Here is a 72089-nt window from a genome sequence, read left to right on the forward strand (position 1 = left end):
AAGAGAATTCCAGGAAAATATCTACTTCTGCTTCACTGACTATGCTAAAGCCTTTGGCTATGTGGATCACAAAAAACTGTGGAAAATTCTTAAAGAGATGGGAATACCAGACTACCTTATCTGCCTCCTAAGACATCTGTATGCAGGTCAGGAAGCAATAGTTAGAACATTACATGGAACAACTGACTGGTTCAAAATCGGGAAAGGAGTACATCAAGGCTGTATATTGTTACTTTGCTTATTTAACTTATATGCAGAGTACATCATGTGAAATGCTGGGCTGCATAAACCACAAGCTGGAATCAAGATTGCCAGGAGAAATATCAGTAACATCAGATATTCAAATGACACCACCCTTCTGGAAGAAAGGGAAGAGGAACTAAAGAGCCTCTTGATGAAAGTTAGAGAGGAGAGTGAAAAAGCTGGCTTAAAACTCAACATTCAAAAAACAAAGATCATGGCATCTGGTCTCATCACTTCATGACCAATAGATAGGGAACAATGGAAACAGTGACAAACTTAATTTCTTGGGCTTCAAAATCACTGCAGATGGTGACTGCAGCCATGAAATTAAAAGATGCTTGCTCCTTGGAAGAAAAGCTATGACAAACCTAGACTGCATACTAAAAAGCAGTAATAAAAATTACTTTACCAACAAAGGTCCACATAGTCAAAGCTAGGTCCATATAGTCAAAGCTATGGTTTTTCCAGTAGTCATGTATGATGTGAGAGTTGGACTATAAAGAAAGTGCTGAAGAATTGATGCTTTTGAACTGTGGTGTTAGAGAAAGACTCTTGAGAGTCCCTTGGACAACAAGGAAATCAAATTAGTCAGTCCTAAAGGAAATCAGTCCTGAATACTCATTGGAAGGACTGTTGCTAAAGCTGAAGCTCCAATACTTTGGCCACCTGATGCAAAGAACTGACTCATTGGAAAAGACCTTGATGCACAGTGTATGGGGTTGCCAAGAGTTGGACACGACCAAGCGACTGAACTGAACTGAACTGAACTATGACTTGCTGAAGGTTCAGATGATGGTTGGACTTTTTTTTTAATAATAAAACATTTTTAAATTAAGATACATACATTTTAAAGACATAGTGCTACTATACATTTATTAGACTATATTATAGTATAAATATAACTTTTACATACACTGAGAAACCAAAAAAAAATTGTGTGACTAACTTTATTGTGATATTCCCTTTATTATGGTGGTCTGGAATCAAACCCACAATATCTGCAAGGTATGTCTGTACCAACCTGGGTATGCTGTGTAGGGACTCTAAAGATGGAATTAAGGTAGTAATCAGCTCAACATTAAATTAGGAAGATTATCGTGCTGGGTCCAATGTAATTACATAAACCCTTAAAAGTGGAAGAAGAAGGCAGAAAAGTGAGTCAGAGAGATGCTAAAGAAGGAGAAGTGTAGTAGATGACACATGAAGAAGAATTCTTCAAAGAGATTCAAGGCATAAGAAGGACTTGACTAGCCATTGCTGATTTTGAAAATGGAGGAAAGGGGCCATAAGCCAAGTTACACAAGTGACCTCTACAAGCTGAGCACAATCTCCATCTGACAACCATCAAAGAAATAGAACTCCAATATTAAAACTGCATGGAACTGAATTCTGTCAACAACCTGAATGAACTTAGAAGTGGATTCATCCTCAGAGCCTTCAGAAAAAAAAAAAAAAAGCTCTAATGAAAACTTGAATTTGGCCTGTTAAAATCCAGAGAAAAAACTGAGCCACCCTGGCATGGACTTCTGATGTATACTGTGTAATTTTTTAAATGAGTGTTATTTTAGGGCACTAAATTTGTTGCAATTTGTTGTGGGGCACAATAGAAAATAAATAGAGAATATGTTCAGTCTTTCACTGTTGAACATGGCATTACTTGGCCACCTCCACCCCACAGGTTGAAGTAGTTCCTTTATATTCTTGGTTTGCTGTTTCTCTCAGCAATGGGTACTGAATTTTGTCACTTTTTTATTGCATCCACTTAGATAATTGTATGTTTTTCAACATTTTTCTATTAATGTGGTGAATTATATTGATTTTTTCTCTTTTTAATTAATATTCAGGAAAGTAATGACAACAAATTGAGTTTTTCATGTAAAGCATATAAAGGCGTAGGGTCGCAAAAGGATACTCACTGTAGTATGGTGAAATTATTTATGCTGAGTAGATGAGTATTAATCCTCATTTTTTATCTTTTCTTAAGTAACAGCTTTCAGTTCAGTTCAGTTTAGTCGCTCAGTCGTGTACGACTCTTTGCAACCCCATGAATCGCAACACGCCAGGCCTCCCTGTCCATCACCAACTCCTGGAGTTCACTCAGACTCACGTCCATTGAGTCAGTAATGCCATCCAGCCATCTCCTCCTCTGTCGTCCCCTTCTCCTCCTGCCCCCAATCCCTCCCAGCATCAGGGTCTTTTCCAATGAGTCAACTCTTCGCATGAGGTGGCCAAAGTACTGGAGTTTCAGCTTTAGCGTCATGCCTTCCAAAGAAATCCCAGGGCTGATCTCCTTCAGAATGGACTGGTAGGATCTCCTTGCAGTCCAAGGGACTCTCAAGAGTCTTCTCCAACACCACAGTTCAAAAGCATCAATTCTTTGGCACTCAGCTTTCTTCACAGTCCAACTCTCACATCCATACATGACCACAGGAAAAACCATAGCCTTGACTAGATGGACCTTTGTTGGCAAAGTAATGTCTCTGCTTTTGAATATGCGGTCTAGGTTGGACATAACTGAGGTATAATTCACTTATCATGTAATTTCCCCTTTAAAATGTACAATTCAGTGATTTTTAGTATATTCAGAATTGTACAACCATATTATCTATTATCAGTACATTTTCATCACCCCCAAATAAGCCCTGTACCCATTAGCAATAATCTCCCATTCTCTCCTCCACCCAGTCCCAGCAATCACTAATCTACTGTCTGTTTCTATGGATTTGCCTATTCTAGACATTTCATATAAATGAAATCATTCAACATGCAGCCTTTGCGACTGGCTTTTTTCATGTAGCATAATTTTTAAGGATAATCCACACTTACTATTTATAAGTACTTCTTCCTTTTTATTGCTGAATGTTCCATTATATAGAATAGCTTATTTCATTTATCCATTCATCAGCTGATGAGCAATTAAGTTTTTTCTAGTTTTTTACTATGATGAATAATGCTATTATGAACATTAATGTACAAGTTTTTTGCAGGGATGAATATTTTCAATTCTTTTGAGTATATAACTAGATGTAGAATTGTTAGGTCATATGCTGTCTCTAAGTTGTATATTTTGAGAAACTCCCAAACTCTTTTCCAAAGCAGCTGTGCTATTTTACAGCCCCACTAGCAATGTATGAAGATTCCAATTTCTCTATATCCTTGCAACAATTGTTACTGTGTTTCATTTCAGTCATTCTAGTGGGTGTAAAGTGGTGTCTCACTGTAGTTTTGATATGCATTTCCTTAATAACTGACGATGTTGATAAGTTTTTTGTGTTTAATAACCATTTGCATATCTTCTTTGGAGAAACATCTATTCAAATCTTTAGCCAATTTTTAAAAATTATTTTTCTGTTAATTTTTGAGTTGTAAGACCTTTACATTTCTGTATACAGATCCCTTATCAAATATATGACTCGCAAATATTTTCTTTGTATGATTTTATTTTCACTTTTTTGATGTTGTCCTTCAAGGTACAAATATTTTCAATATTGATGACATTCAATTTATTATTTTTTTTAATTTATTACTTGGAGTTCTGTCCACAGGCGCCACCTGGGAATCATTTCACAATCCCAGCAGGAGCAGCACCATAGATTCCTTTAAAGTGGTGCTGGAGGGGCCAGCACTTTGGGGCTTCTGGCCACAGGTGGGCAAGGACTTCACTGTGCCCTTCTCCATCACCTGGCTCACTCAGTCCTGGAGGTAAAGCTGCGCAGGCCAGCATGGCTGTGGGTGACTGCGTGCTGAGTGTTGATGGTGAGAACGTCTCATCCAGCATGGCCGTGGGTGACTGGGTGCTGAGTATTGATGGTGAGAATGCAGGGGGCCTCATACACATGGAAGCCCAGAACAAGATCCACGCCTGTGGGGAGAGCCTCAGCCTTGGTCTCAGCAGGGCTCAGTCCCCTCAGAGGAAACAGCAGAAGGCCCTGGCCCCTCGCCATGGACCCCCTCTCCCCACTCCCACCCCTGCCCAGGCAGTACACCTTTGCACCCAGTGCTTCCCTCAACAATACACCTGGCCTTCAGGGCAACCCCGCTCGCTGACAGTGCCCTGTAGCAGAATGGACAGCTGCTTAGCAAGTAGTGGCTGATGGAGGACATGGAAGACTGGCAGTCGAGGTCTGGGACAGGCCAGCCCCATTTCTTCTGCATCCTCGCCCACCTCACGAGCACTGAGTTCATGCAAGACCTGATAAGGAGCACCTGAAGAAACCAAGGGAAAACTATGTCCTGGAGCTGCAGAGCCCATGCCACACCCACCTCCAGGACTGGCACCCCTGGCACTCTGCCCATGTGCTCAACATGCAATGGTAGTTTGGCCCTCGCTGGCTGGCTGCCCCCTCTGCCTCTCTTTCTGTTCTTCCACCTAGGGCACCTCCCCTTGGCGCTTCCAGCTTCTGCCTACCTCACCCATCCCTTTGTTGCCCCTGCATTGAGCCTCCTGCTGGCCTAGCCCTGGCTGCCCTACTGGCACTGGGCCTGGCTCCATTTGACACTGTCCTCTCTCTTTGCCCTATGGTACTGCTGTCTGCCAGGTCTGTGCTGGCTTGGGCATGAAAATAACTTCTTAGCCCTGCTTAAAAAAAAAAAAAGTCTGCTTGCCAATGCAGAGATACAAGAGGCAGGGGTTGATCCCTGGGTGGGGAAGATCCTCCAGTAGGAAATGGCAATTCACTCATTTTCTTTTCTGGAAAATTCCATGGACAGAGGAGCCTGGTGGCCTACAGTCCACGGGGTTGCAAAGAGTCAGACAAAACTGAGTACACACACACACACACACAAACACATGCTGTGAAAGGATTCCTCCCATCTAGTTAATTGGCACATCCATCATGTCATACGTCATACATTTATCTTTTTTTGATGAGAACATTGGCATTCTACTCTCTTATACAACACTGCGTTGATTCACCATGCTATACAATACAACCTTATACCTTACTCATCTTATAGCTGAAAGTTTATACCTGTTTACTAATCTCTTCCTATTTCTCCCTAGGTCCTGGCCACAATTTTCTACTCTATGTTTCTGGTTTGTTTTTCAAGATTCCACATATAATGAAATCTAAATTCAGTATTTTTCTTTCTCCACCTGGCTTATTTCACTTAGCATCTATGTGTTCATCTATGTTTCAAAAGTGGCAGGATTTTCTTCTTTCACATGACTGAATAATATTGTATTCATTGTGAATATATACCACAGCTTCTTTATCCACTCACCCACTGACAAACACTTAAGTTATTTCCATACCTTGATTATGTGAGTAATACTGCAATGAACATGGGAGTGCAGATGTCTCTTCAATATCCTGTTTTCATTCCTTTTCGATATATACCCAAAAGTGGGATTGCTGGATCATATGGTAGTTCTATTTTTAATTTTTTGAAGCACCTCCCTGCTGTTTTCCATAGCGGTTGCACCATTTTACAGTTCCCATAACTGTGCACAAAGATTTCCTTTTCTCCACAACCTACCAGCACTTGTTATCTCTAGTCTTTTTGATGATGGTCATTTTAACAGGAGTGAGGTGATAATATCGTGATTTTGATTTCCCTCATGATTAGTGATGTTAAGAAACTTTTTATGTACCTGTGAGCCATTTGTATGTCTTTGGAAAAATGTATATCCCATCCATTTTAAAATCAGATTTTTTTTTTTGTTTTGTTACTGAATTGCATGAATTCTTTTTTAAAAACAACAATGGCTAGTTTTGTATTCAAGAGCTCTAATAATTGCTTATTTTTAATATTTATTTATTTATATGGCTGTATCAGGTCTTAGTTGCAGCACATGGGATCCTCATTGCATCATGCAGGATCTTTCACTGTCGCACACAGATTCTATTTAGGGTGCAAGGGCTTAGTTGCCCCTCAGCTTGAGGAATCTTAGTTCCCCAACCAGGGCTTGAATTAACATCCCCTGCATTGCAAGGCAGATTCTTATTCACTGGACCACCAGAGAAATCCCTGAATTTTGCATGAATTCTTGATGTATTTTTGGATACTTACACCTTATCAGATGTATGACTTGCAAATACTTTCTTCCATTCCATACGTTGTCTTTTCACATTGTTGATGGTTTGCTTTACTATGCAGGAGCTTTTCAGTTTGATGTAATCCTTGTTCATATTGTCTTTTGCTACTTTTGCTTTTAATGAACGATCCAAAAAAATCATTACCAAGATCAATGTCAAGAAGCTTATCTATGTTTTTTATGGTTTTGGTTCTTATGTTCAAGTCTTTAATGTATTTTGAGTTAATTTTTATGTGCGGTATAAGATAGGAGACCAGTTCCATTCTTGTGCATCTGGCTATCCAATTTTCTCAACCTTATTTATTGAAGAACTATACTCTCCCCATTGTATATTCCTGCCTCCTTTGTCATCAAGTTGGCCATATAGGCATGAGTTTATTTCTGGACTACTTTTATAATTCATTCATCTATGTGCCTGTTTTTGCACAATGCCGTACTATTTGATTACTACAGCTGTGTAGTATAGTTTGAAATCAGGAAACATGATGCCTCCAGCTTTATTCTTCTTCCTGCACTAGATTACTTTGACTACTTGGGATATTTTGTGGTTCTATACACATTTTAGGATTTTTTTATTTATGTGAAAAAATGCCATTGGAATTTTGATAGGAACTGCATTGAATATTAGATTGCTTTGAGTAGTATGGAAATTTTAACAACATTGTTTCTTTCAGTCCATAAGCATGGAATATATTCTGTGTCTTCTTCAATTTCAAAGTCTTAAGAGTTTTCAGATCTTTTACCTCCTTGGTTAAATTTATTCCCTAGAATTTTATTCTTTTCAAAGAAATTGCAAATGGACTTCCTTTTTTATTAAAATATTGATGATTTACAATATTAACTTCAGGTGTACAGTATAGTGATTCAGTATTTTTGAAGATTATACTCCATTATAGATTATTACAGGTAGTAGATATAATTCCCTGTGCTATACAGTATGTCTTTGTTAATTATCTACTTTATATACAGTAGTTTTTAATCTATTAATCCCATACCTCTAATTTGTTCCTTCGTGAATTCAGGTTGTTAATACTTTCATATTGCACTATGCTTATTATTTTCCCTTCTTGTAGTGTCTTTGTCTGGTTTTGCTTAATAGAGTAATGCTGGCCTCATAAAGTGAGTCCAGAAGTGATCACTCATCTTTCAGTTCAGTTCAGTTCAGTCACTCAGTTGTGTCTGACTCTTTGCGGCTCTATGAACAGCAGCACGTCAGGCCTCCCTGTCCATCACCAACTCCCCGAGTTTATCCAAACTCATGTCCATTGAGTTGGTGATGCCATCCAACCATTTCATCCTCTGTCGTCCCCTTCTCCTCCTGCCTTCAGTCTTTCCCAGCATAGGGTCTTTTCAAATGTGTCAGCTCTTCACATCAGGTGGCCAAAGTATTGGAGTTTCAGCTTCAGCATCAGTCCTTCCAATGAACACTCAAGACTGATCTCCTTTAGGATGGACTGGTTGGATCTCCTTGCAGTCCAAGGGACTCTCAAGAGTCTTCTCCAACACCACAGTTCAAAAGCATCAATTCTTCGGCGCTCAGCTTTCTTCACAGTCCAACTCTCACATCTATACATGACCACTGGAAAAACCATAGCCTGGACTAGACAGACATTTGTTGACAAAGTAATGTCTCTGCTTTTGAATATGCTGTCTAGGTAGGTCATAACTTTCCTTCCAAGGAGAAAGTGTCTTTTAATTTCATGGCTGCAGTCACCATCTGCAGTGATTTTGGAGCCCCAAAAATAAAGTCAGCCACTGTTTCCACTGTTTCCCCATCTATTTGCCATGAAGTGATGGGACCGGATGCGATGATCTTAGTTTTCTGAATGTTAAGCTTTAAGCCAACTTTTTCACTCTCCTCTGTCACTCTCATCAAGAAGCTCTTTAGTTCTTCTTCACTTTCTGCCCTAAGGGTGGTGTCATCTGCATATCTGAGGTTATTGATATTTCTCCCGGCAATCTTGATTCCAGCTTGTGTTTCTTCCAGTCCAGCGTTTCTCATGATGTACTCTGCATATGAGTTAAATAAGCAGGGTGACGATATACAGCCTTGACGTACTCCTTTCCCAGTTTGGAACCAGTCTGTTGTTCCATGTCTAGTTCTAACTGTTGCTTCCTGACCTGCATACAGATTTCTCAAGAGGCAGGTCAGGTGGTCTGGTATTCCCATCTCTTTCAGAATTTTCCACAGTTTCCTGTGATCCACACAGTCAAAGGCTTTGGCATAGTCAATAAAGCAGAAATAGATGTTTTTCTGGAATTCTCTTGCTTTTTTGATGATCCAACGGATGTTGGCAATATGATTTCTGGTTCCTCTGCCTTTTCTAAAACCAGCTTGAACATCTGGAAGTTCACGGTCACTCACCTTTAACATGTTGGAAGAGTTTACAAAAAATTGGAATTAATTCTTCTTTAAATGTCTGTTATAATGCACCAGTGGAACCATCTGGTTCCGAACTTTTCTTCGTTGGGAGCCTTTGATTACTGACCTATAATTCTTCCTACTAAATGATCTGTTCAGATTTTTCATGATTCATTCTTGGTAGGTTGGACATTTCCAGTAATTTATCGATTGTTATATTTCAACTGAACAATACCTAGACCAGATAAAGAGGGCCAAGACCTTTATTTCAGCACCCTGTAGTTATTTCTTTAGCAGCATTATATCTGTTAAAATTGCTAGATTGTATCCTGCACTGGACAGCAAGTACCTAATGAACAATAGGCTGTCCTGATCAACACAGTCATTCCAGACCTGAGTGTACTAAGATAAAAAGTAACCCTCATTTTTCATGGATTCCATATTTATGAATATACCTCATTACTAAAGTTTACTTGTGACCCCCAAAATAAAATTTCGCTGTGTTTTCTTGCTCATTTTTTGACATTTACAAAATAGGGGAAGATTTTAGTCAGTCAATACACATTTTCCTGCTGCTGCTGCTGCTAAGTCACTTCAGTCGTGTCCAACTCTGTGCGACCCCATAGACAGCAGCTCACCAGGCACATTTTCCTAGCTAAGGTCAAAGAAGGCAGTGCTCTGCCTTCTTGTTTCAGATATCAAACTGTAAACAACTGTTGTTTTCACAGTCTATTTGTGTTTCTTTTTGCTTTTTTGTGACTTTCGTTGATGACTTGGTTGTTTAAAATGGTCCCCAAATATAGTATTGTAGTGCTCTCTAGTGTTCCTAAGCACATGTAGGCTGTGATATGCCTTACAGAGAACACACGTGTTAGATAAGCTTCCTTTGTACATGAATTACAGTGCTGTTAGCTGTGACTTAAATGTTAATGAACCAATTAAACACAGTGTCTTCAAACAGAAGCACACATAAAGCAAGATTATATATGTTAGCTGACCAAAATGTGATGCTCACAGGAATGTAATGTGTACTTCCTCTAGTAGCAACAGTTCAATATTCACTAATCCAGTGTTTCAGCAACTTGACTAGAATCAACTATATTTGTTGAATGCATGAAGCTGGATCATTTGATTCCAAACCCAAAGCTTGTGTGACTGCAGTATATGGTGGTATACAGGCAGCATGCAATAGTATATGGTAGTAACAGTGATTGTGGAGACAAGCTTCCTTAGAGTTCAATCCTGGCTCTTTGACTTGCTAGCTGTCTAATTTGGGGCAAATTATTTAACTTTTCTCTGCCTTCTTCCACAATTGAAAGCGCAGACAAAATAGTTGCTAATGGTTGCCTGGGCTGGGTGTTGGGGGAGGGGACTGACCACAAAGAGGCACAAAGAAAGTTTTGAGAAATATTCTGCACCTTGTTTATAGGTTTACAGTGGTAGTTACAAAACTGCCCATGTTTTTCAAAACTCACAGAACTTAAAAGGGTAAATTTCACTTTGTATAAACTCTAACAGTAAATTTGAAGGTTTAAAAAGGAGTAACAGTCAAGATTAAAGGAATAATGCACATAAAACATTTACTGCACTACCTGCTTATATACTCTAAATATTTGTAACTTTCTAACAATAACAGGGAAAGGTTAGGGGGTGTGAGGAAAAGCAGAGTGGACTCCTGAAGCAGGGTCCTAATCTGGCTCTTTCACATATTAGCTACATGCTGAGCTCAGTTTAGGGTGTTCACTTGCTTACTGTAAATCTGACTGGACAACACACGTGAAACATCTGTGTAAACCATGGAGTCACATAGAAGAGTGAGAAATGGAATTTTTCATGAGACAGCAGTACAAAATCACAGGCCCACATAAACTGGGGTTTTAAGGCCATCTCTGCAAGGTAGTAGAATTTGGTGGGCTGTGAAACCACTGAGAAAAGGAGAATGCGTCTCTTTTTAAGAAACTCGGTCCTAATCCTATTCAAGTCACTACTGGCTCCTATTAATTCCAAGACAACCCAACTGGCCTAATGAGGTACAGGCATACCTCAAACTTGAAGGAATCCCAATGCCAGGAGGATGTAAGAGCTGAGTTTGGCAGCACATCTTTCTGCTGGACAATGCAGTAGGAGTCAGACACCATTTGCCTCCAAAACTCGGTAACAGCCTCTGATGTGAGGAGTGTGAGGAGAGAGTTAGGTCATTTCACCGCTGCTTTTTAGTTCGTGGGTGTCTCAGGAGTTCTCTCCCTTGAGAGCGGATCAGCAGTGGCAGCCGCCGCTGGAATCTCATAGTGGGCGACTGGTGTCTCCCGCGAAACCCACAGTGGGAGCCGGGTAACACCATACTGCACTCAGGCTCTTCCTCAAGTAAAAAGCATGGTTTGGAACGCCAAGTAGGGCTTCAAGTTGGGCCAGAAGTTGGAACCCAAAGTTCCCTCCAAAGCCACGAGATACACTCGTTGAATTCGCACGCCTTGTGAGTTCTGACAGCCGTCACATGACAACTACCACAACACCGGAGGGCACGGGCCATCAAGTGCGTGGCTTGGTTTCCGTTCAGTTCGACAGGGACCCTAACTTAATTGCACCTGGAAGTTTGAGAGAGCAAGTTTCCTTACCGGCGAGTTTACCCTCAGCAACCGAACTCCATAAAGTGCTCTTCACGCCGGAAGTGCACTAATCCGCAGCACGTGGGGTTGCCAGGGCGCTCTTCACGTGACTGGGCGGGGCCTAAGGAAGCTTATAGCCAATGGTAGCGCGAGAGGGCGGTGCCTATGACGCGCCGGGACCTATCCCGGAAGTGGGGCTGAGGTGGGGGCGGGAAAGGGCGGGGAGGCCGGGGTGTGGAAAGTGTGGCGGCCCCTCCCCGTCTCTTGGAACTGCCGCGGCCACCACAGCTGCCGCCGCCGCAGCTGTGCGGGACCGGCGCGGGTGCGCAGGCAAAAGGCTCTCTTTACCTTCTGAAAGGTGAAGACTCGGGGAAAAGGTGGTGGGGCTGCGACCGGAGCGAGGAAGGGCTGGGGTAGGCAGCCAGAGCCGAGCCCCGACCGAGAAGAGGAGGAAGGATGGATGGGGGACCGAGGCGAGCGCGGGACCCGCCAGGGCTCAGGCCCGTGAGGCGCCGGGCCGGGGATGTCGGCAGGACAGAGGGTGTCTGAGAGGTCGAAGTGACGCCGCTGCAGGCTGGAGGGAGAAGTGTGCGCCCACTGCCCGAGGGCCAGGTGCTGATGGCCAGGTCCTGTTATCCCCATCCTTCGCAGGGATGTGCGGCCTGGGCTGGGTCCCCCGCACTGAGGATCCGGGCGGCGGCGGAGGGCCGGGCGGCGCGGTGCGGGAAGGTCGTCCGGCGGTGGGACGGTGGGGGCCGGGATTTGCTGCCCCCCGAGCGGGTGAGCGCCCTCGGCGGGTATTCCCCAACCCCAGCGAGCTCTGCTGCGACTTCCCTCCCACCTCCCCAGCAAAGGATGGAAAAGTTTGTAAGGCCGGAGTTAGAAAGTGCCCACTATTCCGGGTGGGTGTTCTATAAATGCAGAAATAATAGATCCATGATGCTTGGCTCGTAACTTGTCCGAAATGAGGCGTTTTCCTGCTTGCATGCTAGTTGTTAAAAAGCAAACAAACTTTTTGCATAGTACCCTCAGAAGAATCTCCCCAGCCCACCATGGCGGATGAAATTGATTTCACTACTGGAGATGCTGGGGCTTCCAGCACTTACCCTATGCAGTGTTCCGCCCTGCGCAAAAACGGCTTCGTGGTGCTCAAAGGACGACCATGCAAGATAGTGGAGATGTCAACTTCCAAAACTGGAAAGCACGGTCATGCCAAGGTAAATGCCCTTCCTGGTCTGCCTTGGCGTTGGGGTTTTGATCATTTGTATTCCATTACAGAACATGAGGTTTCTGAACTTGTAAGTGTATAAGAACACATTTTTATTCTTCCCACAATTACTGGGTGATCGGCTATTTGAATACTGAAAGGTAGCATTTCCTTCCTGGGCCCAATAATGTTTCATTAACTGGAAATAGAAACTTTCCTGAATCCTAGTGACTTAGGCGATCTATTTTACAAATGAAAAAACCTGTTCTAACATCATTCTAAGGAAACTAACCTCATTTTTCTTAAGCACTTTTATGATTGAGTTACTAGACTGTATGATATTGTGTCTTGATATGTCATGATACTGTTTAGTTGTTCACTGCTTCTCAGTTGTATGACCACTACTTTTTTGTTTTAAGAAAGTAAAATTAGATGACCTTGAAAGGAGAAAGAATCTGTCATAATCAGCATTGGTATTATGCTTCTGTGTATGTAATGAGTGATATCTTGGCAAAGATTAAACAGATTTCCTGTTCTCCCTTCTCTGTTAGGTTCACCTTGTTGGAATTGATATTTTCACGGGCAAAAAGTATGAAGATATTTGCCCTTCTACTCACAACATGGATGTTCCAAATATTAAGAGAAATGATTATCAAGTAAGTATTAATTTCCTTTAAAATATTACTTGTTTCCTAAAGGTGCAAATACTTTCTACTGTCAGTTGTAATTTAATAAAACCCACAAGTAGTTTTATAGGTTTTTCTAACCCATTATTAGGTACTGCTTATCTTAGAAATTGGAGAAATATAGTGCTGTTTAACACTTGTATTTTATCTAGGATAACTGTTAGTTTGCCCTTTAACATTCTTGCATTTTAAAAATTTGAACACTTCCTATTTTTCAGATCAAGTGACTCCATATTGTGAGTCCAGTGTTTAGTAAAATTACTATTCTCTTTGCTGTAAATTATTTCAAGTTTAAATAATTCCCTTCTAGGTAATGTTTTTTTTTTTTTTTTTTTACCTTACCAGACCTAAGATTCTCAAGAAATTTTTGGAATTCATGTTCCACCAACCAAGTTTGTATGTATTAAGGAATGAGTGTCAGAATTTGGTGTCCTTAAATAGGGAAATAAGTTGAAAGCCATAAATACAAAGGACAAAATGTATAGTCACTGAATAGGTGAAGGAAATAAAAAAAAAAAACTTTGTAGTTTTATTTATATTCAGTGACCATGCTGTGAAATTATAGGTATAAACTGCAACTTTTAGCTCCAATTATACATTTAGATAAGTCATGTTTAATGATAGCATTTTCTTGTTTGGAGTATTGATAGTAACTAAACCACTGACCTCATAGGATGTGGAAACTCAGATTAATCATAACTAAAGTCTTTCTTGAAAGTCTTTAATTTCTTTATCAAACATGCTATATGTAGAACTCTTTTCTATTCATTTTACATAGTGAAAAATACAAATGTGATGCTCAATTTGTTTTACCCAATTTAAACTGATTTCTTGCCATACCTAATATTGTGTTTATAATTTTTAAAGAATGTTACCATTAACTGCAATATCCAATGATTTCCTTTTAGTTTTTGTCCACATGTAAACATATTTTTTTGGAGAAGGAAATGGCAATCCACTCCAGCACTCTAGAGAAGGAAATGGCAATCCACTCCAGCACTCTTGCCTGGAAAATCCCATGGACAGAGGAGCCTGATAGGCTACAGTCCATGGGGTTGCAAAGAGTCGGACACGACTGAGCAACTTCACTTTCAAACATATTTTTACACAATTTTAATCTAGTAAGCAGTTTTATATTTTCATTTTCCCTCTTAATAAATGTTTTCTGTTGTTGTTAAAAAGTCTGTAGAAATTTGAATTGTCTTAGTAGAATAGTAGAAAGTTTTTTTTTTTTAAGTCAGGCAGATCTGAGTTTCAATCTAGTCCTGCCACTTTCAAGCTGGGTGATCTTGGACAAATTATGCAATGTTTCTAAGCCTCAGTCTTCCCATCTACAAAGGAGGGATAATATGAAGGTTAAAAGATAATATGTACCCCATAATTACCTCTTAATTAGATTTATGCCCCAAACTATTTTTTCCTATATAAAAACTTCACTTAATCACTTATTCTTGGAGTACTTAGACATTGCATACAGTGCTGCTGCTGCTACTAAGTCACTTCAGTTGTATCTGACTCTGTGGGTGCTCGGTAAACATTTGTTAAATGCATACATGATTATTCAATGAGGTAAGGATGGTACAGCCAACTAAAGCTAAGCATAGAATTTTCTTTTGCCAAAAATGAATTTCTGTTTTCATCCTTAACATGTGAATGCTTTGAATATGCAATATTCATTCGGTATATAATGCTTTTGCCTTTGAATGTTTCAGAAAAATAGTAGTTCAGATGACGACCACTGTGATTAAATTAGCCAATCATTGATTAGAACTCAGGATCAACATAAAGGAAAATTTGGGTTTGAGTTGTATTTTGGCAGGACCAGAACTAGAATGAGGGAAATGAGATTAGTAAAGCCCTTGCCTCAAGCACAAAACTTTACATAAAGACAAGACCAGTAACAATGCCAAGCAACATAGGGGCCTAAGTCAGAAGGGAAAAATCAGGAATTCTGATCTTGTCTGAAAATTTGTTCATTATAGAATTTTCGCATTCTAATTTTTAAAAATACTACCTTAACCCGATCACTGAGGGTTTTGTGTGTTTGTGTGCACATGCACACCACCTTAAATTCTGCACCCTAAACAAGTGCCTCACTTGGTTCACTATAGTCCCAGCGCTCAGTATATGGTCTGTGTTGCAGAGCTGCTAAGACAATGGCTCAAGCCTAACAGTCTATGATCAGATCCTTTCTTTGGCACCTACTAATTACATGACGTTGTTTGACGAGTTATTTAATCTCTCATCTGCCTTTTTGTATTTATAAAATAAGGATAAGAATAATAAACTCCTCGTGAAATCACTGTAAGGATTAATTAGTTAATTCTTAGAAAAGTGCCTTGCAGAGTGAGCACTCAGTGATCACACCCCTTCATTATCAAGTCAGCATAGAATATTTATTTCTGTTCATTTAAAAAATTAGTTTGATGAACCCTTCCAGTTATATTCATTGTGCTATGGAAGGCAATGGCGCCCCACTCCAGTACTCTTGCCTGGCAAATCCCATGGACAGAGGAGCCTGGTAGGCTGCAGTCCGTGGGGTCACTACGAGTCGGACACAACTGAGCGACTTCACTTTCACTTTTCACTTTCATGCATTGGAGAAGGAAATGGCAACCCACTCCAGTGTTCTTGGAGAATCCCAGGGACGGGGCAGCCTGATGGGCTGCTGTCTATGGGGTCTCGCAGAGTCAGACACGACTGAAGCGACTTAGCATTAGCATGGTGGTCTTCACTATCCAAGTGGCTTGATTCAATTTCTACTTACTATTTGGCTACTTGTAGTCCTTTGTGTTTGCTGAATTCAGTATTTCAAATGCCAGTTTGGCAGTCAGCTGAAGTGAAATATATACATATGTGTGTGTGTATTCGTTATAATAATTAAAAGGTAAATCTTTGTTTAAGAAAATAAAGGTATTTATAATTTTATGTATCTTAAAATGAGTTCAAAATGAAAGAAAAATTGTCTTCTGAATTCCATTCCAAGATGTAGCTGGAATTGCTAATTTCCATCCTTTCTCTCAAAACTAGTTATGGTTGTCTGGGGCTCACTGATAGTGTAAAATATAAATACACTTAAACACTTTTGGGAATCCCCAGACTCTTAAATACAGAAACGCTTGTTCAAACTCTGCTACTCCCTTGAATCATATTGGTTTAGAAAGTTCTATGTTCCTGTGCACCACACCACAAGTTAAATGCATTTTCATCATTCACTAAAGTTTTATTTGTCATTTAAAGATCACTTTTTAGAAGGAAAGCTAATCACTACAGGACATGTTAAAGTATAGATTTTGTATCTTTGGATTATTGGTGAATTTCCAAAACTGTGAATGTTAAATCCTAGTATATTCTTCAAATAAGTGTATGCCTTTTGTATAAGGAGTCGAATTTTGTTACTGCAACTTAAAATAGAACAACAAAGAAAATAATGATGCAATGAATTCTCTGTGTTTGAAGTCTTTTTATACTTTTTAACCTGTTTGTGGAATCTTTGTGTTCCCTGGTAGAAGCAGTGTTTCTTTGGAATAGAAAACCTCTAAATCAGCAGATCCCAGTGTTGCAGGGAGAAGAAACAGATATTTTGCTACAGGATCAGTGAGGGTAATAGTGAGAAGAGCCTTCTACCTTTGGTTCCTAGGCCTGTGTATTTTACCTTTGGGAGAAATAGTACCATATATTGGAATATATTGTAACTTGTAAAACAGCACCCAGGCGTGCATTGTCCAGCAGGTGGCAAAGATGAGTAGGCCAATGCAAACTCTCTTAGAATGACGGGAGTACATGGAGCAGTGAATCCTCTGAGTGTTGTCCTGCTGTTTTTTATTTCGCCTGTCAAATGAATTTTTTAACCAGAAATGACACTGTGTGAGGTTCTGAAGGAATGTGACAGTTTATAAATCCACAGATGAGATTTCAGCAGAAGCACTGCAGGCAGCAAAGGCAAATTTATATGTAAAGTAAGAATATATTGCAGTGAGCACAAACTGCTGCCTCTTCCATGATGGAGGGAATATACTATCACCAGGCAGCTGGCTCTTTGCCCTAGGTTCAGTTCAGTCGCTCAGTTGTGTCCAACTCTTTGCGACCCCATGAACCGCAGCACGCCAGGCCTCCCTGTCCATCACCAACTCCCAGAGTCCACCAAAACCCATGTCCATTGAGTCCGTGATGCCATCCAACCATCTCACCCTCTGTTGTCCCCTTCTCCTTTCTCCCTCAATCTTTCCCAGCATCAGGGTCTTTTCAAATGAGTCAGCTCTTCGCATCAGGTGGCCAAACTATTGGAGTTTCAGCTTCAACATCAGTCCCTCCACACCCAGGACTGATCTCCTTTAGGATGGACTGGTTGGATCTCCTTGCAGTCCAAGGGACTCTCAAGAGTCTTCTCCAACACACAGTTCAAAAGCACCAATTCTTCTGGGCTCAGCTTTCTTGTCCAACTCTCACATCCATACATGACCACTGGAAAAACCATAGCCTTGACTAGACGGACCTTTGTTGGCAAAGTAAGTCTCTGCTTTTTAATATGCTATCTAGGTTGGTCGTAACTTTCCTTCCAAGGAGTAAGTGTCTTTTAATTTCATAGCTGCAATCACCATCTGCAGTGATTTTGGAGCCCCCCAAAATAAAGTCATCCACTGTTTCCCCATCTGTTTGCCATGAGCTGATGGGACTGGATGCCTTGATCTTAGTTTTCTGAATGTTAGTTTTAAGCCAACTTTTTCACTCTCCTCTGTCACTCTCATCAAGAAGCTCTTTAGTTCTTCTTCACTTTCTGCCACAAGGGACGTGTCATCTGCATATCTGACATTATTGATATTTTCCCGGCAATCTTGATTCCAGCTTGTGCTTCATCCAGCCCAGTGTTTCTCATGATGTACTCTGCATAGAAGTTAAATAAGCAGGGTGACAATATACAGCCTTGGTGTATTCCTGTTCCTATTTGGAACCAGTCTGTTGTTCCATGTCCAGTTCTAACTGTTGCTTCCTGACCTGCATACAGATTTCTCAAGAGGCAGGTCAGGGGGTCTGGTATTCCCATCTCTTTCAGAATTTTCCACAGTTTATTGTGATCCACACAGTCAAAGGCTTTGGCATAGTCAATAAAGCAGAAATAGATGTTTTTCTGGAACTCTCTTGCTTTTTCGATGATCCAGCAGATGTTGGCAATTTGATCTCTGGTTCCTCTGCCTTTTCTAAAACCAGCTTGAACATCTGGAAGTTCACAGTTCACATTTTGCTGAGGCCTGGCTTTGAGAATTTAAGCATCACTTTACACTAATGTGTGAGATGAGTACAATTGTGCAGTAGTGTGAGCATTCTTTGGCATTGCCTTTCTTTGGGGTTGGAATGAAAACTGACCTTTTCCAGTCCTGTGGCCACTGCTGAGTTTTCCAAATTTGCTGGCATATTGAGTGCAGCACTTTCACAGCATCATCTTTGAGGATTTGAAATAGCTCAACTGGAATCCCATCACCTCCACTAGCTTTGTTCATAGTGATGCTTTCTAAGACCCACTTGACTTCACATTCCAGGATGTCTGGCTCTAGGTGAGTGATCACACCATCGTGATTATCTTAGTCATGAAGATCCTTTTTGTACAGTTCTTCTGTGTATTCTTGCCACCTCTTCTTAATATCTTCTGCTTCTGTTAGGTCCATACCATTTCTGTCCTTTAATGAGCCCATCTTTACATGAAATGTTCCCTTGGTATCTCTACTTTTCTTGAAGAGATCTCTAGTCTTTCCCATTCTATTATTTTCCTCTATTTCTTTGCATTGATCGCTGAGGAAGGCTTTCTTATCTCTCTTTGCTATTCTTTGGAACTCTGCATTCAGATGCTTATATCTTTCCTTTCCTCCTTTACTTTTCACTTCCCTTCTTTTCACAGCTATTTGTAAGGCCTCCTCAGACAGCCATTTTGCTTTTTTGCATTTCTTTTTCTTGGGGTGGTCTTGATTCCTGATTCCTATACAACGTCACCAACCTCCATCCATAGTTCATCAGGCACTCTATCAGATCTAGTCCCTTAAATCTATTTGTCACTGTCACTGTATAGTTTAGTCATAAGGGATTTGATTTAGGTCATACCTGAATGGTCTAGTGGTTTTCTCCACTTTCTTCAATTTCATTCTGAATTTGGTAATAAGGAGTTCATGATCTGAGCCACAGTCAGCTCCCTGTCTTGTTTTTGCTGACTGTATAGAGCTTCTCCATCTTTGGCTGTAAAGAATATAATCAATCTGATTTCGGTGTTGACCATCTGGTGATGTCCATGTGTAGAGTCTTGTCTTGTGTTGTTGGAAGAGGGTGTTTGCTATGACCAGTGCGTTCTCTTGGCAGAAATCTATTAGCCTTTGCCCTGATTCATTCTGTACTCCAAGGCCAAATTTGCCTGTTATTCCAGGTGTTTCTTGACTTCCTACTTTTGCATTCCAGTCCCCTATAATGAAAGGGACATCTTTTTGGGGTGTTAGTTCTAGAAAGTCTTGTAGGTCTTCATAGAACTATTCAACTTCAGCTTCTTCAGTGCTACTGGTTGAGGCATAGACTTGGATTACCGTGATATTGAATGGTTTGCCTTGGAAACAAACAGAGATCATTCTGTTGTTTTTGATTGCATCGCAGTACTGCATTTCAGACTCTTTTGTTGACTATGGTAGCTACTCCATTTCTCCTAAGGGATTCCTGCCCACAGTAGTAGATATAATGGTCATCTGAGTTAAATTCACCCATTCCAGTTCATCTTAGTTTGCTGATTCCTAGAATGTCAATGTTTACACTTGCCATCTCCTGTTAGACCAGTTCCAATTTGCCTTGATTCATGGACCTAACATTCCAGGTTCTTATGCAATATTGCTCTTTACAGCATCAAACCTTGCTTCTATCACCAGTCGCATCCACAACTGGGTATTGTTTTTGCTTTGGCTCCATCCCTTCATTCTTTCTGGAGTTATTTTTCCACTGATCTCCACTAGCATATTGGGCACCTACCAACCTGAGGAGTTCCTCTTTCAGTATCCTATCATTTTGCCTTTTCATAGTGTTCATGGGGTTCTCAAGGCAAGAATACTGAAGTGGTTTGCCATCCCTTCTTCAGCGGACCACATTCTGTCAGACCTCTCCACCATTACCCATCCATCTTGGGTGGCCCCACACGGCATGGCGTAGTTCCATTGAGTTAAACAAGGCTGTGATCCATGTGATCAGATTGGCTAGTTGTCTGTGATTGTGGTTTCAGTCTGTCTGCCCTCTGATGCCCTCTCTCAGTGCCTACCGTCTTACTTGGGTTTCTCTTACCTTAGATGTAGGGTATCTCTTCATGGCTGCTCCAGCAAAGCACAGCCGCTGCTCCTTACCTTGGACGTGGGGTAGCTCCTCTCAGCTGCTGCCCCTGACCTCGGGCATGGGGTAGCTCCTCTTGACTGCCACCCCTGACCTCAGGCCCCTGACCTTTGCCCTAGGAAATAGTGCCATATCAGTGACTCTCCATTGGTCTGTTCTCTGAGGTACCAGCAGCAGCTGTAGTCAGTAGTGGCTGTAGGTCACATCAGCCTTGGTGAGAAAAAACCTGTGTCAATTAGCTTATGCCACAATGGCCAGTCATTGATAAGCCAGTTAAGCAAGGACTGAGAAGACTACAGTAAGAAACTTAAGTGACATTTGCCGATAGAATCATCTTGTCACCTGTCTGCCTCCTCAGTGGCATGTCCCCTGAGAGGCCCCTCAGGTACCAGGTACCAGAGAGGCCCCTCCAGGTACCACTCTCCCAGACCTTATTGTCAGCAGTTTTCCCATCTTGTTCTTTCAGTGTGGTTGAACTTCCATACAGACTCTTAGCCATTGCCCATCATTCGTGTAAATCTAAACCTTCAGTTCTTTATCCTCTGAGTCCAGTGCATGAAGTTCTCATCCTCACTGTCTCTCCAAGTAGTTTCATCAGACCATGCATAACCATCTAGAAACCACTCTGGCTTTTTTTATTTTTCAGTCAGCTGCGCATAGGGAACTCCCCCCATAAAGCCACTGGTATGAGTTGAGGGGGAAGTGGTGGATGTTGCAGAAGGTACTTTCTGAGTCTCATACAGCTTGCCTGTGCCTTCAGGACCTGCTCAGGTTGGTCTCATATATGCAGCTTGCACTTGATGATGAAGTGGCGCTATGCATAACCAGTTTTATGGCTTGATGAGTCAGATAGCACTCTAGTTGATAATAGTGTTATTTACTTGTGTTGTTTGATAACACTGGTCAAGCATTTAGTTCCTTCTTGCCCAGTCTCCTCCCCATGCCCCCCTCCCCCCGCCACCAGGGACCAGCAGCTCTAAAGAAGTAGCTTGACAGTACTGGAGGAAAAGGAAAAGGAAGGAGGAGAAGAAAGGAGGTCTTACTTAAAAGTCTGACTATTTTGAAATATATTGAGAAATAAAATTAAGTTCAGAAGTTAGGGCTAAGAAGGCACCTGTAGTGATGCTATTCCTTCTCCAGCTTTCTGCTGTTGTGTACCAATAAATTACAGGCAAAAAGTTGCCCCATAATTTTCCTTTCTCATGTTCTTATATGACCACATCATGGACAGAATCTCCAGTCACTGGCTTTCTCCACATACTTCCTTTCAGTTCATGCTTTGTTTTCTCAGCTCCCTGTGCCTCCAGCTATTTAGTGGTTACGGTGCTCTTTCTAGAATTCTGATATACCATAGCATTTTTATTTTTTGCTTTTTATAGTAGACATTTTCAAAATATGATGAACCTCATATACCCATCATCTGCCTTAAAAAATTATCAATACATAGCAAATCTTATTTCATTTATACCCCACCATCTACTTTTATTTCCTGTATCCTCTGTCTCTTGATTATTTTGAAGCTAATTCCAGATATTATGTTATTTATCGTTTCATCTGCAAATATTTTGATACACATTTTTAAAAGGTAAGGGCTGTAAAGAGCAAGATCAAAGCACACTGTGGTACCTCAAAAATTAGTAATTCCTTAATGTCTTCAAATATCCAGTCAATATCTACATTTTCTTAATTGTATTTGTGTTTTGCTTTTTCAGATGTGATAGTTAATTATTTTTATTTTGTAGTTTTTCTAAATCAGGACCTAAATAAAGTCCACACAGTGAAATTGGTTGAGGTATCTCTTAAATCTGCTTTATAGGCTCTCCTCTCTCATACATGCATTTGAGTCTCTCTTTCCTCCCTTCCTTATTTCTCTCTCTCTTTCTGCCCCCTCTCAATTTTTTGATGAAGAATGTTGCTCTATAGACTTTCTCACAGGCTTTATTTTGCTAATTGCATTTTCCTTGTTCTTTAACATGTTCCTTTGTCCCACATATTTCTGAAAATGGATAATTAAATCTACAGATCTAGTTTAGATTTTTATTTTTTTCATCTTTTTTCTTTAATAAGAACTACTCCAAAGGTGATGTTCTGTGCAGTCATCAAGTAAATGAATCTTATGGTTTGCTCTTTTGTGATGTTATTAGATATGTAATAACTGCCTCAATCCATTAACTTATTAGGGAAGACAAAGTAATAATAATCAGTTATTCTTTTAAAAAAAAAATAAAAGCCAGAACACTTCTATAAAGAGAAATTTTCCTTTAGCTTTTTTGATTACCCTTGCAATAGTATATAATAGGAAAGGCAATATAAATACTTGATTCTTTGCCTTTAATTACCAGTTTTCAAAATTAGTTGGTTCTCTGGCTTTTATTGAAGATGACCAGTGAAATGTTTTTTTGCCACTTTGAACTCAAGCATTTAAACACATTTATGTTTCAATATATTATAGTTATTATCATTATTCATTCTCAAATTGTTCTATCTTTGGCCAGAGGGCCCTTATTTCAGTTAGCTCCTGAATCCCTTTGATATGGATTATCATGCTTTCACATCTTATATGCTTCCTACTCTGGACCTGGAATTATCCATTTTCCCAAGAGCCCTATGGAGAGAAAAAACACCATACATTGTATTCTTTTAGTAGGGAATAATAGATACCACATTCTGGTACTAGTATTTTGGGGGTATGGTATAATTTCAGATGTCATTCAGTAGCTTGGTATGCCACTGCATGATTGACTCTTCTATTACAAGTTTTCTGACCCTGCCCTCTCCTGTCTCCTTGCTTACCATTAAGAAAATGATTTTTCTACCAAAAAAAATTCTTCAAAACATTTCAAAGTTACCAAATGAGAATTGTTGTTCAGTCGCTCAGTTGAGTCTGACTCTTTTCAACTCCATGGACTGAAGCACACCAGGCTTCCCTGTCCTTCACCATCTCCCAGAGCTTGCCTCAAACTCATGTCCATTGAGTTGGTGATGCCATCCAACCATCTCATCCTCTGTCATCCCCTTCTCCTCCTGCCTTCAATCTTTGCCAGCACGAGGGTCTTTTCCAACAAGTTGGCTCTTTACATCAGGTGGCCAAAGAATTAGAGCTTCAGCTTTAGCATCAGTCCCTCCAGTGAATATTCAGGATTGATTTCTTTTAGGATTGACTGGTTTGATCTCCTTGCAGTCCAAGGGACTGTCAAGAGTCCTTCTCCAACACCACAGTTCAAAAGCATCAATTCTTTGGCACTCAACCTTCTTTATGGTCCAGCTCTCACATCCATACATGACTACTGAAAAAATCATAGCTTTGACTAATATTGACCTTTGTAGGCAAAGTTACGTCTCTGCTTTTCAATATGCTGTCTAGGTTTGTCATAGCTTTTCTTCCAAGGAGCAAGCCATCTTCTAATTTCATGGCTGCAGTCACTATCCGCAGTGATTTTGGAGCCCAAGAAAGTAGAATCTGTCACTGTTTCCATTGTTTCCCCATCTGTTGGCCATGAAGTGATGGGACCAGATGCCATGATCTTCGTCTTTTGAATGCTGAGTTTTAAGCCAGCTTTTTCACTCTTCTCTTTGACCTTCATCAAGAGGCTCTTTAGTTCCTCTTCACTTTCTACTATAAGGATGGTTTCATCTGCATATCTGAGGTTATTGATATTTCTCCCAACAATCTTGATTCCAGCTTGTGCTTCATCCAGCCTGGCATTTTGCATGATGTACTCTGCATATAAGTTAAATAAGCAGGGTGACAATATATAGCCTTAATGTACTCCTTTCCCAATTTTGAAACAGTCCATTGTTCCATGTAAGGTTCTAACTGTTGCTTCTTGACCTGCATACGGATTCCTCAGGAGGCAGGTAAGATGGTCTGGTATTCCCATCTCTTGAAGAATTTCCCAGAGTTTGTTGTGATCCACACAGTCAAAGGCTTTAGTGTAGCCAATGAGTAGATTTGCTTACAGTGAAGGATCAGAAGGAAATACTTAGAATTATAACTCTCTCCTTACCACCATCTCCTTCTGACTGTATAGAATCAGAGAGGGCTTTGAGGAAAGATTGAAAAAGTTGCACAGTAATATGTTTGAAACACAAAAATGACACCGTTAGCTTTTTTTTTTTACAAGATTGAAAATTACAAAAGGGGAAATGATACCTTGAAAGTGGAAAAATCTGGCAGATACTACTGTAGCCAGGTAATCAAAGTTAATATCACCAGTAATAGGAAATAGACATTATTTACCTCTTGATGTGATACTCTGAGGACACATCATTTATGCAGTAATCCTTCCAAAAATGCACTATCTTATTCATTAAGAAACTGACAAACTCAAACTAAGAAACATTCTATAATTCAATGAATCTGTGCTTGTCAAAAACGTCAGTGTCATGAAAGACGATGGGAGCTGTTCCAAATTAAGAGACTGAACTGGTATGATAGCCAAAAAGATACCAGGCATGATCCTGGAGCTGGGAGGGAAAAAAAGACAATACTGCAGCTTTGAATACAGACTGTATATTAAATAATATGTTAGCAATATTGAATTTCCTGATTTTGAAAAATAAACTGCGGTTATATGAGTATGTCCTTGAGAAGAACACAGTATTATTGCTAAAGAGTCATAATGTTTGAAACTTACTCTCAAATGGTTCAGTAAAAATAAAAGAATAAGAATGTGTATGGAAGCATTTTATATATTCCATATATACTAGAGATTTTAAAAAAAGCACATGGTTAAATGTTAACAAAGAGTAAATTTAAGTAAAAGACACAGGATTTTATTGCATTACTTTTACAGCTTTTCTTTAAGAAGATCAAATAATTCATTATTATTATTTAATTTCATTTTTCTATAGCTTAGTTTTATTTTTGAAAATTTTAATTTTATTTATTATACCAATTTATTTTAATGCTTATAAGCAAATACTTTAGTAGATGTTTTATATGTCTGTACATTTTTGTATTTGAAATGCTTTATAGTTCATCCCATGGCTTATGAATGCTATGTTATGAATTGCTCTTAAAAAATAAAATACCATATAAATTTCAAAATACCAATATTATTATTTGGCTAATGTGGTTCAGTCACTAATGGAGTGGGAACCTTTAACTCTTAAAATTGACAAGTTCTACCTCAGGGAGTTGCTAAAGGAGCTAAAATAAAAACAATGAGCCTGTGGTTGTCTAAAAGTCACACTTCTGTCTCAATCTCCTTGCTCCCCTGCCCTTTTCTGCCAGCTATCTCACAAATGTTTGAGTGACCAAAAGATTAAGTTGTTTGTGGTGGCTCAATAGGGTGGCTTTTTGTTTTTGAGATTATAGACATGTGCAAAAACTGAAATCTCCTGTGGTCAGTGCAGTGTCTGTGGAAAGCCATTGCCTGAGTTGGTAGCGCCATAAGGGAGTGCTCTGACACCTGTGGTCCATGCAGTGTCTGTGGAAAGCCACTGCCTAAGTCTGTTGCGCCTTAAGGGAGCGCTCTGACACCTGTGGTCCGTGCAGTGTCTGTGGAAAGCCATTGCCTAAGTCTGTTGCGCCATAAGGGAGCGCTCTGACACCTGTGGTCGGTGCAGTGTCTGTGGAAAGCCACTGCCTGAGTCGGTAGCGCCATAAAGGAGCGCTCTGACAGTCTATCTCTGGGGTATGCCTTTGTATGAAATAGTGGCTGAAGGGGACCAGGGACCGTGTCTCTGATTCCTTTTGTGTATCTCAGTGTTAGCATCTGGTGTGCTGGCTGGTTGCCTTTCATAAAACCTCTTGGAATTCTAGGCACACTGATGGTGTACCTGCTTTTAGAATAAATGAATGTGGCCTGCCAGTTTCCTCATACCTGTAATGAAAAAAATTCAATGATATCAAAACTATGTCTTTTTGCAGGTTAGGTTGATGACTGGGTTTGTTGCACTAATGTCATCAACAAGCTAATTTTTTTCTTTTTAAAAAAACCTAGTGTTGTTAGCAGTGAGCTGGAGACTAAAAATTTTCCACTTCAGTTTGTGTATAATCAAGTTATAAAACGTATTGTTTATAGTCATGAAAAACTGAAAATAACTTTTATGCTCATTAATACAAAAATGGTTAAATCAGTAACTGTCTCCATACAGATTAAAGAGATTAAGCTAAGTCCATATTTTCTAAAATTGAAAGATTTCTAAGACATATTTAAGTGAAAACAACTTGATGAAAAATAACTCATTTATTTTTGAAAACAACTATATTTGTATTGTGTACATAAATGTAAATACTTCTGTATACACTATTTTAAAAAAGCCAGATTGTTGAATAATGTAGAGATTTGTGGGGGGGGGGGGGAGAATGCAAGAAGGAATGAACTTATACTTTTTCTCTATATCTATCTTCTACTTTTCTATGTGTAGCATTCTTAAGTACCAAGAATTTATTAATGTATTACTGTGTACTTATACAAATAAATGTAAATGGCAATTCATGTTAAAATTACAAAGGAGTGGATATAATCTAATCAGTGCAAATGATATAATTTCTTTCAATAGCTGATATGCATTCAGGATGGTTACCTTTCCCTGCTAACAGAAACTGGTGAAGTTCGTGAGGATCTTAAGCTGCCAGAGGGTGAACTAGGCAAAGAAATAGAAGGAAAATATAATGCAGGTGAAGATGTGCAGGTAAAGACCTATGGGGAGATTTTTTTTAAGCCATTTTATAAAAGCTTTGACCTAAATTAGCATAAAATACTATAAGAAATACAGCTGTTAAATAGTGCTGAAATGTTGAAAAGGAACTCTAGAACTAGGCAGTTTTCCCAGGATACCTTTTACCATGCCCATTCCCCAAAAAAGTATCAAAGTTCATTTTTTACTACATAGACACTGTCAATCCCAAATTTGTTTCGAAGGTCAGCCTGAACTATTCTGAAGGATGAGAAAGGATGTTATGGGAATTCTAAAGAGTAAAGGTGATTTATTTTATCTTTGTTATGATTTTCAGAAGTATAACATCTAAGTGTTGTGGCATTTATACTTCTTATTTTCCTGTTCCCTGGAAATTGTTTTAAAAACCACAGTTTAAGAAATTCTTCTCTAGAAAACTGTAGAGAAAGATGATTTGATCTTGGAATGCCTCTTTCCAAAATAAATATGTATAAAACATCCATGAGTACTCATCTCATCCTCTCCTTCCCTCACTGTATCCACAAGTCTGTTCTCTGTGTCTGGAAACGTATACATGAGCACATGCAAAATAGATGAGCAGTGGGAACTTGTTGTATGATGCAGGGAGCTCAAACCCAGTGCTCTGTGACAACCTAGAGGGGTGGGAGGAGGGTCAACAGGGAGAGGACATAGGTATACCTATGGCTGATTCCTGTTGATGTATAGCAAGAACCAACACAATATTTAAAAGCAATTATCCTCCAATTAAAAATAAAGTTTTAAAGTTAAATAAGCAGGGTGAAAAATAGATCCACAATTATCCAGTGTATGATGAATTAAATATATCTTATATAGATACTGCCTTTTGAATAACTTTTTACCTGCTTTTTTTTTCCTTCTAGGTATCTGTCATGTGTGCAATGAGTGAAGAATATGCTGTAGCCATAAAGCCCTGCAAATAAATGGGAACATCAGGCATGACCAAACTGTTTAGGTCTGGATCAACTACAGATCTAAAGTTTGGTTCTAAGTTGTCACCAAAGCTATGGCCTTCATAAGCAACCTCATTTCTTTTTCAGTTGTTTTGAAATTGTGCTGAGTTAGTTTTGTAGGCAATTAGCAATTTAAAAAAATAATCAAGATATATAACTTTTTTTTTAATTTTGTAGGTGTCTTTACTATATAACATTCCTGTGGTTTTCAGTATGTGAGTCCAAGAAACAGATGAGATAGCTTCAGCACATATGATTTGTCTGAGCAAATCATTCCTGAATTTTAGTTAAATGATAAATAAACCAGGGTTTTAAACAATGTAGCATCCAGTGGTATTGATGTACCACATTTAAGTTGAATTGCTCTGCATTAATTTCAAACTTAATATCATAGAATAAGTAGATTATGGATTGGAATTGTCAAAATTTCAGCCTGGGTGTGGCAAGTACAGATCCTTAAACAAAAATCATGTTATCAAAAGTGCCAGTTATCTTAGTAATCGTGTGCAGCCCACCTGTGTTACCTCAGTCATTCTGTTCTTTGCCAAATTTCTGGCAGACTTAGTATAATCTGTATTATGGTCATTTTAGTACTTTGTTGTGGTTAACAGAGGCGTTAAACTGTTGTGTGACTGTTAGCAAGTCATATTGTAAAGAAGGCCCAAAGGACAGTGGCAGAGGGTGTTGGTAAAAGCTGTAGCTTTTTATTTGAGCCCTTTGTAATCAGCATAAAAATAGGAAGTTTCTGTTTGCATTTTTAACTTTTGTTTTCTCTATTTAAAGGAGTGACATGCTTTACAGGATACTATGCAGTACTTTTTATCGATTATGTTGAATAGTTGATATTTGTAGTAATCACTCCTTTCTAGACATTTTTAAGTAGACTTTTTTTGACATCAGAGTATTTGTTAAACAAAAACTGGAAATTCTTAAATTATTTGGAATGCTTGTTAAATTTATGTATGTTTTTTCTAACATGAAAGTGAATCATAGAAGAAAAGTTACTTTATATGATTATTATTTAACTTAAGTATATGTATTTATCTGATTGTCATGTGACTTAATTCACTTAACTGGTATGAAATATAGCTAGGAAAGATTTCTATAAACTGAATTACTTTTAAAAGTATTTTAGGTGATTCTGTTACATTTCTGTTCAGTCTTTTGGATCATATATCTCTCTATTTCCAGAATTCTAGGCATTATATCACAGGGTTTGTGAGGACTCAGTAACAGCCATTATATTGCAGTGAAACTTAGAACAAAATCACCATTTCAGTAATACTTTCATTCTCTAAGACTGATTCTAAGACCTCTCCCATCATACATTGACTTCTAAAAGGCCTTTGTACCCTATCACCTAGAGGAAAATCTGCATGATGCTATAATCGGTCTACTCAGTGATTGGAAATAGCATTAGGAACAGAAGATCCCAGTTTTAGTTACTTAATTTGCCCACGTTTTAAATCTTGTATTGGCCTCAGCAAAACCACTTGGAGAAGAAGCAAGATGCTTTAAGGAAATGCAAGAGGAATTCTAAAGCACAAGAAATATTGATGTTGTAGTTAATCATTTTTTAGTATAACATTTTAGCTTTTGCCCATCTAAAGCACAATTAGTAATTAGGCTAAATTCTTTCATTTCCGGAATTCCATTTAGGTATCACTGCTCTAGTTTTTTTAATACTCTGTAGTATGTATCTTACTTGTGACTGGTTGGCATCGTTACCTGCAGGAATTCCAGAAAGTTACCAATCTGTGCTTCTTGCTGGCCATTCATATGACTCCAGTTAACTACACTAGTATTCTGGTTTAGTATTAATTCTGGATTAGCATGCCCTTGTTCTTCCTAATTTATCAAACTTGACATAAATATATTTTCAATTGCAAGATAAAGTATTTCAATTGCAAAGTATATATAAATTATGATAATGCACCTATACTTCATATATTGAATGGCAAAAGCTACTTATGCATAAGTATTTCAAGTATTATAATAAAGTGTAAATTCTCTTCTGACATATAATTATAGATTTTAAAGATATGGGACTGTTTATTTTCATGTAAGTCAATACTTGTTTCTCTTGAACAATATATTTCATTTAGAAAAGCTTTATAAATTGTATTAAAAGGAAGCAGGAAACATTTTTTAATAGAACAGAAAAGACTTCATTCTTTTTTGACATCAGAAATGTTCAAAGTTGATTCCTAGTATTTGTTGTACTTTTTTGTAGTAAATGTTAAATGTCACAGTTACCACGTGTAGAATGTAGACTGTCATCTTGATAGATTATACAGTGATATACCTTTTTGTCTGCAGGCATTTCACCAATTTATATACAGTATTATACTAACAAGTGGAATATTTGTTTCTTTCTAGAACAACATATTTTATTTCTACTGTGAAGACTTTGTTATATCTTATTTGCTACAAAGTTATATACCCTCTGAAACAGATCAAATTATTGCTACTTTGACTTAGCATTTGCATCATAGACATGATGTTTCTTTCATGTTCCCTTCCAAGGGCTGTCAAGTCACTTGAAATTGTTGCTAACTGACCAACTTCACATTCACTTTTCACTTTCATGCATTGGAGAAGGAAATGGTAACCCACTCCAGTGTTCTTGCCTGGAGAATCCCAGGGACGGGGGAGCCTGGTGGGCTGCTGTCTCTGGGGTCGCACAGAGTCGGACATGACTGAAGCGACTTAGCAGCAGCAGCAGCAAGCTCTTGAATCCATTTCCATTTATGGTACAAAATTCTGTATGGATTCTTTATAACTATTACCAAAACTCTCCTGCAGCCAGAGCATGAAATCTTTAATAGGAGATGCTGCAATAAAATGTTTAGGCTATAAAATTTGGGGATACAGTTTTTCATTAATAGCACAACATGTGTGCATATGTGCACATAGCTTTGTATGTTTGTTCTCTTTACAAAGTCCTTCCAACTCTTAAAAGTACTGTAGTCTGGTAGTGCCTCAAATGTTGGTAACTTTTTTTTTATTTACAACTTTTCCAGAATTTGGTTTTGTATTTTAAAGTTTCTCAATTAGATTATTTCTAGTTGCAATTTGAATGCATTGTTCTCAGGGCTGTTTGTGCTAAGAGCTGAAGTTTCCTTATTTTAAAGCTAACTGCCTGAAAGAATATTGTAAAATTTTCCCACATTGTAATACAATGATACATACAAATAAAAATCTGTAATATCAACACACTTAAACTATATGCTAAATATTCAAGAAAAAAATTGGAATATTGCTAACATGTATACTGGAATCTTGGCATATTTTTTTCATTTTAGAAAAGAATTTGGTGGTCTTATCTTAGAACCTTATCCTTAATGATACACCTGAAAGCATTCCTTTGGCATGGACCCCAAAGATAGCTTTGGAGCCAAACTTGGATATGATTTTCAAAACATGTCTAGGGAGAAAAGAATTAAAATTCATAACACTTTTGGGGGCACATTAAAGTGTTTACAGATTGAATTCTGTATATGAACTAGTAACATTTATTATAAGAAAATATGACTCTTAAGCAGTATATGTACAAACTATAAGCATATATCCATAAACAGCATAATATTAATTGGTCAACAGTTTAAACTTTTCTGATATCTAGGCATGATATTTCATAGTTTTCAAGCCTTTTTTCCTCCCAGCATTTGGACAAGTAATAGGTAACAAAGACTTAAGAAAATTTCATTGTGAAAAACCTTAAAATTGAGAAAATTCAATCCATTAACTTTATTAAATTTTCTTTCTCTGAATTGGGCATATGGTATTATTTGATTTTAGCAGGGAACATTTGGATTTAGCTTACAGAACACAGATGTTCTATGGGAACATGACTTGAAGTTCTATATAATTTAATATTTTTTCATTAAATGACCATCTGAGCATCAACATAACTACCACGTGAGGTCAAGTGCCTGAAAAGTGCTGTATATATCTATACACATTTTCCTTACATGAAAGATGCATCTTATAGCAATGCATATCAGGCTTTCACCTGCTAAAAAACATTCTTGTTGCCCAACCTTACCATCCACCACTATTCTGACTCCTTATTACAAGTTGCAACCTATTTTACAATTAAAAGAGAGGTTCCTTTATTTATATAAAGTCCCTAAAACTATGTCTTGATATTGGTAGACTTAAGTTTATCATAGTTCAAGATTGCACTTTTTTAAAACTCTGGATATAAACTTGATTCAGTGGTGACTATACAGCTTGTCATAAGTCACGGTTGTGATTTTTCTTGAGAGGAATCCTTTATGTGGTTAATATCTACTATAAATAAGCACTCTTGTGCTTGTTATAAAGAATAATGCAAATTCCTAGCTCTGTACTGTTTCTGTCCTTCTCTTCAAAAAGGAAATAGTTGAAATGGCATTGTCTAATCCAGTGGCACTTTATTAGTAATACATTTTATTTGTCATAGGTATAAGAGAACTCTTACCTGCAGAGACTCATATGTTTTAGCTAAAACTTTAAAATTGTAAGATATGTAGTATGGGTATTATTATAATTGTGTATTTTACATTTCAAAAATGGGTAAAATTCATATAGTAAGCCTTTGACTATGTTAAAATAATTGTGAAATCCTTTAAAATGTGGAACGTAAACTAATCAATTATAACTTTTTGTTACAATATATTTGTCTGTTAACTTCATCAGTTATATTAAATAAAAATAAAGTTAATAGCTTATACTACTCTTGTATATATACATTCCTAGAGACATTTTCATACTAGAAAATTAACTACTGTTAAAATCTAACTTGTATTTTGTTTGTTTTTCTATATTTTAGGTTCTTATTGTACAGCACCCTAGCTTTACACCTGAAAATGTTAATTTCTAAATTTCAGTTCCAGATTTAGATATACTTTAAAAAAAAATCTTTTAAGTTTTTAATAGTTTTTAGAATATATAAAATACATGGTTCAAAATTCTATAGATACAAGAATAAATACATCTCTTCCTCCTCTTCCTGTGCATTCTTCCAGGGATACATAATGCAAGAGAGTTCAGTGGTCCCAACCCCTGATCAGGGTCTGAGGTGTTCCTTCCCTACCAGACTTGCTGTTCGCTTTCTATACTGATGTGAATGGTGTGATGAGTCCCAGAAGCAAACTCTTTTCCCAGTCCTCATCATATCTAATCAACATCATCTGGACATATTCATTCTGAGGGGGTGCAGCAGTTTCTTCCTTTTACCCACTGTACCATTCTAGAACATCTCTCACTTCCTGATGTGTGGACCATACCAAGACTACCAGCATAATTGTCACCTCCTATCTGTGATGAGCATTACTGTTACCCATAACCCTCCAGATCCAGCAAGCATAACTGGGCAGTGGGAGAAGCACCAGATTAAAGTCTTGTACACCTCAGCCCCACTCTTTTTTGCCACTTGCAAACACTAATAACTGTATCCCAGAAATAGGCATGGGAGGGAGAAAAGAGTGAAAAGGGACTAACTGTATGTCACATATCAGCTTGAGTTTCTTCACGCCCCGCCCCGCAACCTCATATTTAAACAAATATTCTATCCAAATAGGATGTGTCCTATGGGACTGCCACTTTTAGAACTCGTACTGCCTGTCTAAAGTGTGTGCCACTGGGAACTTAAAATACCGATTCCCACAATACTTTCATCCAGCAGGATCAGTTACAATCACTGGGTGTGTATCGGCTCAAAAGGACCCACCTACAATGTTTTATCAATCCACTGTCCATTTGTGAGTTATTTAAATCTAGTTGAAACAATTTTTGATCCCACCCACGGGTACTACCCAGCATCACAATGACTTGTGTCCTAGTGTTTAGAAGGGCAAAAAGACTTGGCAACCACAATTGCTATCAGATCCCTGACAAAGATTCTAATGGGAGAACGGAGGTTTATCTACCTAATATTGATAGTGTGTCTGCCTTTTTTGTTCACACTGATGTGTGTGTGTGTTTCACTTAAAATTGTTGCCACTATAGTGCATTTTAATTTGTACAATCATTGAGGTAAATCTTAGAGAAAAAACAAATACATGGAACTTTCTGAAAAGAAAAGGACATTTAGGGCACAAAGAAAACAGTTTCTACAAAGAGGAAATGGTAAAAATAATGCTGATACCAATCCTAAATGAAAATAAAAAGACCCTCCTACCTGGAAATTTGAAAATCTATTACATAATTCTATAGTGAAAGGAGTACTACAAACAAAGAATTCCTGAAAAATAATGAAAACTCTATCAGAATCTAAAGCAGTATATAGGAAAATTTGTAGCTTTAACATCTATATCAAAAATGAAAGGAATGTAAATAAACTCCTAAATCAAATAACCAGAAAAAAAAAAAACAAGAGAGCATAAGAGAAATGATAAAAACAGAATTAGGTGACTAGAGAACTTCCCTGGTGGTTCAGTTGGTAAAGAATCCACTTACAATGCAGGAGACGTGGGTTTGATCCCTGGGTCGGAAGATCCCTTGGAGAAAGAAGTGACAACCCACTCCAGTATTCTTGCCTCGGAAATCCTATGGATAGAGAAGCCTGGCCGGCTACAGTCCATGGGGTTGCAAGAGTTGGACACGACTTAGTGACTAAACCACCAGTGAATAGAAAAATTGAAATAAAAAAAAATTCTGGTTTCTTGAAAAACTAACAAATCACTGGCTAATTTATTTAAGGTAAATAAAGGAAGAAAACAAAAGTAAAAAATGAGAACAAGAAAGAATGACTAACAACGCAGAGGGAAAATGAAAATAAATTCTATGCTGATAAATCTGAAAACCTACATGATACGATTTTTTTGGAAAATACGGTTATTAGAATCAACCTCCATAGAAAGAGAAAGCTTAAATAGAACAACTTTAAAACAGAGAAAGTTATCAAATTGTTCACACACACACAAAACCCAACAACCAAAAATGAAACCAGGCAAATAGTTTCACAGGAGAATTTTACCAAACTTTTAGAGTCTAGATGGTCTCAAAGTTACATAGATTGTTTTAGAGCATAGAAAATTAGAACTTCCAAATTCTTTTTACAAAACAAGTATAACATTGATACCCGAACTTGATAAAGATAACATAAATACAAGTACTCATGCAAATATCTTAATATACTATACTAGTAGTGAATAGACTCAAACCACACGTGAAGAAAATGATACCCATACCCACATGGAGTTTACATCAGAGATGCAAAATAAATCAATATGAAATCTATCAATTCACTCCCAAGGAAATAGATTAATATCTTAGGAAATCTCTCTTAATAGTATTCACTATATTAATGAGTCTAAAGAGAAAAGTCATATTATTTTCTCCATAGATGCTGAAAAAAAACTTTGGATAAAACAAAATCCATCCTCAAAACATCTCTCTAAAATGGGAGCTGTGTCAGGTTCGTGAAATTATAGAAAAATTCCTTATTTGTGTTACTAGTGCTATGTTCCATGTGCAATAAATTTGATTTCCCCCCACAACTTGTTTGCATGAAGCACAGGTAGGTTTCTGTAACAACCCAAGTGGGCCATTTTTTAAAAGGTAACTGTAGGTTTTACTAACTGTGAGATCAGACCAGTGCTGCCAAAGTTGGGACTAAAGTTCAGCAGAGATTATCTGGGATCTCTGAAACCAAATTATTTTACCTGAACTTGGTGAAAAGAAAAAAAAAAAAAATTCTTCGAAAGAAAAAAAGAGGTGGATGAATATTTACCACAAATATATCTCCATTTACACATGATAACATGGTATATGTAACATTATATGTGTGTACGTGTATGCATGATCACATGTGGGTGTGTGTTTGTGTGTAAAATTGTAAAAGCTAGCCATTTACCTAATGGAAAAACACTGAAGGCATTCTCAGTAAGGTCAAGAAATAGACAAGAATGCCCACTATTTTGACAACTATTATATTGTTTTGAAAGTATCAGCCAATACTATTGCACAACAGAAAACAGTTAAGACACATTACAACTGTAAAAGAGAAGAAGCTCTCCTATTTTTAGATGATCTGATAGAAGACCTGGAAATCCCAGATAATCAATGATAAAGCTAACTCAATAGAATTATTCATCAAAGTAGAAGGATATAAGATTAACATACAACAGCTTTTATATACAAAAATAATGACCAATTAGAAGATATATAATGGAAGGAAGACCAGCAAAAAGATAAAATACAATGAAGAAACATACAAAAATTTTTCAAAACCTATATGAACTATAAAACACTACTGAAAGACACAAATCTGACTTAAACAGGTGGAAAGATATTCCTTGTTCTTGGCTGATAGCTCAACACTATTGAGATGCTGCTGCTGTTGCTGCGGCTGCGGCTGCTGCTGCTGCTGCTGCTAAGTCGCTTCAGTCGTTTCAGACTCTGTGCGACCCCATAGATGGCAGCCCACCAGGCTCCCCCGTCCCTGGGATTCTCCAGGCAAGAATACTGGAGTGGGTTACCATTTCCTTCTCCAATGCATGAAAGTGAAAAGTGAAAGTGAAGTCGCTCAGTCATGTCTGACTCTTAGTGACCCCATGGACTGGAGCCTACCAGGCTCCTCCATCCATGGGATTTTCCAGGTAAGAGTACTGGAGTGGGTTGCCATTGCCTTCTCCAATTGAGATGCTAGCTCTACTTAATTTAATTTATAAACTTAATGCAGCCCCCTCAAACTACAAGCTTTTTTATGGAGCTAAGCAAGTTGCTAAAAAGTTCATGTGGAAATATAAACAAGAAATAGCTAGAAAAATACTGAAAAGAGCTAGAAATAGCTAGAAAAATACTGAAAAGAGCTGTAAGTGGGGACTGCTGCTACTGCCAAGTCGCTTCAGTCGTGTCCGACTCTGTGCGACCCCATAGACGGCAGCCCACCAGGGTGGGGGTGGGGGGACTAGCACTACAGAAACTAAAACTTACTATGAGGTCTCTATGGGGCTTCCCAGGTGGTGCCAGTGGTAAAGAACCCACCTGCCAATGCAGTAGACATTAGAGATGTGGGTTCAATCCCTGGGTCAGGAAGATCCCCTGGAGGAGGTCATGGCAACCCACTCCAGGATTCTTGTCATGGAGAATGCCCTGGACAAAGGAGCCTGGAAAACTACAGTCCATAGGGTTGAAAGAGTCAGACACGGACCAAAGCAACTTAACACACACACACACACACACACAAAGACTCTATAATGAAAAGAGTGAAGTACTGGCAAATAAACAGACCAAAAGAGTGAAATATGAAGTCTCAAAATAGACCCAAATATATACAAAAAAATTTTGTATTTGATAAAAGTAGTATTGCAAACCACTGGGCAAATATTTATTTAGCTAAATTGTTCTGGGACAATTGGAAAAAAATAAACTTGGAAAAAATTAAATGAATTCCATACAACATACATAAGAATAAACTCCAAATGAAGCAGTGGTCCAAATGGAAACAATAAACTCTACAAGACCTAGAAGATAATATGGGTGAATTTCTCTATAACTTGGCTTCCTTTCAACTATGACTGAAAATCCAGATACAATAAAAAAGATTTATAGATATATAGATATATTGTAGATAAAAAACAATAAATGGAGCAAAATGCTAATAGTTGGTAAAAGTCTAGATAAAGAATATATAGACACACATATATATTTATATATTCTTTACCAGATTTTCATGTATTTATATATGTATACATTGTGTTTTGAAATATTTTTACAATTTTAAGTTTGAAATAGTCTATAGTTTTTTAAATTTCAAAAAAGTATGCATTGTACCAACTAATATTTACAAATGTATAAAATTACTTGTATAATCTAAATGATATAGATATAAAAATACACATTCATAAACATGCATGTTCCAAAGGATTAAATGGCTATTTTAAGCAGGTGTGATTTTAGATATTTTTATGCATTATCTTTTTTACTTCTTTATATTTCCTTTCTTGAGCCATTTATTTCAGCATAAGAGGATAATAATTTTCTTCTTTAAAAGTTTCCCAAAGCATTGCTTATAGTAGTGAAAAAATGGAAATAATCTAAATGGACACAAATAGGTGAATGACTATGATAAAAATGACAAGTAATAAAATTAAGCAATAAAAACAGATACTTGTTCTTATTTTAAAGGTTGACCAATTATTCAGAATTCTTTTGGCATTGTATAGCAATAAAACCTTACTTCTGAAACTGCAATTGTTAAAAATAATTTAAAAATAACTTTGGTTTTTCTAAACATACACTGAGGGCTTCCCTGGTTGCTCAGTGGTAACAAATCCACCTGCCAATGCAGGAGATGCAGGTTTGATCCCTGGTCTGGGAAGATCCCAAATGCTGTGGAGCAATTACGCCCCTGGGCCACAACTACTGAGCCTGAACTTTCACAAACCACACACACTTTATGTAACCACCCCCAAGATCAAGAAACTACATTACTAGCAAAGATCAGATCAGATCAGTCGCTCAGTCGTGTCTGACTCTTTGTGACCCCATGAATCGCAGCACGCCAGGCCTCCCTGTCCATCACCAACTCCCGGAGTTCACTCAGACTCACGTCCATCGAGTCAGTGATGCCATCCAGCCATCTCATCCTCTGCCGTCCCCTTCTCCTCCTGCCCCCAATCCCTCCCAGCATCAGAGTCTTTTCCAATGAGTCAACTCTTCGCATGAGGTGGCCAAAGTACTGGAGTTTCAGCTTTAGCATCATTCCTTCCAAAGAAATCCCAGGGCTGATCTCCTTCAGAATGGACTGGTTGGATCTCCTTGCCGTCCAAGGGACTCTCAAGAGTCTTCTCCAACACCACAGTTCAAAAGCATCAATTCTTTGGCACTCAGCCTTCTTCACAGTCCAACTCTCACATCCATACATGACCACAGGAAAAACCATAGCCTTGATTAGACGAACCTTTGCAGACCCACAAAATAAACTTTTTTTTATGTGCAGTAGGTGTTTGTTTAGATTTACGCACATCTTAGACCTTTTCTTTGCTCCCTATTTCTTTTGGCAGATACCCCTTCTTTCTAGGATTATTTTTCTTTATACCAAAGTATATTTTTCAGAGTTCCTTTACTAGGGGTCTGTTATTAATAGCAAATTTTCAGTTTTGTTAAAAATATCTTAAATGCATCTTTACTCTTGAAAGTTAGTTTTAAACTTTTTAGTTCTAGTGTTAGTGTTAGCCACTCAGTCATGCCCAACTCTTTGTGACCCCATGGACTGCATCCCACCGGGCTCCTCTGTCCATGAGATTTTCCAGGCAAGGATACTAGAGTGGATTGCCATTTCCTTCTCCAGGGATCTTCCCACCCCAGGGATTGAACCTGGGTCTCCTGTACTGCAGGCAGATTCTTTACCGACTGAGCTACAAGCGTTTAGTTCTAAGTAGACAGTTATTTTCTCTTGTGTATGTGTCAGTTGCTCAGTCGTGTCCGACTCTTTGCAACCCCATGGCCTGTAGCCCACCAGGCTCCTCTGTTCATGGAATTCTCCAGGCAAGAATATTGGAGTGGGTTGTCATGCCCTTTTCCATTTTTTTTTTTTCTCTCTCAGTACCTTGAAGGTAATAATTCTCTGCTCCCGGCTTTCATTGTTGCTGATGTGAAATCAGTTATTAATATATCTCCTGTTAATAAACATTTTGGTTTTTCTTCCTGGATGCTTTGGAAACAACGTGTGTTTGTGTTTTGAAGTTTCACTACAATGTGTTTAGGTATGCATTCCTTTTCAGTTGTCCTGCTTGAGGCTTCCTCAATCTAAGAATTTAGCCATTATTTCTCTAAATTTTGCCTTACCCCCACTTTCTCTATTGTACCCTTCTGTGCATGCGTGTGTGCTTAGTTGCTAAGTCATGTCCGACTTTGCAACCCCGTGGACTGTAGCCCGCCAGGCTCCTCTGTCCATGGGATTTTCTCAAACAAGAATACTGGTGTGTGCTGCCATTTCCTTCTTCAGGGGACCTTACTGACCTGGTACCCTTCTAGATCTCCCATTTGACATAACTAGAACATTCTTACTCTGACATCTTTGTCTCTTAACTTACCTTTTTACATTTTCTCTTTGCTTGTCTATGTTGCATTTTAAGTAATTTCCCGTTCACTGATTTTCTTTGCAGTTGTCTATTCTTCTGTTTAACTCATCCACTCTTCCTAATTAAAGATTTTCTGTTTTTAATTTTTAGAAGTTTTATTTTATTCTTGTTTTTAGAAAATTTCTGGCTGATTTCAATTGTCCCTGGTTCTTTTATCATATCTTAAATAATCTTAGCTTTTAAATATATTGAAGATAGTTATTTGCATTTGCTTCTGCCTGGCACTATCAAGCCAAATACACTTTTAAACTGTTTTTTAGGCTGGAGCTGTCTCATACCATTTGAGCAGAACTAATTCTAGCCCTAAATTGGTATGAGCATGAGGACTGGTCATTTCTGCCTTCAAACAATCTTTAGCTTTTCCACCAACCTAACCATACATTAGAAATTATTGATAACTATATTTTATCTGGTTTTTTAATGTGGCTTCATATGGGAGGGTGTCCTTGTGAATCTAACCTGCCATATTGTTCAATATTTTATTTTACTGCTCTATTCAGGCACTATTATAATATAGACCCAATGATTGAAGGTTATATTAGAAATATATCTATCACATATTATAGTATCTATATTTGAATAGCAGAAAAGACAACTTCCCTTCATTGTTCTAAATTATCTTGGCTCTTTTTAGACACCTATTATTTCATATGTTTTAGAATCTATTGTCAAAATAAAAAATATTTGTAGGGTCTTGATATGCAATGTATGTACATATACTACGTATATAATGGAGAGAGAGAATCTGCGTTTAAAATTTGGTTATTTATAATATTTAATCTTACTATCCTACATTTCTGGTTAATATTTTCCTTAGGTTTTTTTCATAATTAAAAGATTTTTTTTCTGTTATAGTTTCTATTTAATTATCTTGGGATTGCTAGTTATTTTCAAAAACATATTGTTTTTGATATCCACTTTGTACAAATGGCTTAATAGTTTTAAGGATTTTTTGGTCATTGCATGCAAGACTGCCAAAAACAAGCAATAAAGTAATAAGTGCCTCAATTAATGGCTTATTTTCAAAATATCAATAGTACAAGGATCATTTCTACTTTTCAGCCTGGGCAGCCCTGGAGGAGAAAATGCCAATTGCTCTTCTTTTTCCTTAATGTTTATAAAATAAAATTACAGTGGTTCCTGAAGCAAACAAGCAAAAAAAGTTGAAATGAATTTTTTCTAGGAATTCAACACTTCTATTTAGAATCTACATGTTTTATGCTTCATTAAACATAGCTCTATTACTAATCATTTTCACCAAGAACATACACAGCTATCCCTTTCTAGGGTCGATCTCCAAATTAACAAAAATCCACCCCAGCCTCTACACTTGCCCACCCCTCCCCGCTGCATGACAGTTTCACCTCAACAAACAAAAGTACTGCAGAACGCTGAGAGGCATGCCACATTTCTGAAATGACATCAACTTAGAATCCTTCAAAGTTCAGAAACTATTTTTTTTTCTTTTTTCATCAAGTATGTCACCACCACATATCCATCCTCTTGCGTCTTGTACATTTTAGTAGTTAGATCTCAGCAAAATATTCTTTGGATGGCATCACCGACTCAATGGACATGAGTGAGTAAACTCTGGAAGTTGGCAATGGACAAGGAGGCCTGGCGTGCTGCAGTCCATGGGGTCACAGAGTCGGACGCGACTGAACTGAACTGAAAATATTCCTCGAATGTTTACTGGGAGGCATTGAGGATGGAGTCAGGAGTCCTAGGATTAACTCTGTGTTGTGTGCTGTGCTTAGTCGCTCAGTCGTTTCCGACTCTTTGAGAGCCCATGGATTGTAGTCTGTCAGGCACCTCTGTCCTCGAGAATTCTCCAGGCAAGAATACTGGAGTGGGTTACCATGCCCTCCTCCAGGAGATCTTCCCAACCCAGGGATAGAACCCAAGTCTCCCGTATTGCAGGCGGATTCTTTACCATCTCAGCCACCAGGGAAACCCAAAAGTACTGCAGTGGGTAGGCTATCCCTTCTTCAGGGGATCTTCCCCACCCAGGAGTCGAACTGGGGTCTCGTTCATTCACCCAGGAGTCGAACTGGGGTCTCCTTCATTACAGGCGGTTTCTTCACCAGCGGAGCTACCAGGGAAGCCCAGGATTAACTCTAAAACCTATAAATAGAATAAAATAAGATAAATTACTCACATGTGTGAACACGTGAGCACTACGCATTTTACTCTAAAAAGATTTTCTGTTTAACCTCAAGAACCTAATTTTGGCTCCCCAAACACTGATTTCCCTCAACAGTCATTCAGAAAACAAGACTTAGAGTCAAAGCATACATGTAGAAATAACTTTTTTGCTAGAGGATTATAATTGCAATATAAGACAGGAGATCCCAAAGGAACCCGAGACACTGCCTTGCCCTGATTTGGACGAAAGACCCAGGCTATTAGTGAAAAACGTTTCCTGCATCCCTCGGGTGTGTGTAGCTGGAGCGGTCTCCCAGCAAGTAAGCGCAGACACCACTGCGGTCAACCAGCATTTGCAGTCACCAGCGCAGTATCGTAAATGGTTTCGCCTACCCGCGGGCCGGCGCTCCCTAGTAAACTGACTGCCTCCAGCCCTCCGAACCAACCCCCGGTTTCCTGGGTTACTGGCCTCTGCGCTCCTCCCAAGTTCTCCTCAGAGAGACGGCGATCTTACGTTCTCGGCGCGTGACGCAGCACGCTTTGGTATAAATACGTGCGGCCGGCAGCCTCTTTCTCTCTCATCGCGGGGCAAGCCTTCAAGATGGCGCCGGTGAGTGTTCGTGTTGTTGCCGGGAGTGAGCTGATTTTCGCCTGTTGTAGATGAGTTTTGTAGCTGGCGAGTTGAGATCGTCTAATTTTAGGCAGAGGAAGGATAAAAATGGGAACTTCGGTTAGGAACACAAGCAGAACGTTAAGATTGTGAGGTTTTTTCCTTAACTGCTGTCGACTGCCATGCGGTCTTGTGGAGTTCGAGGTAGGCCCGAATTGGCTTACGATGGTTGGTCGTGGCAGCGCAGGGAACGAAGAGGAGGCAGGACGGTGAACGGGGTTAGTGGGACAGCCTTTGGGCCATTACTTTTTTTTAATCTCGCGCCTGATAACGCCGATGATACCCTGTTTGTTTCCACTAGGAAGAGACGGTGGGTAATGCGGCAGGTCTGATGGCTTTGCCAGGCGAAGTGAGAGAGCTGAGGCACTCAATTTCCCGGGATAGCCGCGGTTGCAGAAGTTTCAGAGAACTTAAAAGTTAGGGAAGAGGTTTCTTCATTATCTCACGATAAAAGTTTTTAAAATGGTGAAAGCCAGAACTCTTAGGCGAATGTAGAAGTGGCGTTTTTCAAAGTTTTTACTTATTAAATAAGGGAACCAGTACCTAAAGCCATCCAAAGAGCATTTGAAATGTTAGGGTAAAACTGCATTTCTAAACCTAATTGATACTCAGAGGTATAAATTGCCCAGTCAAGTCCAGCTCCTAGTATTCTTTTCTACCAGTTTCAGTTAAGTCGCTCAGTCGTGTCCGATCCTTCACGACCCTATGGACTGCAGCACGCCAGGCTTTTCTGTCATCACTAACTCCAGGAGCTTTCTCAGACAAATGTCCTTCGAGTCGGTGATGCCATCCAACCATCTCATCCTCTGTTGTTCCCTTCTCCTGTCTTCAGCCTTTTCCCAGCATCAGGGTCTTTTCCAGTGAGTCAGTTCTTCTCATCAGGTGGCCAGAGTAATGGAGCTTCAGTATGAATATTCAGGACTGATTTCCTTTAGGATTGTTTGGTTAGATCTTGCAGTCCAAGAGACTCTAAAGAATTTTCTCCAGCACCACAGTTAAAAAGCATCAATTCTTAAGCGCTCGCTTGCTTTATGGTCCAACTCTCACATCTGTACATGACTACTGGAAAAACCATAGATTGTTTCAGAGTTTGGATAAAAATTTTTGACACAAACCCGTTTTTCAAAAAAGCAGAACAGATTAAAGGAATATCCCATTCTGGCTTGGAGCTGAGCTTCGGCTAAGTGGTAGGCTACCTGATTCCCCACCTGCAGAGGGGGTGGCAGTAGTAAAGACATACCTGGTAATTTGAAATTGAACATGTGCAGTCTGGAAAATAATAAAAGCCCACAAAACTTGGTCTTGATAATTTGAGGAGGAGGGGGGAAATGGACCTAATTAGAAGTTCTGATCAAGCTCTGGGTAACTTGTTGAAAGGAGGTTGATTCTCTTAATTTTTTCCATTTGAAAAATAGGATTCTTGGGAATCTTCTGGTGAAGGAAACCATAGGTCACCATGTACTTTGAGATTTCTTGAATTTTGCAGTTGTGAAACACTTACATGATGAACAAGGGAAATTTCCAGTGGATTTCATGAAACTTGGTTTTTAACCAAGTTAGTGAGTGTACTTCCCTACTCGTAGCCAGGTTAGAAAAACGTAGGGTGTAGAATTTTGCACCGTTTCATACATATATAGCCTCACTGTACATCTCTGCACTGATAACAGGGTTTTGATTTTATATGTGAATAAATTGTTGTAGAGAGCCATACTTATATTAACTTTTCTGTAGAAGAAAGACAAGAAGCCTAAGAAGTCAACCTGGAAGTTTAATTTGGATCTTACTCATCCAGTAGAAGATGGAATTTTTGATTCGGGAAATTTTGTAAGTATCACTCTACTCAGCTTGGTTTTATCATTTTAGTAGAATTTCTAATAATGAATTATATAATCTTGGATTTTAACCTAATCTCTGTTCCTAGGGTACCTTCCCTAGTGAATATCTAGGGTTTTCTTCCCTAGTGTGGCATTTTTTCTGTTTTAAAATAGGAACAGTTTCTGCGGGAGAAGGTTAAAGTGAATGGAAAAACTGGAAATCTTGGGAATGTCGTTCACATTGAACGCTTCAAGAATAAAATCATAGTCGTTTCTGAGAAACAGTTCTCTAAAAGGTTGGTATGTGTTTTCCATCGTGTTTTGTTTAAACAGTGTTGGGTGTAATATTAGAACGTGTTTGGAGAAACATGTCTGTTGTGTAGTACGGGAGTAGTGTCCTAGCTTCTAATAGAAGCAGCCAATCAAAGGTAAATTTCTCTAATGTTCATCCTGTGGCCGGTTTTCATTCATTAAAATTTTCTTGACCGATAGTAAATATTAAAACTTCATAATGACAGCACTGTTTGTTACTGCATAGCCTAGCAGTGAACCAAACACACTAGGTAGCCACTACCAAGGAACTTAAATTTAAGCATAGAAGAGAGATGATGAAATGCAGTAATGTAAGTAGTTGGTAAGAGCTGTACATAAGTGCATAAAGAAAGTTGATGTTTAAAGTGGTCAGGGAAAGCTTCATGTAAATGAAATACAGTAGTAAGCCAAAGACTTAGGAGCCTGTGGTGGTAGTACATATTAGCTATGGTTGTGAATTAATCACTAGGGATTTGGAGATGAAGTATCTGTCACATGCAGATAACTGTTATAAATGCAATATTGTAATTGCTGCATTGAAGGTAGAGATTGGGATAGCAGGAGTTTGCAGAGAACCTGAGAGTAAGCTTAGTGTTGCCAGTGGAATGAGATTCCTAACGGGGGAGCAACATTGACAGAGGGCAGGGAGGCTTTAGAGGAATGTGTAGGAGTTCAGAACTGTAAAATGTAAAGGGAGAGTGATTGGAATAATGAAATCAGGCCACGCTGAAAGCTTTTTTTATAAAGACTGCGCCATATGTAGGTTTTAAGACTGGATAATCTTGAGCTTGTGAGTAAGATTCAGCCCTGTTGACAGATTGCCTCTTGTTGATCCAAGATGGGATTGAAATTAGGGAGATTGGTGGTGAAGAGAATGTTGATATTTGCATGTAACATTTGAAGAATGAGATCATATTGTTTAATTTAAAAATCTAATGTCGAAGTAAGACTGAAGAGGAAGCTACTATTACTGCTATCCTTCATATTAGTCTCCATATAAAGATTATTGCGAGGGTGGGGGAGAATAAGGGTTTTGTTGTAGGGCATAAATTGATACTAATTGGAGTTGAGAATGCTACCTTATATCCCTAGCAGCCTTGCTCAATATTTAGTACAAATGAAATAATTAGAGGGAACTAGGAACACAGAAGATGGATATGACAGTGCATCTTATATAGGCCTTTATGTAGTAAGTATTATATGTAATGAAATTTATTTTTATTTTAAAGGTATTTGAAGTACCTTACCAAGAAATACCTTAAAAAAAACAATCTTCGTGATTGGCTTCGTGTGGTTGCATCTGACAAGGAGACTTACGAGCTTCGTTACTTCCAGATTAGTCAAGATGAAGATGAATCTGAGTCTGAGGACTAGATGATGCCATCCTTCACAGGGCTTTGCTTGCTAATAAAACTTATTAAGCATACAAAAGAAACATCTTGAAATGGACCTTTAGCTTATCAGTGAATAAAAAACATTACTTTGTATGTTAAACATTGATCTTTATTTAAGTGTATGCTGTTTATATAGTGCTGGCTTTCCTTTAAGACTTTTTTATATTTTTATTGGAGTGTAGTTGATTTACAATGTTGTGTTAGTTTCAGGTATATAGCAAAGTGAATGAATTATACATAGATATCCACTGTTTCTTTTGTCATATAGACCATTACAAAGTATTGAGTAGAGTTCCCTGTGCTATACAGTTTTTTAGTTATATGCTAAGTTGCTTCAGTTGTGTCTAACGATCTGCAAACCCATGGATCTGCAAACCCACGGACTGTAGCCCGCCAGTCTCCTCTGTCCATGGGATTCTCCAGGCAAGAACACTGGAGTGGGTTGCCATTTCCTACTCTTACCTGTTTTATGTATAGTAGTGTGTACATGCCAGTGTCAATCTCCCAATGTATCCTTCTCCCCTGTATCCTCTGGTAATCATAAGTTTGCTGCATCTGACTTCCATTTTGTAAATAAGCCTTTGTCCACCTCCCCCCTACCCCAAGTACTTTGTATAAGCAATATTTAAATAGCTTATAGCTGGTGGAATTTCAGGATTTATCTAGTGTACTGGTTTTACAGATGCCTCAAGTTAAAAGTATATAGCAAAAACACAATTGGGTGTAACTATATAATAAAATCTATAGATTTGATCAACAGTCTGTCTTTGTACAATGTGTAAATGAATCCTGATTGCCTACAACAGTTCTTACACGTAAGTGCTCAGTATTGAATCACTCCTGCCTTTTGCTTCAGGGGAACACTTCCCTAATTAGCGTAAAGGGTCTGAGTTGAGCATGGTACTATAAACCAGATTGCCTGTTGATCATGATCCAGGTGCCTTGTGGGCACTAGAAACAAAACCTTTGAAGGATTTGAATCTGAACTCGTACCCACTAAATCTGCTTGTATGTTCTTTGAATAATTAGAATTCCCTCAACTAGTTGGAATCTCTCAACCTCCATACTAATCATTCAGAAAATGTTGTTCTTCTGTTGCTTGAAACTGTGGACAGACCCTTTCTCCCAAATAAAGCAACCGTTGAGAGCTCTTTAAGCAGTCAGTTCAGTCGCTCAGTCATGTCCCCGTGAATTGCAGCATGCTAGGCCTACCTGTCCACCAACCCCCGGAGTTCACCCAAACTCATGTCCATCAACTCGGTGATGCCATCCAGCCATCTTATCCTCTGTTGTCCCCTTCTGCCCTCAGTCCCAGTATCAGAGTCTTAACATTGAGTCAATTCTTCTCATGAGGTGGCCAAAGTATTGGACCTTTAGCTTTAGCATCAGTCCTTCCAAAGAACACCTGGGACTGATCTCCTTTAGAATGGACTGGTTGGGTCTCCTTGCAGTCCAAGGGACTCTCAAGAGTCTTCTCCAACACCACAATTCAAAAGCATCAATTCTTCGGGGCTCAGCTTTCTTCACAGTCCAACTCACATCCATACATGACCACTGGAAAAACCATAGCCTTGACTAGACAGACCTTTGTTGGCAAAGTAATGTCTCTGCTTTTGAATATGCTATCTAGGTTGGTCATAACTTTCCTTCCAAGGAGTAAGCGTCTTTTAATTTCATGGTCGCAGTCATCATCCGCAGTGATTTTGGAGCCCAAGAAAATAAAGTCTGACACTGTTTCCCCATCTATTTCCCATGAAGTGATGGGACCAGATGCCATGATCCTAGTTTTCTGAATGTTGAGCTTTAAGCCAACTTTTCCACTCTCCTTTCACTTTCATCAAGAGGCTCTTTAGTTCCTCTTCACTTTCTTTAAGCAGAATGGTTAACAATCTCCAAATTGTAGATGAGAATTAATGCAAGGGAGGTACTAGAGCCGTATCTTCTACTGGCCCCAGGATGGTGGTAGTACCTCAGGTACTTAGGTGGGCCATGAATCCTAATGCCAGTAGAACAGTGTTGCCAGATTTTGACTATTCCAACAATATAGATGTGTGTGTAATTGGTTTGGGGAGTGTTAAATGTTTTCATCCTATTAAGAGCTTTAAGTACTCACCAAAGTTAACACAGCCACTCCTCCCTTAACTCTGCCCCATTTGAATTGTTCATGTTTTCCATCAACATCCTACTGTGTGCTTGCTTTTTGGGTATGGTGGATGCATTGAAGTAAAAACAGCCTGCTTTCTGGTATTGTGAGGGAAACTGACCACATGGTGAGGAAAATTGCATTAAAGTATAACAAAGGGAGAAGGCAGTGGCACCCCACTCCAGTACTCCTACCTGGAAAATCCCATGGATGGAGGAGCCTGGAGGGCTGCAGTCCATGGGATCGCTGAGGGTTGGACACGACTGAGCGACTTCACTTTCACTTTTCACTTTCATGCATTGGAGAAGGAAATGGCAACCCACTCCAGTGTTCTTGCCTGGAGAATCCCAGGGACGGGGGAGCCTGGTGGGTTGCCGTCTATGGGGTCACACAGAGTCGGACACGACTGAAGCGACTTAGCAGCAGCATAACAAAGGGGTTTTAAAAGAGTTTAATGTGGTCAAGGGAAGGAAGTGAGGAAGTGTTTGAGCTAACTTAAAACAGGCAAAGTCAACTCTGGATGAAGAGAAAAGGGTGTTTCAGGCAGAGGGAACAGCATAGGTAAAATTCTCAGGACATTGGGGGTCTGGTTGGCATACCATTCATCTGGAATAGAATGATTGGTCATGAGAAGAATCTGGAAAGTTAAGTAGAAGCCAGCCCATGTAGGACAGAAGTTGATGCCTCCTTTTAATCGAGAGCTATGGGAAAGTGCTGAATTTTAAGTAGTGGATAATGAGAATCCAATGAGGTAAGCATTTTGAAAAAGATCAGTGGCTGCTTTATGAAGACTGGTTGTCAGTGGAGGTCATATTGGATGCTTCCCAGGTAGCTCAGCTGGTAAAAGAATCTGCCTGCAATGCAGGTGACCCCAGTTGGATTCCTGGGTTGGGAAGATCCCCTGGAGAAGGGAGAGGCTACCCACTCTGGTATTCTTGGGCTTCCCTGGTGGCCCAGATGGTAAAGAATCCACCTGCATTGCTAAAGAATCCACCTGCATTGCTGGTGACCTGGGTTGGGAAGATCCTTTGGAGGAGGGCATGGCAACCCACTCCAGTATTCTTGCCTAGAGAATCCCCAGGGACAGAAGAGCCTGTTGGGCTACAGTCCATGGGATTGCAAAGAGTCAGATAATGACTGAACAACTAAGCACATATTGGGTGCAAGGATACAGGAGGCTTATGGCTAGATCCTTGATGGTAGAGAAGAGTGAGGTGTTGGAGATGGGCAAGTAGATGATTTAGGGATTTTTCAGAGGATAAAATTTTGAGGACTTGGTGATGGACATTGGTGGAATGGGAGAAATGTCAAGGGTGACATACAGTGGGCTTAGATGGTGGCGTTTGCTGAGTTTGGTTACAGTGGAAGAAGTAGGTTTAGGCCATGCTGAATTTGAGGTCCAAAATGTGTCAAGTATGAACTTGAATATAGTACAGGTTTTGAGCTCAAAGGATCTAGGTGAAGATAACCTGCTTGTCTTCTGCACATGGGCAGTAAAGAAAACAGTGGACATGGGTGAAATTGCCTATGGAGAGCGCAGGGTGAGGATTAAGTATTGCAAACACCAACTGCTTCCTTATTTCTCTCCTAATCTTTCAGAAACAATTAATTTAACTTTTGATCCTGTGTGCTGGAGCTTGGATATTTTGCCAAGTAAGATACATATGCCTTTAAGGAGTTGGCAAGTTAGTTGAGATAAGCACATTCATTTAACATTTTTTTGAGAAAAGCTGCATGCTAGAACTGCTGATAGTAGTGCTCACTCAGTCCTGTCCGACTCTTTGTGACCCCATGGACAGTAGCCCATCAGGCTCCTCTGTCCATGGGATTCTCCAGGCAAGAATACTGGAGTGGGTTGCCATTTCCTCCCCGTGGAATCTTCTGACCCAAGGACTGAATCATACTGAAGTACAAAATAGACATTTGTTTTTTGAAGCTTATACTCCAGTGGAGGAAGATAGTAACATGTATGATTGTTGTTTTCATTGTTGTTTAGTCCCTAAGTCATGTCCAACTCTACTGTGACCCCATGGACTATAACCTGCCAGGCTCCCCTGTCCATGGGACTTCCCAGGCAAGAATACTGGAGATGATAGCCTTTTCCTCCTCCAGGGAATCTTCCTGACCCAGGGATCCAGCCCACGTCTCCAGCATTGCAGGCAGATTCTTTACCACTAGTGCCACCTGGGAAGCCCCAGGATGTTTGGTACGTAGTGGTAAATTTTATGAAGAAAAATCAGAGATAAGAAATGTAGGGAGGATGGCTTGTTGAATTTGTCAATAAGGTCAGGAAAGGGTTAACTGAGAAAAGCTTAAGTGAGGAAAGACCTAAAGGAGCTAGGGTCCAACCAGATACCTGAGGGGAAACATCCAGGCACAGAGAGTAACAGAACAAAGGCTCTGAAACAGGAGTGCCTCTGGTATTAATACAGGCAGAGAGCAACAGGGAGGCCTCTGAGCTGAGCTGTGTGTGGTGGAGAGTAGTGCTTAGTCACTCAGTTGTGTCCAACTCTTTGCAACCCCATGGACTTTAGCCCGTCTGGCTCCTCTGTCAATGGGATTCTTCAGGCAAGAATATTGGAGTGGGTTGCCATGCCATCGTTCAGGGGATCTTCCCAACCCAGGGATTGAACCCAGGTCTCTCGTATTGCAGGAGGATTCTTTACCAGCTGAGCCACCAAGGAAGCCCCTGGTGGAGAGTAGGATGAGGTGAAATTAGAAACGAAGTGGTATATGTGTTGGAATGGGGGTGGTGGGCAGGAATATAGATGAGAGTGTGTTAATTCCATTATGGCAAGGTGGCTTAAATGGTAAAGCATTTGCCTGCAATTCAAGAGACCCAGCTTCAATACCTGGGCTGGATCAGGAAGATTCCCTGGAAGACGGAATAGCTACCCATTCCAGTATTCTTACCTGGAGAATCCCACGGACTGAGGAGCTTGGCGGGCTACACTCCATGGGGTCACAGAGTCGGACGTGACTGAGCAACTAACACTTTCATTATACCATTATCATATCTATAATAAATTAACAATATTTTCTTATATTATTCAGTGTCCAGTCAGTGTTTAAGTTTCCACAGATAACTTTTCACCTGAGCGAATCAGGGTTATAATATGATCCATGTGTTGCTATTAACTGATTTCTTTAAAATCTCCTTTAGAGTTTTCTCTCTGTCTCTGCCTCTCTCCCTCTTGCCCTGCCAATTTATTTGTTGATCTAACTAGATCGTTTGTCCTATAGAATTTCCCACAATCTGGATTTTCATGATTCCTCACCCCCCAGCCTCAGTACAATCATGGCATCTGGTCCCATCATTTCATGGGAAATAGATGGGGAGACAGTGGAAACAGTGGAAACAGTGTCAGACTTTATTTTTCTGGGCTCCAAAATCACTGCAGATGGTGACTGCAGCCATGAAATTAAAAGACGCTTACTCCTTGGAAGGAAAGTTATGACCAACCTAGATAGCATATTGAAAAGCAGAGACATTACTTTGCCAACAAAGGTCCGTCTAGTCAAGGCTCTGGTTTTTCCAGTGGTCACGTATGGATGTGAGAGTTGGACTGTGAAGAAGGCTGAGTGCCGAAGAATTGATGCTTTTGAACTGTGGTGTTGGAGAAGACTCTTGAGAGTCCCTTGGACTGCAAGGAGATCCAACCAGTCCATTCTAAAGGAGATCAGCCCTGGGATTTCTTTGGAAGGAATGATGCTAAAGCTGAAACTCCAATACTGAGGCCACCTCATGCGAAGAGTTGACTCATTTGAAAAGACTCTGATGCTGGGAGGGATTGGGGGCAAGAGGAGAAGGGGACGACAGAGGATGAGATGGCTGGATGGCATCACTGACTCGATGGACGTGAGTCTGAGTGAACTCCGGGAGTTGGTGATGGACAGGGAGGCCTGGCGTGCTGCAATTCATGGGGTCACAAAGAGTCAGACACGACTGAGCAATTGATCTGATCTGAGCCTCAGTACTATCATCTAACATAGTCCTCTGGCCACTGTGTTAGAGGTGCTCTTTGCTACTGCTTTGGTCATTATTTCTAGACCTTTTCAGTGAACAGAGCAAGAAAATACACTTTTCTTTTTCAAGAAAAAATACTTTAATGAGTTAACACTGATTAAATAATACAAATCTAACACAAATTCAGGATAACAAGATTTTTGTAACCTCATCTATTGTATAACCATGTTTCCTTTTTCCAGGCTGAAAATGTCAATGTCACCAACACCAGTACTCATTCGCTTTACCTTACGGTCCACACATAATACTCTCAAAAAAGCAATAGCAATACTACTGCCTATAACACGACGACTCTGCAGTTTAGGGTTGTTTCACAGTTATTTGTGTCCTCATGATATATCCACTATGAATGAACAAAGCCCTGTGTTTTAAAGTCAGTGGAGATGATTCATTGCTGTATGGCTAGGACACAGACTTGATCCATGGGTTCATTTGTTTCATGTTACTTTTGATTTTAAAAGTTTGCTTAAAATCTTTTTATGTTTTATATTTCTGTAAAGTATTTACAAGGCTTCAAAGTCCAAAACAAAGTATGTTTAAAGAAGTCTAACTTCTGTATTAGTCCCCTTTATTCTGTTTACTCCTTTCCCCTGCAGATAGCCATTTAAAAATGCTATTATGATCAGGTGTTGTTGTTTAGTCTCTCAGTTGTGTCCAGCTCCTTGTGACCTATGGACTGTAGGCTCCCCGCCAGGCCCCACTGTCCATGGGATTTCCTAGGCAAGAATACTGCTGTGGGTTGCCATTTTCTTTTCCAGGGGATCTTCCCAACCCAAGATCGAACCTCCGTCTCCTACATTGCTGGTAGATGCTTTACTGCTATGCCATCAGTTCAGTTCAGTCGATGTCGAGTCCGACTCTTCGAAATCCCATGAATCCCAGCCCACCAGGCCTCCCTGTCCATCACCAACTCCCAGAGTTCACTCAAACTCACGTCCATCGAGTCAGTGATGCCATCCAGCCATCTCATCCTCTGTCGTCCCCTTCTCCTCTTGCCCCTAATCCCTCCCAGCATCAGAATATTTTCCAATGAGTCAACTCTTTGCATGAGGTAGCCAAAGTATTGGACTTTCAGCTTCAGCATCAGTCCTTCCGAAGAACACCTAGGATTGATCTTTAGAATGGACTGGTTGGATCTCCTTGCAGTCCAAGGGACTCTCAAGAGTCTTCTCCAACACCACAGTTCAAAAGCATCAATTCTTCGGTGCTCAGCTTCCCTCACAGTCCAATTCTCACATCCACACATGACCACAGGAAAAACCATAGCCTTGACTAGACGGACCTTTGTTGGCAAAGTAATGTCTCTGCTTTTGAATATGTCATCTAGGTTGATCATAATTTTCCTTCCAAGGAGTAAGCGTCTTTTAATTTCGTGGCTGCAGTCACCATCTGCAGTGATTTTGGAGCCCCCTAAAAATAAAGTCTGACACTGTTCATTGTTTCCCCATCTATTTCCCATGAAGTGATGGGACCAGATGCCATGATCTTCATTTTCTGAATGTTGAGCTTTAAGCCAACTTTTTCACTCTCCACTTTCACTTTCGTCAAAAGGCTTTTTAGTTCCTCTTCACTTTCTGCCATAAGGGTGGTGTCATCTGCATATCTGACATTATTGATATTTCTCTCAGCAATCTTGATTCCAGCTTGTGCTTCTTCCAGACCAGCATTTCTCATGGTGTACTCTGCATAGAAGTTAAATAAGCAGGGTGACAATATACAGCCTTGACATACCCCTTTTCCTATTTGGAACCAGTCTGTTGTTCCATGTCCAGTTCTAACTGTTGCTTCCTGACCTGCATATAGGTTTCTCAAGAGGCAGATCAGGTGGTCTGGTATTCCCATCTCTTGAAGAATTTTCCACAGTTTATTGTGATCCACACAGTCAAAGGCTTTGGCATAGTCAATAAAGCAGAAATAAATGTTTTTCTGGAACTCTCTTGCTTTTTCCATGTTCCAGCAGATGTTGGCAATTTGATCTCTTGTTCTTCTGCCTTTTCTAACACCAGCTTTAACATCTGGAAGTTCACAGTTCACGTATTGCTGAAGCCTGGCTTGGAGAATTTTGAGCATTACTTTACTAGCATGTGAGATGAGTGCAATTGTGTGGTAGTTTGAGCATTCTTTGGCATTGCCTTTCTTTGGGGTTGGAATGAAAACTGACCTTTTCCAGTCCTGTGGCCACTGCTGAGTTTTCCAAATTTGCTGGCATATTGAGTGCAGCACTTTCACAGCATCATCTTCCAGGATTTGAAATAGCTCAACTGGAATTCCATCACCTCCACTAGCTTTGTTCGTAGTGATGCTTTCTAAGGCCCACTTGACTTCACATTCCAGGATGTCTGGCTCTAGGTCAGTGATCACACCATCATGATTATCTTGGTCATGAAGATCTTTTTTGTACAATTCTTCTGTGTATTCTTGCCACCTCTTCTTAATATCTTCTGCTTCTGTTAGGTCCATACCATTTCTGTCCTTTATTGAGCCCATCTTTGCATGAAATATTCCTTGGTATCTCTAATTTTCTTGAAGAGATCTCATCTTTCCCATTCTGTTGTTTTCCTCTATTTCTTTGCATTGATCACTGAAGAAGGCTTTCTTATCTCTCCTTGCTATTCTTTGGAACTCTGCATTCAGATGCTTATATCTTTCCTTTTCTCCTTTGCTTTTCGCTTCTCTTCTTTTCACAGCTATTTGTAAGGCCTCCCCAGACAGCCATTTTGCTTTTTTGCATTTCTTTTCCATGGGGATAGTCTTGATCCCTGTCTCCAGTACAATGTCACGAACCTCCATCCATAGTTTATCAGGCACTCACTCTATCAGATCTAGTCCCTTAAATCTATTTCTCACTTCCACTGTATAATCATAAGGAATTTTATTTAGGTCATACCTGAACTTAATAGCATTTTTAAATGGCTATCTGCAGGGGAAAGGAGTAAACAGAATAAAGGGGAATAATACAGAAGTTAGACTTCTTTAAACATACTTTGTTTTGGACTTTGAAGCCTTGTAAATACTTTACAGAAATATAAAACATAAAAAGATTTACATTTACAGCACTGGACCTTGCTTCTATCACCAGTCACATCCACAGCTGGGTATTGTTTTTGCTTTGGCTCCATGCCTTCATTCTTTCTGGAGTTATTTCTCCACTGATCTCCAGTACCATCTTGGGCACCTACTGACCTGGGTAGTTCCTCTTTCAGTGTCATATCATCTTGCCTTTTCATGCTGTTCATGGGGTTCTCAAGGCAAGAATACTGAAGTGGTTTGCCATTCCCTTCTCTCAGACCTCTCCACCATGACCCACCCATCTTGGGTGGCCCCACGTGACATGGCTCAGTTTCATTGAGTTAGACAAGGCTGTGGTCCATGTGATTAGATTGACTAGTTTTCTGTGATTATGGTTTGTGTGTCTGCCCTCTGATGCCTCTTGCAACACCTACCGTCTTACTTGGGTTTCTCTTACCTTGGACTTGGGGTATCTCTTCATGGCTGCTCCAGCAAAGCGCAGCCGCTGCTCCTTACCTTGGACGAGGGGTATCTCCTCACAGCTGCCCCTCCTGACCTTGAACGTGGAGTAGCTCCTCTCGGCCCTCCTGCGCCCACGCAGCCACAGGGAAGCCCATTATGTTTATCCATCCATTTAAATGTAATATGAACCATTTGTTAAATGATACCTTAATGTACTCACTTTTCTCCATGTTACTTATTTTTCCTTAATAGTTCATGGAGTCATCATTCCCATATGTGTCCACACTTCATTCAACCAGTTCCTACTGATGGACATTGGAGTTGTTTCCAAGCCTTTACTACTATAAATAGCACTGTGATTAAAAACCTCATGCATGTGCCTTTTCTTATTTTTGCCATTAAATCTTTGGACTGTATTCCCAGAAGTGAGACTCCTAGGTCAAAAGATAAATGAATGTATAATTTCACTATATATTGCCAGACTTTCCTCCATGAGGGTTCTACTTTTTTACCTTCCTAGTAGCCTTCCACGGAGAAGGCAGTGGCACCCCACTCCAGTATTCTTGCCTTGAAAATCCCATGGATGGAAGAGCCTGGTAGGCTGCAGTCCATGGGGTCGATAGGAGTCGGACATGACTGAGCGACTTCACTTTCACATTTCAGTTTCATGCATTGGAGAAGGAAATGGCAACCCACCCCAGTGTTCTTGCCTGGAGAATCTCAGGGATGGGGGAGCCTGGTGGGCTGCCGTCTATGGGGTCACACAGAGTCAGACACAACTGAAGCGACTTAGCTGCAACAGCAGCAGCAGTCTTCCCACTGTTGTAGTCACGCGTTCTGGGAAACAAACTCACTCAGAAGGACAATACAGATAGTAGAGTGCAGTTTATTACACAGAGGAGCCCAATGCAGTCTCCTCTTAGCCAAGGAACCTGACTGGTTTTTGTGAAAACCTTATATACCCTAAGTGTACGTGCACAAACCCACCTCCCCAAATTCCCTGAAACTAGTCTGAACAAAGGAAAAAGAAAGATACAATCAAAGTTAACCCGTGATTCAAATGCCTTAAGCCTAGGTAGTTAACAGTGGACAATTATCAATAGGCCTGTGGTCATACCCCAATAAGCATATAGAATGTATGATTCTATTCAGTTACACAGATAATTAGGGTATTCTTTTAGGTGGTGGAGAGTCTAGGTACAAGCCCTGGGGCTCTTCCTTCTGGGGGCCTGGTTTTCCAGTTGGTATCTCGTTTCCATAGATACTGGGCATATAGCTCAAAGTCCACAGTCTAGCCCAAGATGGAGTCCTGCTTTCAAGATAGAGCCTGTTGTTTCCTCCTTCACCACCAGCAATGTAGGTAAATGTCCATTTGCCCACAGTATCACCAACAGCTTTTATTGTCCCACTTGGGTATTTTTGCTGATAGATGAGACATTGTTTTCAGGATCATTTAATTTGTATTTCTCCCATGAGTGAGACTGAGTGTCACTTAATAAGTTAAGGACTATTTACACATCTTTTTCTGTGGGCCACTTGTTTATGTCTCTAAGATGTATAAGGGATTCTTGGTCTTTTTATTCTTTATTTTTAGAAGCTCCCTCTAAATTAAGGCTATTAAGCTCTTGTCTATGATACAAGTTGTAATTTTTCTTTTCAATTTAAATATGTCTTTATGGTGTTTTTTGTTTTGTCTTGTTGAAGTATTATTTTGATGCAATTGAATCTTAATCTTTTTCTCATTGTTTCAGAATTTTTGAGTCAGGGTTAAAAATGTTTTCCCTATTTCTAGGATATAGGAGAATTCATTGATGCTTGTATGGTTTCATTTTTAAAATTTAGGTCTCTATTCTATTTAGAATTTATCCTGGTTTGCAAATTTGAGAAGTAAATATAATTTTACCTTTTGTTTTCCCATGTGGCTATCCACTTATACAATTTTCCCTCATTAAAAAGTGCTAAAAAAAAGTTTTAATTAGCATTAATTTTTCTACTTTTCTGGAATTCCTTGTTTGTGGTTATGCTGAAGTGATTGGAGAGTCTACAGGTATAGCTTAAGTGTGTGTCTCTTTTACAAGTTGGATGATTTAAATGCTAGAAAAAGTTAAAGTTAAGTGGCTCAATCGTGTCTGACTCTGTGACCCTGTGGACTGTAGCCTAGCAGGCTCCTCTGTCCATGGGATTCTCCAGGCAAGAATACTGGAGTGGGTTGCCATTTTCTTCTGCAGGGGATCTTCCTGACCCAGGGATTGAACCCAGGTCTCCCACCTTTTCTCCTGCAAATGCTAGAAAGGTCACCTTTAAATAACATGTTGCGTTTTAGAAAAGAACTTGTCTTCTCTTTTGGTCCTTAAGCAGCCCCATGTGGTAGAATGTTGTCTTCCCCATTTGGCATATGAGCACATTGGGTCTTAGACCCCTGGCTTTCTCAGGATCACACCACGCTTCTGCCTCTCTGTCCTCTCTCAATGTTCCTCCTGCTTTTGGGCTGTGCCACTTCTTCACCACACAAAGCCATGGTCAGGCTGAAATGCAGTGGAGAAACACAAATCCTGCCTCTGCCTGCACACATGGTGTGTCTCCTTGGACACACCTGTTTCCTCATATGTATGCAAATAAGTGGTTGGAAATAGGTTGGTGTTTGTCAGGCTTCAGTAATGCCTACCTCCTTTTGACAAATACAGATACATCATGCTTCCCTGCCCTGGTTCTGGTTGCCCTCATGATATGATTGACCCACACCTATCCCCACCAACTGAAGTTTTTGGGTGCTTTCCATTCCAAAACTCAACAAAGTAAGGTCCTTTTTTAACTTTTCCAAATATAAACTTACAATGTTGAGTACCGTTTTTAAGACACACAAGCTGCTTGAGATAGTCCCCTCTCCTCCCATGATGAAGCACTCTCTAAAGCTTTTTCCTGCCTTAGAATTCTATGATCCAAAGACCCAGACTAGGAATCAAGGACCTACCATCTCAGTTTTGATTAATTGGATATGTTTTCTCCCAAGGGAGGAAAGAAGTGACATAGACTGCTCTTTCCCTATCTCTGAGGTGGGATGGTGTGAATTACACAGATCCCATATATGTCACAATTGCCAGGTCATTGATTTCTGTTCTTCCAGGTCCTATCTTGAGAGCTGTACTATACAATTTGAGTAGTAAACATAATTTTACCTTTCTTTTTCCCATGTGGGAAATACTAACAATAACACTGCTAATGTGGGAAATACTAATAATACTAATAACACTACTCTCAGGAATACAGTGTTCTCTATACTCAAGGAGCCCACAGTTCCAGTTGGGAGAAGTGACTTTACAATTTCAAGTAAGTGTGGTTAGTGCCACAGTAGAGATATCACAAGATGCTTTGGAAGCATCTATACCATAATGAAGGGGGAAAGGAGTCCAGGAAAGCTACTGGAAAAGATGGCTGACTCTGAGCTATCTTTAAGGGAGAGTGGGAATTAATGGGGCAAGGAAGAAAGAAAAAGGGATTGTAGGCAGAGGAAGGATGGTGATGGTGGTTACCACTCATGGAGGGACTTCTCTTTTAGTCTTTTTCACACCCAACGTTTCATCTCCACAGCCATTCTTCACATTAGCTGTTATTTCCCTTTTACCAGTCAGAAAATCAAGGGCTTAGAGTGCTGAACTGTCTACCTGTGGTTACACAGCTCATAAACTCCAGGTCTATCTGACTTCAGTGATCATTCCCTGTAAAGGCCTTAGTATAAAAATATTTCTAAACTTCTCTCTCTCTGACAGGCAGTTCTTTCTCACAGTGATACACATTCAGCTGACTCCATTCAGCTTCTTAGGAGAACCAAAATTTTGTTCTGTTTACTGCTTGAGACCCACAAACAGCTTTAGCAGTTGTCTGGTGCCTATCTCTGTTGTAATAAAGTCAATTATGGGAGCTGGCCCACTACTTTCTAGAAACAGCTTGGAAGATTCTGTATTTCATCACTCCTATACTTTTGATATAGGCATGAAATAAACTTTTACAATGAGACCTTTTCTGTTGCTTTTCAGCTGAGATCCACAAAACTGAGAACAAAATTGAAGGTGGCAAATTTTCCCACTTCCCAAGTGAGGTGTTTATAGTCTCTGTAGACCTTGCAAAGAGGTGCTCAGGTTCCAGTTTTGTAACCTTAGTTCACTATCTACACACCAGGACTATAAACACACCTAGACTCCTGAGTGTTTGACTCAACCTTGAGAAACCAAGGCTCACAGTAGTGGCCAGAGCAGTTTGCCAGCAGCAGAGCAATGGGAGATGGATGTCCACAGATGCAAGGATGAACAAATGTTTCTTTGGACCAAATGTGATCCATGAAGAAGGACCAGGCCTGGGTTAAATATTTGTCCACTTTAAGAGGATTTCCTGGGAGAGAGATAAGACCCCAAACAAAAAGAAATTGTGTAGAATGAACTACCAAGTACTCAGAGGCTACAAGAGGAAAGTGAAAGTTCTAAGAAGGGGCACTGCCCATGTCATAAATATAAATAAAGATTCTCAGTGATAAATCTTTGAGAAATGCAGATACGTGTTGTCTACTGAAATAGAAACATACAAGATAAAATTGTGAATTTAGTTTCATTCATGGACCTTACTGAGGACTATAGTCCAGGAGACAGCCTCTTAGATAGCTTTGAGGAACTGCTCTGAAGAGGTAAGGGAGGAACCATGAAATGTATGAGGCGTTTTGCTGGAAAAAAAAATGTAGTCCAATGTCAGAAGATTACTTACTGCTATTCAAAAAGAACAGACATCTCTAGTTAATGATTTTAGTGCTTTTCTGTGTATGGGAAGATGCAAGAATCTGGGCTTACTGCAATTATTCCTTAGATATGAATCTTCACTATCTAGTTTCAGCATAAAAAAAGCACAGAATATTTCCTGTTTTTCTCTATCCTGAATTCCCCTGAGAGTGACTGCAGTGGCTAATGGCTTGCCCATCGTAGAACTGGAATGGTGGATCACTCTTTGCTTAGAGTATCCTTTAAGATGAAGAATAAGGGTCAAATTTTCTTCTTGTCCAGAGAGCCAAGCCACCAAACCATTGCTCTTACATCAGACTTTTCAGTCTGTTTCTCTGCCAACCCCTCCATTTCCAGCTCAACCCAGAAAGAGCCAGAGGCAACTACGAAGTTGGAGGAGGGGCACACTTGAAATTTCCTGGCACACAAACTAATACCACCACCTTTTCTTTTTGGTTAAACTACACTATAGGCATTCTGACACTGACAGAATTTTTAATTTGCTTATTTTCCTCCCTCACTAGACTTCAAGGCCAAATTTACCTCTGCGTGCCTTTCTATATAAACCAATCCATATAACTTCAAATGAATTCCAAGCCAGATCATTAATAGGATCTTTCATTTATAAATATGGAAAGATCAACCAAGGATGACTCAAAATGAATAAAACATCAAAGAAAAAGCAACTGGTTTGAACAAATCAAAACAACTGGCCCAGATATAGACATGCAAGGAACTGATGAAGGTTTCCCTCACCCTAAGGAAGCTTGGATCTTCATAATAAAAAGGCTGACTGAAAGCCAGGCAGAATGAAAGGAAAAGCTCATACTTAGACACATCCTGAAGAAATTTCAGAACTCCAAAGTATAAAGGGAAAATCCTAAAAGCTTCCACAGGGAATACAAAACAGTTTACCTACAAAAAAAAAAATAATTTTGAAAGGGACTTTTTCAGTGTATTATTAGATTTAGCAGCAGGAACATCTGGGTTTTAGTCCTAAGCTGTGTCCTTCATTGGCTGTGAGAATTCTTTCCTATTCCTGGATGTTCTGTCCTCTGTGAATGAAAAGACAATACCAGATGACTTCTGGGATATTTTTCAGCTCTGACTTGCTGCCAATTCTTGTTGCTCAGCTGCAAAGCCAGCCTCACCACTGGAGCCTCCTCCCAGTGAACCCCACCAGACCATTCCACTCAGTGACTGCAGTCTACACAGCTGTTTTTCCTTTTCTTTTTTCTTTTTTAACTGCCTTTCCTTTAAATGGCCATGTGCATTTGTTTTCTGGACACCTGCTGATTCATCAACTCAGCCTTAACTTCTGAGAACAGGAATTGTGTTTTTAAATATTTGGTGGTGGCTTAGTCGCTAAGTCGGAGAAGGCAATGGCACCCCACTCCAGTACCCTTGCCTGGAAAATTCATGGACAGAGGAGCCTGGTAGGCTGAAGTCCATGGGGTCGCTAAGAGTCACACACGGCTGAGCGACTTCACTTTCATTTTCTCTTTCATGCATTGGAGAAGGAAATGGCAACCCACTGCAGCGTTCTTGCCTGGAGAATCCCAGGGATGGCGGAGCCTGGTGGGCTGCCGTCTATGGGGTCGCACAGAGCCGGACACGACTGAAGTGACTTAGCATAGCATTAGCATAGCATTAGTCGCTAAGTAACCCTATAGACTCCTCCATCCTTGGGATTTCCCAGGCAAAAATACTGGAGTGGGTTGCCATTCCCTTCTCCAGGGGGTCTTCCTGACCCAGGGATCGAACTGGCATCTCCTGCATTGCAGGTGATCTCCTGAATTGCAGGCAGATTCTTTACCACTGAGCCACCAGGGAAGTGTTTTCAAGTATAATACTCTATAAATAGAAAACATAATAAATGTCTGTGGGATCCCCCTATCAGCAAACTTGTATAAAGATCTGCAGTGGGTCTTGCTCCATACAAAATCATGGAATTCTGAGAAGACCAGTTAGGTTTTTTCTTCCAGTGTTTATCAGAATGTGTAAAACAGGACTCTAGTTCCATGTGAATATAATAGGTAGTACAACAACAATCACAACAACAAAACCCGAAGGAAATGCACAGTTAAGCAAAATTGAACATTTCCTCACTTTAGGATTTTTCAGGTCTTTATCTGTAAATCTCCATATGTTGATTTACAAAGTATACAGCATTTCCCAAACGTACTGCATCATAGAGCCCTTTTATTTACCCACTCAAGAAACACATTGATTCCTAGGTCTGTCTACTGGCTTACAAAAAATTCAGTGAATAAAGACATATAAAACAACACCAGGAGGATTTAACTAGCTATACGCAGAATGTGAGAAATTCTACAAGATAAATGACCTGTTTCTTCAACGACAAAGAAGTAGCATTAACCAAAGGGGATAGGACTTTTACAGAATAAAAAGATTTAAGAGAAAAATTAACCAAATATAATATGTGGACCTTTTTGGATCACGATTCAAACCAATCAAATGTAAACAGACATTTTTGAGATAAGCAAAAAAAAAAAAATGAACATGAAGTGGGTATTAAAATTTTTAAGCATTAAACATTTCTAATTCTAATTATTGTTAATTTTACTGGATGTGATAATGGCATTATGGTTATGTTTTTAAGTTTCTTATTATTTTATCAATGGTATTATGATATGTGTTGAGAGAGACAATCTAAACAAAGAGGTAAGCTGAAGCAGGCTCAAATGATTAGATATTGAGTTTATTTGGAAATAGCAGGGGAATTGCAGCCTAGGACACACCAGGCTACACGTGAATCCATTGAGGGTTTGAGGCAGGTGGTATTCTTGGGCAAAAGGTGCAAAGAAAGGGGGTTCAGCCAGAGTCCAGGCAGCAAGTTCATTGAAAATGGGGAAGTATTCGTGGTGGATGTTCATTGGTCAGGAGACAGGTTTGGGGAAATTAGTCTTTCCATTCTTCTTAAGTTTTATTTTTCTGGGTGGGGGGCGGGGGGCACGCCTGAGATTCTCCATTTCAAATCCTCCCATTCCACTCTAGGCTGAAATCTTATATCAAGGGATACATACTGAAATATTTACAGGCAAAAATTTTAAATGACTGGTATTTTCTTTAAATACACACTGCTGCTGCTACTGCTGCTAAGTCGCTTCAGTCGTGTCTGACTCTGTGTGATCCCATAGATGGCAACCCACCAGGCTCCCCCGTCCCTGGGGTTCTCTAGGCAAGAACACTGGAGTGGGTTGCCATCTCCTTCTCCAGTGCATGAAAGTGAAAAGTGAAAGTGAAGTCGCTCAGTCGTGTGTGACTCTTAGCGACCCCATGGACTGCAGCCTACCAGGCTTCTCCATCCATGGGATTTTCCAGGCAAGAGTACTGGAGTGGGGTGCCACTGCCTTCTCCAAATACACACTAGTAGTGCTCTTTTACTTGACATGAATTTTTTTACTTGGTTATGTTGACTTTATAAATGTTTGCTGTCTTTCACACTTAAAATTTGTACACTTTTTGCACGTAAGTTCTTTTTACAAAATTTTACAAAATGCTTAATTTATTGGATTTTTGATTTACAGAAAATACATGCAGATGGTTTTAAAAATCAGTTTATATAGAAAGGGTATACATGAAAAAGTATGTCTTCTTCCCCCTGAACCATTTCTTCTCTCAGAGGCAACAACCATTACCAGCTTTCATCTGGAGGTATTTTTCTTTGTGTACAAGTATGTGTGTACAAGCATGTCTTCAAGATAATTCCATGTCAGTGTATATAGATTTTCTAACCTTAATGGTTACATGGATTTCACTATGCATTACACTAGACACCTAGTGCTGGACATTTAGGTGGCTTACAGTTTTGGTGACTGTCCTTACCTATAGGTCTTATACTCATGGGTTTTGAAATATTAATAGATGTTGCCAAATTGTCATCCCAGGTATTTCTATTAATTTATTTCTGTTTCTACTCACCAGTATGTATCAGAGGGCTGGAGTTTAACAGTATACTGATGCATAAGTAGTAATGCCCTCAAGAGGGAGATATTTCAAAATAAATGAACCTTTGATTATAACAGTTCTTATTCAAGTACCTTAAACAAAGAGGACATGGCTTGTTTGTTTATAAAATTAGTACTGAGAAATGTCTACTGGAGTATTTCCAGAGCGAAAAGTTTTCCCTTCTAAATGGTGTGATGCTAAATATAAATTTTGGGAAAATAAAATCAGTAAGAAAACTTTGATTTATCCTTATTTAACAAGAAGACTAATGAGATAAACTCAAAATTTTGAAGGAATGGATTCTGATGTCTTTTCTCTCTGACCTCACCCTTGCTGTTGTTTGGTTCAAGACAGATGCATATAAACCTTATCCATTTAAGTCCTCGGTATAGGATTGAAGTTTATGTGAGGGAATTTGGGGAGAATTTAAAGCAGTTTGCTCAACTTCGGATGTTGTCAGGAAGTAGGAGTAATTATGTGATTAATTTTCTTTATGAATCTTACCTAGGAGGTAGAAACATTTCACTGGGGCTAAAACTGTAATAATAAAACAGCAGTTCCTTATGTTAGCCAGAAAATGGAAACATTTGATGCTTTTTGTTGTTTTAAGAGTGTTGTTTGTCTTTTCTCAGACATGATTACTAAATTGCCTTGCTCTCTCATGGTTACAAAGTGAATTTGTCTAATGTTAATGTTTTGTGAATTTTTTTATGTTTAGTAGAATACCTTTGTCTGCCTGTGAGGCCAGGCCAACTCCTGGTTGCTTTTCTTTTTTTTCAAGAGGTAAGACTCATGAAATTGCAAAGGACATAAAACCCCACCCCCAAATTGACTTAAGTAAAAAGATAAGTCCAGGGCTATACTGTTTATATTTTTATTGATGAAGTAATTGAGGCTCAGAGTGATTAAGTAGCTGAATAGTCGGATTTCACAGCCTTTGTTCGCTGACTTCCAGGCACTAAAGTATGAATGAGCAGAAGGAAATGGAGCTACCAGCAGAGCATGAATGGATGGGAATGGGGAGCAGGGAGGGAAAATGTCAGGCGAGTGTATGCTCCTCGGTTTTTGTCTCGTCACAACAAAGATTTGGAGTGACGGAAAAGCCCCCTCGGCGTGTCACAGCCCTCGGGTCTTGGACAGACCGTGTTATAGCTCTCAGGTCTCGAACGGACCGTTAGAGCTCTTAGACAAATCAGTGTTACAGCTCAGTGTTACAGCTCTATTTTATTTAGAAGATAGCAGGAAAATCCATCTTCAAGGCGTGAGGGCACGTCGATCCAAAGATGCTAAGAGAAGAGGGTCCCAGTGCGCAGGAGAGAGAGAGAGAGAGCCCTTTGGTTCCTCTTTTTATATGTTTTTTTTCTTCCCCGAGGCCTGCCCTATGCAAATTGGGCTTAGTCAGGAACTCTGTTCTACCTGAAGTCTTCACTCCAGTCCTCAGACAGTCCCCTCGGACAGTCCTCTGTTCTATTTTTACGGGCTTTTCTCTTCCTTGTCTTTTAGCCACCGCTGTTTTGTACTCCCTTTCCCTATTCTAACTACCTAACAGAAAAGTTCCAATAATCAGGGTGGGATAGAGTAAGAAACAAAATGAAATGAAGATGTGTGTTTTAGGGCAAGGGGAGGAGATGATGAATGCCATTTTTAGAAAATTTAGTCGGAAAATAACATGTATTAGTTGGGAGAACATGAAGGCTGGAAAATTAGCCCCCTCAAAAAAATTAGCTAGGAGACTGTAATAGTTACTCGGGCAGGAGGCACTGAGGGTTTGGTTTGAAAGGGAGTGGGTGTGGATCTAAGAGATCCCAATTTCATTTTTTAGTTCAAATCTAAGCAAAGGAGTGGATATGCAAGAACTAGGACTAAGTAGTTCTCCATCTTATCTGGTTCAAAAAACAAAGTAGCACAGAAAATTGTGTGTGGTGTGTCTGTGTGTTTGCGGCCTACACGTACTTTATAGTTTTACCAACACTCATGGAAATATTCCTAGCTCTATGAAGGGCTGTAATTAGATGTTTCCTCCATTAGATGGAGCTGGTGGCTTAGTGGTAAAGACTCTGCCTGCCAATGCAGCAGATGCAGGTTTGATTCCTGGGTTGGGAAGATCCCCTAGAGTAGGAAATGGCAACCCACTCCAGTATTCTTGCCTGGAAAATCCCATGGACAGAGGAGCCTGAAGAGCTACAGTCTATGCAGTCACAAAGGGTCGGACTCAACTGAACATGAGCACGAATGAATGAAATATCTTTGTTACAAGAGAGTTTATGAATTTTATAAAAGGAATGCTTGATAGATGATGAACTTTAATGGAACAGAAAAGAACTGCAAATTAAAATGATTTTTAGAGTAATCATTTTATTTATAATTTTTGAAATATCTAGAGTTTTAAGATGGGTACCTTTGCACAGGTCTTACACTTTACATACTTTGTTCATAGAAAACATATTTAATACAACTTTGTTTCTTGTGACTTTCTTCAAAAGGGCCCAAACCAAACCCTATCCCTAGAAGAATGACTGTAACAGTATTTCAGTTAGGATATTTCTCTATACATGTCCACAATCACTTGTTTGCAATTCTGAAATCCAAAAAGCCAGAGTTTGCAAATAAAAAACCAGGAAGCTCAGTTAAATTTAAATTCTAGATAAACATTGAAAAACTTCTCTAGCCCAACTGTGTTTCATGCAATATTTGGGACATATGCTAAAAAGTTATAATATTTGTTGTTTATCTGAAATTCAATCAGACATTCTGTATCCTATCTTGTGAGTGCGTGCCGAGTTGGGTCAGTTGTGTCCGACTCTTTTGCGACCCTGCGGACTGTAGCCCACCAGCCTCCTCTGTCCATGGGATTCTCTAGGCAAGAATACTTGAGTGGATTGCCATGCCCTCAGGATCTTCCCAACCCGGGGACCAAATCCACATCTCTTATGTCTCCTGCATTGGCAGGTGGGTTCTTTACCACTGGTGCACCTGGGAAGCCCATCTTAGCTTTTAATGCATTCCAAAAACCAAAGATTTTTTTTAACTTACTTGATTGGAGAATGTAACCTAGATAGATAGGATGTTATCTTATAGTAGACTTTACCTCACTTAGTTCAAATATTTGTATGTATAACTGCAAAAATATTAATATGTTTGATTATGCCTACTATCTCTACTTCACTGGGAGTGCTACATAATATATGTTATTTGTATCATATTATTGTTTGAAAATCAGAAATGTACTGAATTTTAAAATACAGTTGTCTCCAAGGCTTTTAGAAAAGAAATCATGAAACTGCAATAACTTCTCTTTTTTTTAGTAAGCAAGAAAAATAAGAATACAAAAAATTATTTTTGAAGGTACTGTAAAAAAATTTTTTTAAATCTGAAATTAGTTCTTTATAGGTAATACAACTGAAAATAAACTTAATGGCTTTTGAAAAGAATGTCTTGGCTTTATGCTGCTTCAAAAAAATTATAAAAGTATTGTAGAGAATAGGAGACCTATGGTTCAAACTGAAAAAACAACAGAGAAATCATTTAGTCATCCCCAGCCAAAACAAAATTACCTCAGACTCTGAAAGTGGCGGCCATCTTCCCTTTCCTTCAAATGAAACAAACCTTATGGAGGGACACTGCCTTATTTCCTTGGCAATATATTCCAGAATGTTGTTACTTTGCTATTTAGGAAATGCTTACTTATTCTTAAATCCGTCTGCTTTTAGCAGATATTTGATAGAGTAACTGTTAATGTCCTTAAAAGAATCGCTCATTAACATGTTCACAAATATACCTTTACCTCATTGAATATCTATTGATTTTCTTCTCAGTTTCTATTTCCAGCTTAAATAATCTCAATTCCCTTCAACATTTTTCTATTGTAACCATTTACAAACTTTTAAATTATTATAAAACATGTAAAACTCTTATATGAATTAATGTATTAAAGTCATAATATATAGGAGGATTACCTTTCTATAGGCATTTTTTATTATATACACATGTCCTAGAATTATGTACCAAAACAGTCTCAATGTTTATAATGTATCTACTAGATTTTTTTTTCTGGCTAGCTCTTTTTATACTGAATCAATTTCTTCTGATAACTTTGAAAATAAGTTTTTGTCTATTATATATATTATGTAGACATATATATATATTATGTAGACATATATACAGAGAGAGAGAGAGACAGAGAGACAGAGAGAGCACTAAGTTTGGTAAAAACCTACGTTGCGTTTATCTTTCAACTTTCTAAAATCAGCTTAATATTTTATTATATACCCTCACATTGTCAGCAAGTTGGTGATGGTTTGGGGCACTAGTTAATAAATAATACTAGTCCTTCAGTTGTGCATTTATGACATGAATCATATCCAAATGGTCTTTTTAGAACCATTGTATGAAGTGGTCTGTTCACAGTGACTGTCAAAATAAATACAAAAAATACAATAAATACAAAAAATAAATACAAAAAAGTACATTCAACATATTTGTGATCACACCACAGGAATGATTTTGTATAATTACTTTTTAGTTAATAGAACGTAATCATCCTTCCCATAAACATAATTTTTATTGAGTACCTCGTGTAGATTTACCATAATTTACTTCAATCATTTCTCTATTATTAGACATTTTTGGTTATTTTAACTTAATACAGTATAGCAATTAACATAATGTTTTGTTTTAAACATGTGAGATTCTTTAGGATAGATTCCCAATTGTTGAATTGCTAGGTAAAAATGATACATATTGCCACATTTCTTTCCAAAAGGATTATGTCAAATTATATTTTAACCAGCAGTATATGGTTGCGAGTATTAAGGATCTTAAATGCAATTGTTAGGTACCTAAATAGGGTGATCCCTTTCTTATCACTTTTTGGTATGACTCTTTACTCAAGATTTTTATTCAAAGATAACTAAAAGCATCCCCTGGAAATGACTAAATCCACCCTTGGAATGAATGATACGCAGTTTACTAAACCCGATGTTGATACATGGGTTTTAGTTAATATGGAGTTAGAAGTACAGAGAGTTTCTGATGTTAACAGATCCCTCTTCATTAAAGAATGGTGAGGCTAATCCAACATGGCAGCATGTAGACAGAGCCTGTGCCCTTCTTTGGAGGCAAAAAAAATTAAGGAAGAACAACCTGCTATTTCTCCCTTATTAAAATAGCATCAAGTTTCCTAGTGGTACTCATCAGGCCCGTTCCCAAACATTCCACTTCTCTTTCTGCACACATGAGACTGCACCTTCCCAACTCCCTTTGAGGTTAACTGTGCCATATGACTTGCCAGAGCCAATGAAATATGAGAGAAAAGTCACAGATACCACTTCTGGGTGACAGCTGTGTGAGTCAGTGTATGTTTTGCCATTGCCCCTTTTTGTGCTTTTTGGTTGTGGAAGCACACGTTGAGATGGCATCTCCATCAGCCTGGGTCCCTGATGGCTCAGTGAACATCCTTTCGAATCTGTGATGGGTATGGAAGTGTAAGCAAGAAATAAGCACAGTTTTAAGCCACTGAGATTTAAAAAATTTGTTTCTGCATCAAAATCCAGCCCATTCTGACTGATACACGTCTTTCAACCCAGCTGCATATGGGAGAGTGGCTCTTCACCCCCGAACCCCTACCCTCATCGCACCTCCCCCACCAAAGGGCTTATTCATTGTTATCCTTCTATCTCCCATGGTTGCTCACACCTCAGGCAAGTCAGTTTCTTTACTCGATAAAGACTGATAATAAAGGTGCAAATTTTCTGAGTCTCTTTTTCTGCATTCCTCAAGTTCAGATTTTAAAATGTAGAATCCTCACCAACTGTATTTCCACTTCTACTGCCCCAACATACAATTTATTTATTACTGCATGCATCTTTATAAGGGCTTCCCCAATGGCTCAATGGGTAAAAAATCTACTTGCAATTCAGGAGACACTAATTTTGGAGATTAAGAATGTGTGGCTTAGTGTTACTCTGCATAAAAGCTTGGTACCCAAAAGTGATTTCTTCTTTTATCTTATGCTGATGGGTAGGTTATGTAGGTGTCCAAACATCATTTCTTTTGAGAGACAACCTCAAAGTTGGACTTGACCTTGAGATGTTTTCCTTCATTATTAGGACAAAGAGACAACCAAAAACATAAATCATAAAAGCCATACTGTATCTGTAACTGCCTGGATTTTGATACCTGAGTATTTCACACTGATTTATGTGAGGGTTATCGAGACATCTTATGATTGTACAAGGAAATAGACATTGTACGGTAGGTTTTTTAAGTGATTTATTTATTTTTGTTGTGCTGGGTCTTTGTTGCTGCACGTGGGCTTTTTCTAATTGCACAGAGTGTGGGCTACTCCCTAATTGTCGTGCTTGAGTTTCTCATTGCTATGGCTTCTCTTGCTTTGGAGCACAGGCTCTAGGGCTCACAGGCTCAGAAATTATGGGACATGGGCTGAGTTGTTCCGTGGCATGTGGAATCTTCTCTGAACAAGGATCGAACAGGAAAGTTCTGTATAGTAGTTTAGAATGATGCTCTGGAAAGAGAGAGCTGGATTTTGTACCCTGGACTTCCCTCAGTGCAAACCAAGGATGCTGAAACCTATCATGAAGACTTGCTATGAACATTTAGTGTGGGTGTAACAGGAGAGAATAAAATCATTATTCATAATCCCCCTTCACTTTGTAAAGAAGACCCTTAACTTCTTGACAACTGAATATATAAATATGCAGGACGGAGATGGGGCTTCCCTGGTAGCTCAGCTGGTAAAGAATCTGCCTGCAATGCAGGAGACCCTAGTTCGATTCCTAGGTCAGGAAGATCCCCTGAAGAAGGGATAGGCTACCCACTCCAGTATTCTTGGGTTTCCCTGGTGTTTCAGACGGTTAAAGAATCTGCCTGCAGTGCGGGAGGCCTGGGTTAGATACCTGGGTCGGGAAGATTGCCTGGAGGAGGGGATGGAAACCTATTCCAGTATTCTTGCCTGGAGAATCCCTATAGACAGAGGAGCCTGGCGGGCTGCAGTCCACGGGGTCGCAAAGAGTCGGACATGTCGCAAAGAGTCGGACATGACTGGGCGACTAAGCACAGCACAGGATGGAGATGAGAGACTGGAGGAAGGAAAGGGAGCTGGTGCGGCTGGAGGTTCTCTGAAGGATGAAGGGTGACAAGGAAAACCCCAGCTTTACTGGCAGCAAAGCTGAAGAG

The 72089-nt window shown here is 39.4% G+C and overlaps 2 protein-coding genes, 1 long non-coding RNA gene and 1 pseudogene across 5 annotated transcripts; 3 read left to right on the forward strand and 1 right to left on the reverse strand.

Annotated features, from left to right (window-relative positions):
* Positions 1–1967: 1967 nt before the first annotated feature.
* On the forward strand, positions 1968–11319 carry LOC133252768 (PDZ and LIM domain protein 7-like; annotated as a pseudogene).
* A 204-nt stretch (positions 11320–11523) lies between these two features.
* EIF5A2 (eukaryotic translation initiation factor 5A2) lies at positions 11524–32824 on the forward strand. Of its 2 annotated transcripts, none has more exons than XM_061416060.1 (5): positions 11524–11606; positions 12272–12465; positions 13007–13111; positions 26999–27130; positions 28018–32824. In XM_061416060.1, exons 2-5 carry the CDS (start codon positions 12301–12303, stop codon positions 28075–28077), a joined length of 462 nt encoding a protein of 153 aa, XP_061272044.1. In that variant the 5' UTR covers positions 11524–11606; positions 12272–12300; the 3' UTR covers positions 28078–32824. The 2 variants fall into 2 exon arrangements, with proteins under 2 accessions (XP_061272044.1, XP_061272051.1); XM_061416067.1 differs by lacking the exon at positions 11524–11606 and adding an exon at positions 11780–11860.
* A 2225-nt stretch (positions 32825–35049) lies between these two features.
* Positions 35050–42788, reverse strand: LOC133247386 (uncharacterized). The gene is made up of 2 exons (XR_009736371.1): positions 42723–42788; positions 35050–42308 (listed from the first exon to the last, which is right to left on the reverse strand). It is a non-coding gene; the product is annotated as an uncharacterized LOC133247386 (long non-coding RNA).
* A 52-nt stretch (positions 42789–42840) lies between these two features.
* Positions 42841–47278, forward strand: RPL22L1 (ribosomal protein L22 like 1). 2 transcript variants are annotated; one of them, XM_061416082.1, is made up of 4 exons: positions 42841–42939; positions 44731–44823; positions 44988–45109; positions 46355–47278. In XM_061416082.1, exons 1-4 carry the CDS (start codon positions 42931–42933, stop codon positions 46497–46499), a joined length of 369 nt encoding a protein of 122 aa, XP_061272066.1. In that variant the 5' UTR covers positions 42841–42930; the 3' UTR covers positions 46500–47278. The 2 variants fall into 2 exon arrangements, with proteins under 2 accessions (XP_061272066.1, XP_061272074.1); XM_061416090.1 differs by having other exon boundaries at positions 42889–42939; positions 44734–44823.
* The last annotated feature ends 24811 nt before the right edge of the window (positions 47279–72089 follow it).

Source organism: Bos javanicus, chromosome 1 (genome assembly GCF_032452875.1).
Source record: "Bos javanicus breed banteng chromosome 1, ARS-OSU_banteng_1.0, whole genome shotgun sequence".
Taxonomy (NCBI): Eukaryota; Metazoa; Chordata; class Mammalia; order Artiodactyla; family Bovidae; genus Bos; species Bos javanicus.

Bases quoted from the DNA above. Each gene is read 5' to 3' on its own strand.
- RPL22L1 (XM_061416082.1), top strand. The intron at 44,824-44,987 runs GTAAGTATCACT...GTTTTAAAATAG, and splicing joins TTTTTGATTCGGGAAATTTT to GAACAGTTTCTGCGGGAGAA. The intron at 45,110-46,354 runs GTTGGTATGTGT...TTTATTTTAAAG, and splicing joins GAGAAACAGTTCTCTAAAAG to GTATTTGAAGTACCTTACCA.
- EIF5A2 (XM_061416060.1), top strand. From the start codon at position 12,301: ATGGCGGATGAAATTGATTTCACTACTGGAGATGCTGGGGCTTCCAGC. The intron at 12,466-13,006 runs GTAAATGCCCTT...CTTCTCTGTTAG, and splicing joins GAAAGCACGGTCATGCCAAG to GTTCACCTTGTTGGAATTGA. The intron at 13,112-26,998 runs GTAAGTATTAAT...TTCTTTCAATAG, and splicing joins TTAAGAGAAATGATTATCAA to CTGATATGCATTCAGGATGG.